Source organism: Saccopteryx bilineata, chromosome 1 (assembly GCF_036850765.1).
Source record: "Saccopteryx bilineata isolate mSacBil1 chromosome 1, mSacBil1_pri_phased_curated, whole genome shotgun sequence".
Taxonomy (NCBI): Eukaryota; Metazoa; Chordata; class Mammalia; order Chiroptera; family Emballonuridae; genus Saccopteryx; species Saccopteryx bilineata.
Window position 1 is genome coordinate 350,584,090 of NC_089490.1, and position 72,089 is coordinate 350,656,178.

Genomic DNA, 72,089 nt, shown 5'->3' on the forward strand with positions numbered 1-72,089 from the left:
TTATCATATTGTAAAATTTTCAACATTTAGTTTAACATAATGAAGTAGAATGTTTTCTTGGGCATCATCTTTGTGAAAATATAATAATTTATATAATGCAGTAAATACACTAATACACTAAAAGATATGATTGCATCAGAATTTGTCTACAATTTCAAAATAGAACATAATAAAACACTTATTTTAATTATAAAATTTGTGCAAAACTTATTTAAATTCTATTCAGGCAAAAATTTGCATTTGTCATTATACGAAATGAAATAGGTAAATCAGAAAAAAACAGGAACTGCATTATTCCATACGTAGGTGGGACATAAAAGTGAGACTAAGAGACATTGATAAGAATGTGGTGGTTACGGGGGGAGGAGGGAGAGGAAGAGGGAAAGGGGAAGGGGGAGGGGCACAAAGAAAACTAGATAGAAGGTGACAGAGGACAATCTGACTTTGGGTGATGGGTATGCAACATAACTGAATGACAAGATAACCTGGAGTTGTTATCTTTGAATATATGTATCCTGATTTATTGATGTCGCCCCATTAAAAAAATAAAATTATTAAAAAAAAATTTGCGTTTGTAGCTCTTGCATTTGCGTACTTGAGGACAATCTCGTTTGATGCTCCAGCAGTAGTCTGCTCATCACTAACAGCTTCAAGATTTTCAGGAAACTTATCAAGGTGACTGTTCAGGAAGTGAATCTTAATGCTCATGTTATGTCCAATGTCGCAGAAAGCCAATAGCATCCTTTGAACCAGAAGTTCATAGTTTTCTGCTTTTTTGTTGCCAAAGAAGTTCTTTGTAACTGCCACAAAAGACTGCCATGATGCTCTGTCCTCCTTATTCATTTTCCTGGCAAATTCTTAGTCAAGTATGAAGGTTCAAATTTGAGATCCATTGAATACACCTGCTTTTATCTTCTTGAAAGACAAGGCAGGAAAAGCAGAAATAATGTTGAAAGCATTCACTTTCTCTATTCAAAGCCTAAACAAACTGCTTCATTAAGCCAAGTTTGATGTGAAGTGGGGGAAAAATGATCCTGTTTCAATTAACTACAGGTTCATTCACAATATTTTGCATCCCCACTTCCAGAGCTTCACGTTTCGGTCACTCCTTCTGTGTCCAGTGTTTCTCCCGAGCTCAGCTGTCCCACAAACACAGAAAGCAAGGATATTTTGTGAAACCTCTCTGTTTTCCTAACAGGAAATTTACCATTTTAAGATCCACACAAATGATCTAGTTATGCTCCTCATACTTCAGAAAGTCGAGGACAATTTTTATGTAATTATAATCTTCTCACAGATGAGTTGAATAACCAATTGGAACCACTGCATAAACATTACCGTTGTGTAGGAGAACACATTTCAGACTCCATTTAGAGCTGTCAACAAATAGCCGCCATTCTGTTGGACTATAAGTGGTTACACCTCGCTGGCTGAGAAGACTGCTGATATCATGACAGTAAACAAAGTGTTTGTCTTCGGAAAAAAAGTCCACAAAAATTTGTTCACGCTTCCTGAAATGGGATACTTTAGCTGACTGGTGAAGTACATTCTTTTCTTGAAGCCTGGAGTCTAATAACTCAGCTGCTTTCTTAGATAGGCCCAAATCTCTTACTAAGTCATTCAATTTGGGTTGGCTTAACTGCTGAGGGGTTAATGACTGCTTGGCATCAGAAGAATACTCTTCAGATTCTACAACCATTTCCTCATGCATCTTATCAAAATATATTTGACCACCATGTTCACTTTTTTCGTCCTTAGAAGAAATAAAACCATCGAAAACTGGAACCGGGAGTGTCTCAGAGCGTGGGATAGGTTGTATTGCTGAAGGAATATTAGGATATGCAATCATATGCCATTTTTTTCTTGCCGATGACCTTTGTATGGATCAGAAAGAAATAACAGCCACTTCTGTGGTCTTTAGGTTTACGCCAAACCATGGGAATACCAAAAGGCATTCCTTTGCGTTTTCCTTTTGTCCAGTCACGAAGCATTTCCTCACAATTATGACACACAATAATGAGGAGCCCAATTCTTGTCTTGATCGCCAAGGGGAAATTGAAAATAGGCAATATATGCACATGTCACAAATGATGAAATACTGCACCTTTGATGCTGAAGTGTGTAACGGCCACATATATAACAGAAGGTGTCAGGACTGTTTTTATATTTACACCTACTCGAAGAAGCCGTGATTAAATCTTAAAACAAAATAAGAGGGTGTTTTTATCAGATAATTTTTTTACAATTAAAAACAACTGCAATTATGTAAAAGTGATGTTTGTGAAACATTAATTGCCTTGTGGTTATGTTCAATCCAAGAGTCATTACCCTTTTTTTTTTTTGCATTTTTCTGAAGCTGGAAACAGGGAGAGACAGTCAGACAGACTCCCGCATGTGCCCGACCGGGATCCACCCGGCACGCCCACCAGGGGGCGACGCTCTGCCCACCAGGGGGTGATGCTCTGCCCATCCTGGGCGTCGCCATGTTGCGACCCTCCTGGGTGTCGCCATGTTGCGACCAGAGCCACTCTAGCGCCTGGGGCAGAGGCCACAGAGCCATCCCCAGCACCCGGGCCATCTTTGCTCCAATGGAGCCTTGGCTGCGGGAGGGGAAGAGAGAGACAGAGAGGAAGGCGCGGCGGAGGGGTGGAGAAGCAAATGGGCGCTTCTCCTATGTGCCCTGGCCGAGAATCAAACCCGGGTCCTCCGCACGCTAGGCCGACGCTCTACCACTGAGCCAACCGGCCAGGGCAAGAGTCATTGCCCTTTAATTCCAATTAAAAACCAGTGCATGCCATTAACTATAACAAAAAGAAATTAAAATTGCATAAAAACTGGAGCATGCACCAAAAAACGGATTTCAGATTTGGAATCAGCAATGCAGGAGTTATAGAAACAGTTCTAGAACCTTATGCAACAGAAAATGAAAAAAAAAAAGAACTGTTCCCAGTGTTCTTTAACCTCTGTGACTCAGTTTAACATTTGTTAAACAATTGTAATAACTTTACTGTCATGGCGCTAAGGGATATAATAAATGTAAACCTCTTTAATTACTGCTTGATAATGTTTAGGTATTATTAATAATGTAGTTGAAATATTAGATAAAAATATGTTCTATTAAGGTTATACCCTCCCGCCTACAAGTAGAGAAAGAAATCTTGGGTGGAAAGAATGAGATGATTAGGACAGCAGTATGTAAACAGACACACAATAAAAACCATAAGGAGAGGGTAGAAAGTGTTACACTGAAGGACTATCCCCCTCACTTGGCCAGACATTAGTATTTATCTTTCTATTTTAGAATCAAGACAATGGGAAAAAAATTCTGACACAATGGGTTGTTATGCCTCATACAATATCCCTTGGTATTAAGATGCCTGAAATGAGGAAATTGAGTTTTGTGTGGCAAGCTGAATCAACAACATTTGTCCAGGGAAGTAAGGCTAGCACATTACATATATTATTTCAAAAATAGGTTAAGAAAGATTGTACTGACAAAAGTATAATAAAAGGGAAAGAGCAAGTCAAATAAAAAGAAAACGATACAAGAAATTATTTTAATATTAGTGTTTTATTATAAGAGAGAATATAGTTAATATATATATTCAGAGAAACTCATATATATATATATTTTTTTTTTGAAAATACAGAGTATCTTGGAGTCCTGTGCTGATTAGACTGTTTGATAAATCATACTCCTTGCATTGCTGATGAATAATACTCCATAACTATAGTTGTTTAATAAAAAATCAGCCTATTTTTCTTATAGGCCTAACCCTGAAACTAGAACATTGATAAATACTTAATTGCATATTACCCATTGTTCTCAGCTCACAACCTCACTTGCTTGACCACTGAGTAGCCAGCCATTTAAAGCCCAGTGGTCCTCACCAGTCAGAAAGTGAATGAAAGTGGAGCAGTGAGGCAGAGTGCTGGCCATCTCCTCCTTCCCCGGCAGATGGGTGCTCAGAAGTGGGCTGACACTCTGGGTCACTTTCTCTTTCCTTTGATGGGCCATCATGTTTTTGGTTGGAGTTTTGATGTTCTCCCAGCACTTTTTCCGCTTTCTGAAATCTTGGCTACAGTTATATTCATGGGTAAGCACTTGCCAGCTATTGCTTGAGGGGAATAGTTCAGGCCCCTCACTTTTCTTACATTCCAGTACGTTCATGTACTTTCTTACTTAAGCAAGCAGGATGCTCTTTTCCAATTCTGAGAAATACATTTGGCAGGTTTTATAATTTCATTATTTTTCATTTTCCACTCTCTTTCTCCTGGCCCTTAGCCATCCTGAAGCAGTGGTCCCTGGTTTTTCTCTTTTGTAATGCAACTGTATGTCAAGCTTTGATTGCTGAGGCATCAATTTCAAAGATGCATCCCCTTCTAAGAGGGCTATCTCAGACACACTGTGAGCCACATAACTGGGTAAAGAACCAGGCTCCTTCAATAATTGGCCAATAACTGCTGACCAATAACTGACCACTTGGACCTCTAGGTTTTTTGCTCTTCCCACATTTTAAATCAGTGGTGAGATTCAGCCGGTTTGCACCAATTCAGCAGAACTGATGCCTAATTTTTTTTGTTGAGTTTGGTGAACCGGTTGTTAAAATGGCACTTGTAATCAGGGTTCTCTCTAAGGTGGGTGCCTGGGCAGCCGCTCAATGTGAAAATCACAAATTTACATTCCTTACTCCTTTTTAATGTCCATCTGTGTACCCAGCGTATTCTAAGCATCTGTAGTAATGTTCATTCCATCCACAGGTGAAAAAATGGAAAGTGAGGATGCCAACAAGAAGTAATATAGAAATATCTTAAATAACAGTTTTATTGTTTTTTGTCAGTTTTTATTTAATATTTCCTTTCATTAATATTTTAAAACTTTCCTATAACATCATCTAGGTTTGTGTACCTTTTTTCCTTATTTAAGTATTAAATGCATGAAATAATAAGCTACTTTTAAGTATATCTTTTTTGTGTACTTAAAACAGTCATTAGGGTAGAGAACCGGTGTTAAATTGTATGAATCCCACCACTGCTTTAAATTACCACTCTTATGTTTTATATTTACCAATTAAGAGAGACTTCATAAAACTGCAGGCCCCACCTGCTCTCTATAAAAGCAGAACCCCAGGTCTCTCTCTCTCCACCTACCGCGGGGCCTATACGTGGTCCCTGGTGTGCCGTGTAATTTTAGTAATAAACCTTTTTTCCCCTCCAAAGTTTCCTGGTAGTTATTGTTGAAGGCATCTTGGGATCATAATAAGAATCATGAGGGGCAGTCCAGTCACACCACTGGTTATAGACAGGCTGGCACATAATATCAGTGAACATAATAAAAGCTATAAGGATTGTAAATAAGAAAGAAAAAAGCTAGCATTACTTATGGAGGTGTAATTGATGCAAATCAAGTCCAAAAGATTATACAGACTGCTTATTGGAAATAAAAGTAACTTTTTCAGAAGACCAAATATAAATTGATTTTGTATTTATATATTGATATTAGTACCAAAGACTTAGAAAAAGATAATTTCTAAGTTCTATTCACATTAGTATACATTAATATCAACCACATAAAAATAAATCTAATTTCAGCTGTATAATATCTTGTAACAGTAAAGTAAAAAACAATATTGAGGGAAAAATACCTTTATTAAGTGAGGTCTGTGTTCTTAGACTGTAAAATCTAGCAATCTAAAAATTTCAGTTTTTCCAAGACTGATCTATAGATTCAATTGCATTCTCAATAAAAGTCTCAATATATATCTTGATGGAAAATAACAAGTTGCTTCTAAAGTTTATAAATAAGTGCAAAATAGTGGGTAATCAAGATATAAGCTAAGATAAAGAATGTATTGGGAAGCCATGCTCCATACTAAGTGTTGTGGAACTAGCTCAGTATGGAAATTTGAACCTTGTTATCGCTTAATAAATGGTTATTAAACACATAGGTAATGAGCAATCTTTTTCGTGGAGAAGTGGTAAAGACCTTATAATAGAAGAGCCTAGCATCATACAATACATAAGTACCAAAGCTCTATATGAATGCCCTAATAAAGCTGAAATTTTAGTATCTCTCTGTGTTGAAGTAGTGATCATGAATTTACTCTCATATGCTCATTTGAGAAAACTATTACATTTGAAAGAAAAGACTGGGAGTGGTGGATAGAAGTAGGGACACAATTTCACAATTTCCAAAATTATAATCACATGTCCTTGGCACAGCTGTGGTTAAGGGTTGTTTACATTAATTACACATCTGGGGATCCAGTAGATGGTGACACCAATCACAAGTCTTCTACCACAGGGGAAACCAGGAGTACTTATAAGGACAGTGGACGGATTTAGGTCTTATTATTCACGGAATCAAACATTCTCAAGAACTCAGACCCACCAAGAATCAAAATTGTAGCATCTGTAATATAAATTTGACTTTCAGATAGAGATTGAACTCTTTTCAGGTGAGAAACAAATCAAAGAGAGCAAGAACTAAAAGCACAGAAATGCAAAGAAAAATTAGAAGAAGGAGGCAATGAAAGGACTGGAAAAGAAATAAAGAATTACACAGTGAAAAGACACAAATTTAGGAAAAACAATATAGAAAGAAATGGCAGCTGAGCAGAATATGAGGATAAGGATGTTAAAAAGTAAATTAATTGGAGTGAGAGGAAGAGAGAGGAAAAAAAATTAAAAAGAAAAAGAAAGGGAAAAATAGAAAGAGAATACAACTTTCCTTTCAGTGAAGGAAAAGTTAGGCAGAGAAAGACAAAATAAAACTGGATCATTTGGGAAACAGACTACAAGTAACATGATTAAGCATTCATACTGATGAAATTGGTATATGTGTAAATTTCAGGTAGGTGTTAATTTTTTAATTGTAAATAAATGGTAGGTAGATTTTAGCATAGTTTGTGTTAATATACAAGGGCTAAAGAGAGTAAACTCATTAAAACAATGTACAGTTTATGCAGGAGGGAAAATGGGTGTCATCTTTTTTAGAGGTAAACAATTTTGAAATGACTGAAATATCATATTCTACTCTAATCTTTCTTAATAATTCTAAGATAACTGATCAGTGGCAGATCAGTTGCAGTGGCAGGTCAATGCAAATCCACCTAAGTTCTTGTTGGTGATGAACAAATTTGTGTGGTGCACATTTTTGTTCCAGGACTTGGTGCTACTGGAAAATGTTTCTTGCATGAGAACCAGAAGAGGTACCTCCTTTCTTCCTTCAGGTGTGAGGTTAGAGGACAGATGTGTTGTATTCTGATTGCAATGTTTATGCTCACAAGGGATAACTTTGAAGGATAAAAATGATAACAGAAACTATTCCCTACTGTTTGCCAGGGTCACCATGGTGGTCTGGAATACAAGTGTTACTGCGGAGCCCATTTTTGTGCTGAAGGGTTTTCCTGGACTAGAGTATGCTCATTCTTGGCTCTCAATTCTATTCTGCCTTGTGTTCTTGGGAGCATTTATTGGTAATGTTACCATTCTTTCTGTTATTTGGTTTGAGTCCTCACTCCACCAGCCCATGTATTTTTTCCTTTCCATCTTGGCACTAAATGACATAGGTATGTCCCTGTCTACATTTCCCACTATATTTTCTGTGCTATGGTTGAATACTCGGAAGATCCAGGCAAGTGACTGCTATGCTCAGCTCTTCTTCATCCATACATTCACATTTCTGGAATCCTCAGTGCTGTTGGCCATGGCCTTTGACCGTTTTGTTGCTATCTGCCGTCCACTGCACTACACCACCATCCTCACCAACAGTGTAATAAGCAAGATTGGTTTGGCCTGCTTGGTAAGAAGCATGGGAGTTGTACTGCCTACACCTTTGCTACTGAGGCAATATCACTACTGCCATGTCAATGATCTCTCTCATCCCTTCTGTTTGCACCAAGATGTTCTGAAATTATCCTGTTCAGATGCCCGGATCAACAGTATTTATGGACTGTGTATAGTTATCGCCACATTGGGCATGGACTCGGTCTTTATACTTCTTTCTTACATCCTGATTCTGAATGCTGTGCTGAGAATTGCAGTTCATGAAGAGAGGCTGAAAGCGCTCAACACATGTGTATCTCACATCTGTGTTGTGCTCATCTTTTTTGTGCCAGTTATTGGAGTGTCAATTGCCCATCGCTTTGGGAAGCATCTGTCTCCCATAGTCCACATCCTCATGGCTAACATCTACCTGCTCCTTCCTCCAGTGCTTAACCCTATTGTGTACAGTGTGAGGACAAAACAGATTCGTCGAGGAATTCTCCGCAAGTTTGGGCTGAAGAGGAGGTTTTAAATAACTCTATCTTGCCCTTTTTCCACTGAAAAATCTTGTGGCAACTATTGGAGTAAATGAGAAGTAAAATATTTGGGACTTCTCTGTTTAAATTTCTAATTCTTTCACTTCTTAGATATGTTAACTTGTTTATCACCAATCTTTAGAATTTTCAGAGCCAAATTGTGATTAGCATGAACTTTTTCTATCTCCCAAATAACTATGAGAGTTAAAATAAACAATGTATGTAGAATAGATTGTTTTTGAAAGCTGTAAAATTTGTTAACATTACTAAATTATTTTAATAATAATGACAGAAATAATTGTCTTTATAAAAGGTAACGATGTTTATATAATTTCTAATATTTATGATCTAAAACCCAGAAATCAATCTTTCTCTCTTTCTCTCTCTTTTTGTAATGTTTGCCCATATTTTGTTTTACTTGCCAAGTGTTATAACTATTTATAAAAATATTTCTGATTTTCTGGAGCAAGTTTGGAACTTGAGTTCCTGGCAGAATTTTGAATTGCTACTGTGGCTGTTGGCTATAAACTAAGTCTTCATCTCATCACTGAGCAGTGTTGTCCTGTCTCCCAGTGCTATTGTTGCCTTATCTGCTCTTTTAACTGACCAACAAATACTGAGGCAGAAACACAGGAGATGCTCAAGAAAGCCCGACAGTGCAGGTATAAATGTCTGGGAAGTAGTGCAGGTTTCCTGGTCAGTACTAAAGCACAGGATTTCATGGCTTAATCTGTGAGTGGGTTGGGAGTTGTGCACAATAACCTACCCCATCTTTCAATAATATTTCCTCCTCTTGTTCTACATGCCTGTGTGGATCTTTAATACTGTAGATAACACATTTCTTTTTTCTTTTTCATTATGATGACAACATGTGCAATATTATTGGTGATATTTAATTATTTCATAGATATTTACTTTCCTCTTAGCTGTATTACAAACTTTTTGAGAATAGGGTCATGGCTGCTACACTAACATAAAACTATAGGGCTGGTCTCCCCCAGCTATCGTGAGTATTTATAAAATGGTTGTATGTGTAACTCTTATTGCCTATTTACTCATCTAGTGAAACGAGGCTGAAGAACATTAAATACCGATTGTGGTAATTATCACTTTTAATACTGTGGATATCTATATACTGGAATGCATGGATTTCAATGTTAAAATTTTAATGTTTAATAGTAGAGATACATATGCATAAAGATTAACAAAATTAATAGATGCTAACCTTAAAATAGGTAAATAGAATAATATTTTTATTATTAAATAGTAGTCAATATTACCCCGAGGTCGCCAGCTTGAGTGTGGGCTCATCTGGTTTGAGCAAAAGCTCACCAGCTTGGACCCAAGGCCGCTGGCTCGAGCACGGGGTCACTCGGTCTGCTGTAGCCCCCCCGGTCAAGGCACATATGAGAAAGCAATCAATGAACAACTAAGGTGTTGCAATGAAAAACTAATGACTGATGCTTCTCATCTCTCTCCGTTCCTGTCTGTCTGTCTGTCCCTGTGTATCCCTCTCTCTGACTCACTCTCTGTGTCTGTAAAAATAAATTAAAAAAAAAAAGTAAATAAAAAGGAATAAAAATCTTTAAAAAAATAAAAAAAAATTCTTAAAAAAAAAATAGTAGTCAATATTAATTTAAGATTTAGGGATCAGGAATTGAAGTAGTTGACACTTTAGTTGTGCATTGTGAGTCAAATTCATTGTTACCAGCTGGACAAATTGGGGAAGAAATTGGTGTGCTGAAGCTGGCTTGTATTGGCTTACAAAAGCCAACTATATATATTTTGTTTCAACTCCATGGTTTGTAACATCACATTAGAATTTGAAATTGGTCATGATAAGAGTATTTAGGCAACAGAAATTAGTAAACACTAAATTCCAGGGCTTAAAATTTTTTTTTCTCCCAAGTTGGTTGTTAAGCATTTATCAGCACACCACTGGACAAGGTATTCCAGGAAAAGGAGATAGCATGAAGATACAAAGTGTAGAAAAACATGTGTTGTTAACATTCTCCAATCTCCAGGAGAAACTTAAGGCTTGCCCAAACTATCTCGTGTTACCTCAGAAGAGAAAGGACTCTGAGGTGCATTGATGGACATAGACAAGCACTGCCTATGTCACATTTTAGTACAGAACTTGTGAAGAAGGTGAAGGATTAAGAAGTACAAATTGGTACTTACAAAATAGTCATAGGCATGTCAAGTACAACATAGGGAATATAGTCAATAATATTATAATAACTATGTATGGTGCCAGGTGGGTACTGTAAATATCAGGGGGAGTATTTTATAAAGATTATGATTGTCTAACCACTGTGCTATACACCTGAAACTAATATAAAATAATAGTAAACATAAACTGTAATTGAAAAATAAAATTTAAAGATTTTTTTGAAAAAAGAATAAAGAACTTGCAGCATAAGCTGTTGCAATATTATTATCTGGTTATGGGATACACATTATGCTTACCTCATAAAAATCATTAAGAAGTAATCTTTTAAAAAATATTTTCTAGAAATACATGTGTAGGGTTTCTGTTATTCTTTAGTTAAATGTTTAAAATGATTTATTAAAGATGCTATCTGGGCCTGGACTTTTCTCTCTATAAACTTTAAATTAATGTTTTCAAGAAAGACATAAATTATTGAAATCGGCAGAACACTAATTTTTTTTACAGCTCAAGATGTAATATTTCTAATTTATAATACTTCTTAAAAGCAAAAGAAAAAAGACCAAAATCCAACCCTACAAAAAAATGTGCAAAATATAGAGAGGTCATAGAAAAAGAAATAAAAATGACCTTTAAACATATGAAATGATGTTCACTTCACTCAGAAGAATAGATACATAATTAATTTAGTATGGTACTGAGATTCTATTTCTCAGTTATCAGATTGTCAAAACTGAGAAGTCTGGTAACATACTCTGTTACAAACACTAGAATGGAAATGGTCATTCTTATACATTTTTGAATTTGAGGAAGAGAACCTCTAGAGAAGAAAATTTGTCAGTATTTAACAAAATTACGCATGTTTACTCCTTGATCCATCATTTCCGCTACTAAGACTCTATTCCAAAGATAAACTGCAGAAACAAATTATATTGTACAAGTTTGTTTTAAAAATTATGAGTCATTCATTGTCTCTTTAAAAAAATATTTTTTTATTTATAGATTTCAGATAGAGAGGAAGGGAGAGAAAGAAAAAGAGAGAGAGAGAGACAGGAACATCAATCGGTTCCAGTATGTGTTTGATCAGGTTCCAACTGGCAACTTCTGTGCTCAGGTTGACACTCTATCAACTGAGTATATAGCCAGGGCAGGTTGTCTCTTAAATATTGGTTATATTATTCTTTTTTCTCTTTTATTTCCACCACATGTGAGAACTTTCTAATATGTCTCACATGGTAATTATTCTCTGTTCCATTTGTCTGGTTTTTTGTTGTTGTTTTTTTAGAGAGATGGAGGGACAGACAGGGATAGACAGACAGAAAAGGAGAGAGATGAGAAGCACCAATTCTTCATTGTGGCACCTTAGTTATTCATTGATTGCTTTCTCATATGTGTCTTGACCAGGGAGGGTGTGCTCCAGAAAGATGAGTGACCCCTTGCTCAAGCCTGCAACCTTGGACTCAAGCCAGTGACCTTGGCTTCAAGCTAGTGACCATGAAGTCATGTCTTTGATTCTGTGCTCAAGCTGGTAACCCTGTGCTCAAGCTGGTGAACCTGTACTCTAGCCAGCGACCTCTGGCCTTTGAACTTGGGTCCTTAGCATTCCAGGCCAACACTCTATCCACTGTGCCACTGCCTGGTCAGGGCCATTTGTCTGTCTGTTTTGTTTGTTTTGATGTTTTTTAGGTGTCCCACTTTAGATATTAGCACAAGGTTACAAGGCTATTTTAGTGTAGCCTTGTCCTTGTTCAAGTAAATACCTTGAGGAAAAGTGCTATGATTTCTATTTCCTTGCTGCACTAAAGACTGTGCCCATATTATGTATCAATCAATATACTGTTTTTAAAAATGCACTTTAACAACTAATAAGATGAATTACAAAAGGTCAGATTTTAGGTTGTAGTATTCAAATAATTTCTGCTGATCAAATAACCAGTGTTCATTATCTTATATATCTTAAGCCATGCCACCTTCCTTGTCAACTTTCCCATACCCTCCACATAAACTCTGAATTGGGCTCAATGATGAACTTGTGGTTTTGCAAAGATACCATGTTAAGAAAATGAGATTTTTCCAGATTTCCCACCACACACACTGATCTTATTCTAATTCTGCTCATAATATGAATTAGTAATGAGGTAATTTTAAGTATGGATGAATACATTTAAATTGTTTTCTGTAGTAAAAAAAACTCATTTTGAAATGGGGTGTTGTCCTATTTGCTTCCCCATCAGTTCAGTCAACAAAATCTCTTTTTATTTAAAAGAAAAATAAATGTGACTATGGGTTTCTATGGTTAAGATTTGTGAAAAATAATGAGATTTTAGAGAATGATGTTATCTTAGAAAACAAAGTACAAAATTAGTAATTGATCTTTGAGAGAGAAGAATGAGTATAGCAATTAATCATTTAAATAAGTCTTATTACAATAGATGAAGGTGGAAAGAAAATAAAAATATCATTGGACAGATTATCAATTGGTTGTCTTGTTCATAATTTGCCTGGGTTATTTCATCTTTTCTGAAAAAAAATATTCTTATTACTATTTCTTGACAAATAAGACATTAGGAGAGCAGAATTCCCCAAACCAAATTCATTTGATACAATATATATTTTAGAATGTCAATGTATTAAATTAATATGTGAAATGCAACTTTTCTTAACTAGATGCATATTTTTCAGGGATAGAGAATTTGCTTTCTGAAAATAAGTATACATGGAAATCCAAATCATGGTTAAAAAGCTGTCTGACACCATATATATGATCCCCTTTACCCTTTAGTACCCCACCCCCTCTCCTCTGTAACCACCATACTGTTATCTATATCTATGAGGATTTGTTTGTCTTGTTTTTTTTAGTGAGAGAGAAAGAGAGAGGGTGACAGACAGAGACAGACAGGAAAGGAGATGAGAAACATTAATTCATAGTTGTTCATTGATTACTTTATCATATGTGCCTTGACCGGAGAGCTCCAGCCAAGCCAGTGACCCCTTGCTCAAGCCAGTGACCTTAGACATCAAGCCAGCAACCTTTGGGCTCAAGCCAGTAACCATGGGGTCATTTCTATGATCCCACACTCTTGCTGGTGATCCTGAGTTCAAGCTGGTGAGCTAACGCTCAAGCTGGTGAGCCTGCGCTCAAGCTGACAACCTTGGGGTTTCAAACCTGGGTGCTCAGTGTCCCAGGCCAACATTCTACCCAATGTGCTACTGCCTGTCAGGCAAGTGTTTTGTTGTTGTTGTTTATTTATTACTTTCAGTTTTTTTCTCACACGTAAGTGAAATCATATGGTTCTTTTTCTATCTGACTTATTTTGTTTAGCATGATGGTCTCAAGATCCATCCATGTTGTTACAAATGCCAGCATTGTTTTTTTTTATTATGGCCAAGTAGTATTCCATTATGTGTGTGTGTGTGTGTGTGTGTGTGTGTGTGTGTGTGTGAATATATATATGGTCTACCGGAAAGTTCTGTCCATTTCTATCACAAGTTTCGACACGTAAGCACATGTTTATTTGGCGCATGTGTGCCTTTCTATTTTTATCACTTAATGTATACATGCTGACATAGTAAATTAACTAAATCAAAGTTGATTCACGTTAGTCTTATGTGTGAAGCGATAGTGTACCCATGGCTACTGATAAAGTTCATTTATGCCACTGTAATTTATACGAATTTCAACAAGGAAGAAATGCTACAGAAGCATGTCTGTCACATCCACCATATTCCCCGGACTTAGCACCCTCCGACTATCACTTGTTTTTGTCCTTACAAAATTTTTTGAAGGGCAAAAAATTCAAAAATGAAGAAGATATCAAACAAGCACTGGTTCAATTTTTCACATCAAAACAAAATATTTTTCAAAAATGGGATATACAAATTGCCCTCATGCTGGCAAGAAATTAATAATAATGGCAATTATATTATTTAATAAAATCTATTGACGGTAAGAAAAATTTGTATTTTGTTTTATTCCAAAAACAGAATATATGTAATATATGGGGTCTACCCATATATTACATATTATATATATATATATTATATAAATATATATACCACATCAATATCTAATCATATGTTGAAAGACAATTCAGTTGTTTCCATGTCTTGGCCACCATGAATAATGCTGCATGTAAGAACTGTACACCTGAACCTTGTCATGGCAACAATGAACTGCTTGGAGACCAGATTTTGGAGGAGCTAAATGGAGGCAACAGCCCCGGTCCCCCGGTTGAAGGACTGCAGTCCCGCCCCCAGCCTTACTCATATTCTTATTAGCCAGTACAAATAATTCAAGGAAGCAGACAACAGTAGTTTTCAGGGGGATGAAGTAAAGGGCCAGGAACATGCTGACTTCTCAATCTCTCTTCTGAGAGTTTAAACAATTCTGTTTTGTTGAATCTTATCCTGCTGTTTTACTGTTTTAAGCAGAGGGTCAGAGAGGTCCTGGACTCTTGTCCACTCAGGGCCATTGTCCTGAGACCCCTCTTTACCTCTGATAGTTTACCCTAACTCTGCAAGTCTTCACAGCATATCCTACATATCCCCCTCCCTTTTTTTTTTAATAAAGATTAGCAGAGAGTAAGGAGGTTAGCTGGTTGCAGTGGAAGGTGAAGGACAAGCATAGAGAGAAACAGGTTTTTAGGGGTTATAGGCATGTCTGTATTTTGCAAAAGTTCTTCAGCACACCTGGTTGGATGTTTCAAATTCCCAGGTGATGTCAGGTGCTCCCTGAGTGCTTGGGGGGAATTTAGGTGTCCTATTTTTTGAGTTCATATCTGGAGGTGGATTTATTATCAGCTTCTGGATCTCTGGAACTGGGTTGTTTTCTAGAGGCTGGTGCCAACTCATGATAAGGCTTCACATTACTCACTGGTATTCAAAGAGGACTTGTTAATGACAAAATTACAATATATCCTAGCCCCCTGTTTAGCAATTTGATTGGATTCTGCCACTCAGGGACAGCTAATACAATAGATTCCGGTACAACAAGAGAGGCTTAGGCTGTTGCTTGGCTGGCAAAACATGCCTCTGGCTACAGTAAGTCCAGATGAGAAAATGTTCAAAAATTTAAGATTAAAAAAGAGGCTTATACAGTTGTTCTTGTGGGGTGTGTCTCTCCTCCTGACTTTCCCTTTTTTGTTTATGTAGTTGGGCTTAAGAATGCTATTGGATTCTTGTTTGGGAGAACACCTGTAAGTTTGGGTGAATTTCTCAAGCTCCTGAGGCCCCTAAGAATGTCTTAGTGTTCCTTTTTATTTTCCTTTCAGGACAACCCTTTTTCTAAAGTCCTTCCTTTTGTGTCCTTATCTCATTTTTGTTTACTTTCTCAGTTACTACTCTTTTTTTTTTTTTTCTGCACAAACCTTCTATAACCTGCATAAACCTTCTGGAACTTACACAAACCTTCTTTATCATTCAGAAATAACTGGCTTTTAGAACAACTTACTATTTCCATTTTCTTTCAAAAGTACCTCTGTACCCATGGCTTTTATCATTAAAACCATACAATTTCTTTCTAATTAATCACAATTCTTAACCTCAAAAAAACCTTAACTTTTAGTGAGGTCTAAGTCAGTAATAAGCAATTTTAGATTAATATTTTTCTGAATATATTTCATGACCTTTAGAAAAAGGTCTTTCACTGACAAACAAACATATTTTAGAAGACATAACAGAGATAACAGGAACCTTTTGTAAACCTATAGAAAACAAACATTTTTGAAAGAACTTTAAGACATTAATTGAATTATTTAAATGAACTAGTTTCTCTTTTTTTTCTTTCTAAAATTACCATCAGTTTTTGTTTGTTTGTTTTCAAAGAGCCAAATTAATATTATCCTAGTTACAGTGTTAAATCTAGTTTTAATTTGGCCTGGTAATTTGCATAAACACAACAAGAATAGTAATTGATCATATTGGCTTTTTATATCTGCTTTGCTGGAACCTTATAAGGAATTTCCAGACTCAATTTTAATTAACCTCTTAGGGTACACACAAAAGCCAAGCTACATAGTTGTAATCTTTTTGAAAATGTTCTTCTTTCCCACAGTTGTCACAGGTTTGTGGCCTTGATCACAGACTGTCTCCCTTTCCCAATCCCCTGGTCCTTCCTAAAAGCCTTGTTCTAGGACACTTCCCAGAACCTTCCCAGTGTGGGGAGAGTTGCTTAAGGGGAGGTTAGGGTTGGTTAAAGGGAATTTGAGTTTTTAAAGGGGCTCTGGATTTAAGAGTCCTAACCCAAACCTAACATTCCATCCTTTTGTTGTTTAAGGAAAACGGCTGAAGGTCTCTTCTTCTGTAGCTACTTCCTTCCGATGAAGGTCGGTGAAATATCTAAGGGTAGGGGTTGGTCTGAGATTTGGGCTAGGCAGTGAGAACAGTTTTTACAAACTCTTTCCAATCCCAAAGGGTAATTTCATATCCTATCCTCATTGCTTCAACCATCTCTTTGGTAAAAGTGCTTTCCCAGTCTTCTAAGTCTGAATTTCCCTCCTTTGGATTCCAAGGGCATTGTTGTCAGATTGTGAGCAAGAGGGCAGTTAAATTCTGATCTGACACCCTGCTGCTCTGAGGAATCCTTGTAGCTGTAATTTGTGACTCTGCTGCTCAGGGGAAAGGGAAATCCCCTGGCCTGATGCTTAAAAATGACCTGGACACAAGCATTCCGGGCTTTTCCCCTGCTGCTTGTGTCCCTTACCAAACAGGGTGAATAAACGTCCTTTTCCTTTTCCTGGCTTTGGCAGGTCATTTCTTCTGGTTCCTTATGCGGGGAACCACTTGTCACGGTGACAGTGAACTGCTATGAGACCAGATGAAATGCTCCGAGGGGTCAAGGGGCTGAGGGGAGGCAACAATCCTGGTCAGCAGACTGAAGGACTGAGGCCCTGTTTCCAAACTTACTCAGATATTTTTTGGCCACAACAAATAACTCAAGGAAAAGACAGACGAAGTTTTCAGGGAGTAAATAAAAAAAAGTGAACATGCTGACTTGTAATCTCTCTTCTGAGAGCCGAAACATTTTCTGTTGCTGAACCTTATCCTGCTGTTTTGTTGTTTCCAGCATGGGGTCAGAAATGTCCTGGACTCTCGTCCACTCAGGGCCTTTGCCCTGAGACACCTCTCTGCCTCTAATTGTTTACCCTAATTCAGCAAGTCTTCATAGCATATTCCTACAGAAACCTATATAATCTTATTAACCAGTGTTAATGGCAATAAATATAATTAAAGTAATATGCATTTACCTTTGCATTAAAAAAAGGCCATGTGATACTCATGAGATCAAATCCAGAGAAATTAGTCTTATGATCTAATTATTTAATGTCTATGAAATTTGATGTACCCATTGAAAATACTTGACAGAGTCTTTAAAACCAGTTTCAGATCAGGGCATGCAATATAGGATCACAGACATGGTAGACTGGCAGAATACTAGGAATAACTAATTTAATAAGAAATCTGTATCAAAGGATCAGGGAATCAATTTTAGATTATCTGTTACTAAGTACTTAATATGTCCTAAATGCAGTGCATATATTAAATCATGCACATTTAAAAAACATAGGAGACCAATAAAATTATTATGAGCATATTTTATACATAAGTAAACAGAAGCAAAAAGGCTGAGTGAAAATGTTCTCTATGTAGTCAATAAGTGCTGGAACTGGAATTCAAAGATAAGGCCCTCTGGATCTACGGGTCATGCTCTTTACTGTCTTGGTTATAGGCTCCATGTTCTATGCCTTCATATCTGAGACTTAAACACAGAATTTTGAGTTTCAGTGTAAGTTTTTCCTCACCTCCACCCCCTTCGCTATCACTTCCTAAACCCTCTGTCCCCTCCCCTCAGCTTAAAACAAGGTTTCTCAACCTTGGCACTATTAACATTTGGACTGGATGATTCTTTGTTGTGAGACCTGTGTGTTTGTTGTGGAGCATCCCTACTACCTAAAAACTAGAGGTCTTTATATTTCCCCAGTTGTGACAACTGAAAATGTCCCCATACATGGTCAAATATCTTTTGTTAGAAAAAAATTTTCTTTTTGTTGAAAATTACTGCCTTAAATCAAGGATTCTTTCAACTCCCATTTTCCAAATGGAGTTCTGCTGAACACAAATTTCAGAGGTTAATAAATACTTCCTGGATAAAATATGTCTAGAAAAGTCTGAAACATTAATGCACAATATAGATATTTACACACAGTAATATTACAATGTCCAGTTTATCCCAAACATCATTGACCAAGGCTCACATTGTATGGTTGGTCATTAATTCTATTCGAAGAGTGGCCTATTGTACATTTTAGAAAAATCTAATATAGTAGTATAAAGAATGAACAGTTTTGAGTAACTGCTATGTCTGGTAATTCAGAGCACAGACTTTTCCTTGTACATCACTCTGAGTCCATTAGTTTTCTCCATCAGATGACCTTAGGGATGCTTCTATCTTGCTGCCACATTTTGATTCCTGGCTTGAGATTTTGGCATAATTATCTCCTTCTCTGAGCAAGAAGAAAAGCTCCAATGACAGTGTCATCATTACCACCCCCCCTTGCCCAGAGGTGTATTAAGGAAAATGATGATCCCAAGAGAATAGACTAATTCAGAGGCAGCACTGAGTTTCGAGTAGTTAAAGCACAGAGTACAGTGCTAATGAAACACATTGCTGGATACAGTCAGTGATGCTGAACCCAAACATTTCCTATCTCATTTCTGCAGTTGTTGAAGGCAAAATAGATACTTCAATTAGGAAATATATGCTTTCTTGAGGAACTATCTGCCTTATTATCTACTTTTTAAATTATTATTCTCTTCCATCCATCTTCAGTGACTCTCTTTATCTACAGGAAGTCCCTAGACCTGGCTGTCTATACCTGAGGGCTCAGGTATACCTGAAGGAGGGCTTCTGTGGTGAGGAAAAACAGGTAGAGATTGGTACCTATTTGAAGAATCCAGGAAATAGGAGACTGACCGAGTAAAATTACTGTTTTGAGGTAAGTCAGAGGTACAGATTGCCATTCCCCCAAGAAGCTGGACTATCACCTTCAAAGTTGACTCCAAAGGGCTTTGGGTTGGAATGCTGTTAAAATTCATCTCCAGGTATAGATACTATAAATGATTAGTTCATTCACTAAAATCTCTGGTCTCTCAAAACATTGCTATCTGATCTTAACTGAAAAATTATAATGTTAAAAACGATAATGATGATAATATTTTTGATGATTTGAGCACTTCCTTTACTTCACTCTCATACATATTATATACACATGGCAATATTATGAGCCAGAAAAGGAAATTAGGCAAAATAATTTTCAAGATAAATCCTGAGGGTAACATTTTTACAAGTGATAGCTTGTGCACCCCAGGTCACATCTGCCTTTAGATCACTGTTGTATATGTCTGATAAGTTTAAAGATTGTTGCTACTTCAGCTTTACCTATTAAGATTTTACTTTACATAAGCCCAAAGTATCTCCTGGGTCTCAGATTTTGTGCCAAGAATTTTAGACACATTTTCTTGAATCTCATAAGGTAATGTGGTTCCCAGTTTTTCACGTTCCAAGAAGTTTAGTAAATCTATTGAAAATGATAGAAGTAATGAGTGACAATTGTCATCAGGTTTTCTCTCACTCTACAGAGGTGGCCACTGAGAGCTAGGTGCCCGTGTAAGAGAGATGACTTAGGAATCTCCTAAATCAAAGACTTTCCTACAAAGAAGTAGGTGAGAGTTTTCTAAGAGAGGAGACCTGGCATCCCTGGGCAGGGTGGAGTCTCTGAACACAGTGAAAGATTTGAAGGAGGCGGTCAAAGGAGCAGAAAAGAATTGTGTGCAAGTGCCAGAGTGATGACAGTTGTTGTTCAGTGACTTTAAAAGGGCCTCAGAGAAGTTTGGGATATAAAGAGCTAGGATAGTGAGAGAGGCATATAAAGGCCAGTATGCATGATATGCTATAATTAGTACTGTATATAAGATAAAAATACATAAAGAAACTCCTCTTCATTGTATCTGCTTCTAAAAAGGAAGAAAAATGGTGTCAGAATGAAGAAGTTTCTGTGACCCCTGGAGGAGGGTTGGGAATTAATTATCTCTTGGAGGAAACCATGTAACATAAGTAAATGATTAGAGCAGGATAGATGAATTTTGAAAATAATAATTGACATCAAATATACTAACTGAAAATTTTTTATTGATATTTGTTGCCCAGAGTAACTGGAATTGCATGGCCATCATGTTGCTAAGTAATTGAAGTCTCTAGGATTCCCACTATAACGCCTCATCTCCTTCAGTCCTTAGTAAACTCTGCCTCTTTTCCCTATGACACATTCCATCCACTTGGTCCCTGAGCACTAAAGCTGTTACGCTTTTCTTATAACATGTCATGTGTTTTTTCTTATTGTTCTTTTAATTTTTTTTTCTCTGAATATTTTTCTCCCTCTTCCTGCTATATCAAGCATCCTTCCAAATTCTCTGAGTAAGAGTAATTTCCCTTTTGATAACCTTTTATGAAACCAAAAATACTACTATCTCCTTGACACAGGTTTCAAATTTATCCTAACCAAAATTAATTCATCTTATCCCCTAGTTTCACCAACATTTTTTTGTTTGTGTCAATTAATGACACCAAAATCTACCATATAACTTAACTTGTTCTGGGTTTCTTTTTTTTCTTTTCTTAGCATATGATCATTGGCCAATTTTTAATTTTTTTATCTTTACAAACTTCTATTTATACTTTATCATAGCTGCTGTTACATTTCACTTTTATCCATTTTTTTTACTACAGTAGCCTTCTAAATGATTCCTTGCCTTTTGTCAACATTTAAGACCATTCTTAACATTTGTTCTAATTTAATAATGATGCAGTATAAATTTAGTCAAATGTTTTATTTTTTGAAAAAAAATGGCACTGTGTATTTTCTAAGTCCAAACATTTATGCACAATTTCCTTCTGATATTTCAGTCCATTTAAATTCAGTCTTTGCTCCAATAACCATCTGAAAAGCACCTTACCCTATAGCTTTGCTCAATTATATTCACTTATACTTGTTATGCTAACACCTTTTTTGTATTTACGTGGATGACAATCAGTATTGAATGTCTAACACAGGCCTTTATCCCCATCTAACTCATATTTGCCATTCAAGAACCTAATTCAGAAATGAACTTCAATAAATTTTCCTTGACGTCCTTGGGTCAAGAGAGTATTCTCCTTATTTTATAGGAACTGGTATTAAACTAACACTTTGTTTTAATTTTAACTTTCTCTACTCAGAGTGTAAATAGTTGAAGACATGTTTTATATATTTCTCTATATTTTAGCATTATCCAATTTTCTTTGATAAAATATGTGCTCAATAAATGCAATGAAGATATTTTTATTTAATTGGTAAGGTAATAAATGCAAATAATAATTTTTATATTATGAGCAGAAGAGTGATTAAAACAGTAACCACAGTGCTGCATGCATTAGAACTTTTGCAATATTGACTTTCACCTTAATTTATTTATTTTCTTATTTCCCTACCTAGACTGAAGTTGCCTCCATCTGTACAATGTCTGTCTTCAATAACTCTGGTCTATACCCTCGCTTCCTTCTGACAGGCCTCTCTGGCTTTGAAAGCAGATACAGCTTGATTTCCCTCCCCATCTTCTTTGTTTATGTTACCTCAGTGGCAGGGAATATTACTGTCCTATTTATCATCAGAACTGAGCCTTCCCTCCACCAACCTATGTACTACTTTCTATCAATGTTGGCACTTACTGACCTGGGTCTATCCATTACAACCTTGCCTACCATGTTCAGTGTCTTCTGGTTCCATGCCCGGGAGATCTCCTTCAATGCTTGTCTGGTCCAGATGTATTTCATTCATGTTTTCTCAATTATTGAGTCAGGTGTGCTGTTAGCCATGGCCTTTGACCGCTTTTTAGCCATCCGAGAGCCTCTGCATTATGCAGCCATTCTAACTAATAGTATAATCATTGGGATTGGGTTGGCAATTGCTGGAAGGGCTTTGGCTCTGGTCTTCCCAGTTTCCTTCCTCCTCAAGAGGCTCCAATATCATGCTGTCAATATTCTCTCCTATCCCTTCTGCCTGCACCAGGACCTCATAAAGACAACTGTATCCAGTCATCGGGTCAGCAGTATCTATGGTCTCATGGTGGTCATCAGCTCCATGGGACTTGATTCAGTGCTCCTCCTGATCTCCTATATCTTCATCCTTGGCACAGTGTTGAGTATAGCCTCCAAAACAGAGAGTGTGAAAGCCCTCAATACTTGCATCTCCCACATCTGTGCTGTACTCACCTTCTACACACCAATGATTGGGCTATCTATGATCCGTCGCTATGGGGGCAATGCTTCTCCAATTGTCCATGTGCTCATGGCTAATGTCTACTTGCTGGTTCCACCCCTTATGAACCCCATTGTCTACACTGTCAAAACCAAGCAAATCCGTGACAGAATTTTCAAGAAATTCAAACAGCAGAAAGTTTAGATAAAAGAGACTCTAAAACACAACTTTTCTCTCCTTTCCCTTTATATTTATATGAGTACTTCATACTGATATAGAATTTTAAATGTAAATATTCCTGATAATATTTTGCCCTTAAGAAACTACCATATTTCCCCATGTATAAGATACACCTTAATTTTGAGGCCCAAAATTTGGAGAAAAAATGTATTACACAAAGTTATTGACCTCAATTTTTATCCATCATAAAATTCATATAACTCCTCATTTGCATGAAAAAGTGGGAAATGCAAGTAAAAAAAAAACTACAACTACTGTATAAGATGCACCCAGTTTTTAGACCCCAAATTTTTTGAAAAAGGGTGTGTCTTATACATGGGGAAATATGATAGACATGAACCTCAATAATAGTAAATTCTATATTTTAGGTATAGAGAATAAAGGCATGGTTTATTTTATATTCATATTGATATACTAAAGAATATGGTCACTAGATCACATTAGTTCTTCTTAGAAGAACTCTGACTTTCCTTTTAATAATCAGGAATTAGTATTTGTAAAATTAAGAACCATCAAATCAACTTTCTAGTGCAGTTATACCTTGTAAGTGTTCTCAATTTCTAAAGAAGTTTAGATAGATTTCAAGATGACTCTAATATAGACTTTGTAGTCAAGAGCAACAATATTTCCCCCACAAAATTGACCTTAACATGAAAATATTTTTATGCATTTTAAAAAGCCATCTATTCAGGAGGAAAGACTTCTATAGAGATAAAGTGATGAAGTTCAGCACACTTTTAGAAGAATAAAAGGAAGACAACTTGGCCTAAATAAGTCAACTGATTTGGATGGCTCTCAAATGATCCATAAGTCATAATATTTCTGTGTTTGGAATTTACAGAGCAATCTTTGTATTCTTAGTAGGTAGACAGTTCTGAGACCCAGATTTTACCCATTTTGATCTGCTTTTAATCTGTGAGTCATTGAAAGAGAAATGTTAAATATCATAACAGATGTGTCTATTTCTCCTGATTATGCTACCTGCTTTCCCCCAGGCATTTTGATGTTTTGCTTTTAAGGATGTAGATATTAAGATTTGTTATGTCTTCTTGGGAATCACTTCATCAAAAGGTAATGCTTTTCTTTATCTTTGATAATTCTTTCCATTTTAAAGTGTCCTTTTTGAAATTAATATAGCTTGTCTAGCTTTCTTTTGATTAATGTTATCATGGTATATATTTTTCCTTTTCTTTATCTAAAAAATAAGTATTTTTAAGGTCTTAGTTTGTTAAGTACCATTTTATTTTAAAAAAATTTTAGGCCCTGGCTGGTGGCTCGGTGGATAGAGCATCTGCCAAGTGATGGTGGCACACAAGAGAAGCCACCATTTGATTCATACCCACTCCTTCTCCCCTTTCTAGCCCTCTTCTACTTCTGCAGCGAGTGGCTTAATAGGTATGAGTGTGGTCCTGAGAGCTGAGGAGAGCTCTGTTGGAGCTATCCTCAGAGTGATAAAAATAGTTTGGTACATGAGCATTGGCCCTAGATGACGTTGTTGGGTGGATCCCAGTCTGGCTGCATGCGGAGTCTGCCTCACTATTTTCCTTCCTCTCACCTAAAAAAATAAAAATAATAATAAAATAAAATTTAACAGCTTTCCAGAATATAACTTACATATCATAGAATAACCTTTAAAATATATATATCTCAATATTTTTTAAGTGTAGTAACAGATATGTATAACTGTTAATTTTTATCCAAAAAAAAAAAAATTTCATAGTCCTTAGCTGTCACCTCTGCCCCATATCCTTCACCTAGACCTAAAAAAACCACTAATCGATTTTTTTTTGCTAAATAGATTTTCTTAATTTTGACTTTTTTTTTTTGTATTTCTCTGAAGCTGGAAATGGGGAGAGACAGTCAGACAGACTTCCGCATGAGCCCGACCGGGATCCACCCGGCTCGCCCACCAGGGGGCGATGCTCTGCCCCTCCGAGGCGTCGCTCTGTCGCAACCAGAGCCACTCTAGCACTTGGGGCAGAGGCCAAGGAGCCATCCCCAGCGCCCGCGCCATCTTTGCTCCAATGGAGCCTCGGCTGCAGGAGGGGAAGAGAGAGACAGAGAGGAAGGAGAGGGGGAGGGGTGGAGAAGCAGATGGGCGCTTCTCTTGTGTGCCCTGGCCGGGAATCGAATCCGGGACTTCTGCACGCCAGGCCGACGCTCTACCACTGAGCCAACCGGCCAGGGCCAATTTTGACTTTTGTATGAATGCAATAATAAAATATATAATATTTGTGGCTAAATTTTTCAATTTAGCATTAGTTGTAGTATGTATCTTTAGTCCTTTTATGTTTAAGTAATATTTTATTTTATGATGTTATTAAAATGGTTTAAAGATGTCCTTTGTGTATTGACCTGTACATTTTCCCAGCATATATTTCAGAGCAAGTACGTCCTTTGGCTTAAACCCACTGTCACCAGATTGAAATTCTTACATATCCAATTGCTTTAAATACATCCCAAATAAATGCAGTTGTAACCATATAAAGACTGTCTGATTTGTATACCTCACAAAACTACACCCAACTTCTCCTAGCTATAGATAAGACAAACCCTAAGATTATAGAACACTCTGAACTACTGCTGCCCTTCAGAGGGCTCTGACCCAGAGACTACCTTTCACGTTACTGCAAGATGTTATTAGGAAACATATGCCCCCTATTCCTTGACCCAGCAGTTCCAATGCCTTTTTCTTTTGTGTTGATGGCCCTGACCACTACCCTTGGAAAGTCTCCTGCTGTGTGGTACTTTCCCTAACCTACAACCTGTCCAATGGCTGCTCAAGAAAACTCCTTGTGTGCTACTGCCATCTCATGGTAAAGCCTTTTCGTTGATCGCTCTCCACATTCATTGAGACACTAATATAAATCAGTGTAGAATAGCTGGAATCCCAAGATTTCCACTGACCAAATGACTAAACAAATGGTTAAACAAATATACATTTAAGCAAATTAATTGAATCCATTACAAGAAGGCTCAGATATTAGAAATCTGATCCTCAAAAAATTATGAGAAAAAGGATTGATAAGAAATTTCAGCAACTTGGCAACTTTTGAACAAAAGTAGGGATTTAAGAATGACAATGTAGTAATAGAGATAAAATATAAGAATATGCTGCATATATTCAGTAAATACGTAAATGTTCAGTTCATTAATTGATCAGTAAGCAACAACATTCTGAGATGAATGTGTTGGGAGTTAGACTTAGAGTCATACTTGCAACTATGTTTTTCATCTCTTCTCTCGTTTTTATCCCTCTACTCAACTTATCCACCAGCTCTATACACATATTACATCAGCTTCAGTAGCACAACCCCCTCTTTATGATTACAGAATATTTTAATAGAGTTCTTTTTCTTTTTTGCAAGAGAGACACAGAAAGGGAGAGACAGATAGGAACAGACAAATAGGAAGGGAGAGAGGTGAGAAACATCAACTCCTTGTTGCAGCACTTTAGTTATTCATTGATTGCTTTCTCATACTTGCCTTGACCGAGAGGTGGGGTGGGCTCCCACTGAGCCAGTGAGCCCTGGTTCAAATCAGCAACCTTGCACTCAAGCCAGTGATCATTGGGCTCAAGCCAGAGACTATGGGGTCATATCTATAATCCCATGCTCAAACCAGCAACCCCATACTCAAGCTGGTGAGCCCATGCTCAAGTCAAATGAGCTTGTGCTCAAGCCAGCAACCTCAGGGTTTTGAACTTGGGTCCTCAGCATTCTAGGTCAATGCTTTATCCACTGTGCCACTGACTCGTCAGGCTGTATTTTATTTTTTTAAGTGTTCACTTTGAAATAAACAACCATGGCTCTAATTAAGTCAGGCAAGATTGGCTGACATTGAAGTGTGCTGAAAGATTAAGTGCATGCTTTCGACTATGCAGAGTTAGGAAGGAAGCATCTCCTTCCTAAACACCTGATGTATGTGTATTTGTTTGTGAATTTCTTCAGCAATTTAAATAAACCACTAAAAATGTCCCTGTACTTCAGTATTGCAAAGTATATTTGAACATATGGGCCTCATGGTATAAGACAATTAAAATTAAATGCAAAAATAATTGATGAAAAAATATTTCATTTATCTGTATTTTCAAGCTTTTGTAATAAATTAGGAAATCTCATCCACTGATTTGCATATTGGGTCATCTGTCCCGCATCAATATTTGTTTAGCATCTTTTATTTACCACTATTATAGCCCTAACCAACAGTATTATTTATCATCAGTATTCGGTATTGCCCTGGCTGGTTGGCTCAGTGGTAGAGTTTCAGCCTGCCATGTGGAAGTCCTGGGTTTGATTCCTGGTCAGGGCACACAGGAGAGGTGCCCACCTGCTTCTTCACCCTTCCCCTCCCCTTCTCTCTATCTCTTCCTCTCTTGCAGCCAAGGCTCCACTGGAGAAAAATTGGCCCAGGCCCTGAGGATGGTTCCATGGCCTCTGCCTCAGGTGCTAGAATGGCTCCAGTTGCAATGAAGAAACAGCCCAGATGGTAGAGCATCGCCCCCTAGTGGGCTTGCTGGGTGGATTCCAGTCCAGGTGCATGTGAGGGAGTCTGTCTCTTTGCCTCCCTGCTTCTCACTTCAGAAAAATACACACACACAATAAAATATTCTCTATTAACATGTAAGTAACCTGAATAGAAGATTATATATTTTATTTTTTTCAGTGCCCATCATTGTGTCTGGAACATACTACCTATTTATTTTATGTTTATTAAAAGCATGTCAATCTTGAAGTTTAGCCAATTTAGAAGTTATGAAAAAGAAATATGCTAGAAAAAAGAAAAGAATCAATTATATGATATCTGGAAAACCTATTAATATAGAGCTCACTTGTTCTACTAATTAATTATGTAGACAGAAATTAAAATAAATGTTAGCAAAAATATGTCTCCAAATACATATAAAATAGAGAAAGCTCATTGATATAACTAGTCAGGCTCTCACTAAAGATTTTCTAACTAAATTCAGAATTAATTTATATAAACACTAGTATTACAATTAACATTGAACTCTGCAAATCAAAATTCTTCTATTAGTAAAATAGACCCTTCTTAATCACATGTGGCATAAAACTAAGTAATATTATTTTAAGGAACAAAAAACATTTTTTGTTACGGTATTACAAAGGCTCATAGGTTTGATGTAAGAGTTGTAAGAGCAAGGGAACCTGTAGCATTCTAAAACTCTTTAAGAGAACCACAGCGTCCCCAACAGCCACTCTCTTTACCTCTCTCTGCTTCCATCAGTATATTTGGTGAAGAACATCGTCACAAGAGGAAGAAATGAGAGCAGGGAGGGCACTGCTGAAATTTCAACCTGAGGAAAGAGTGAACTTTACTCTCAACTCCACTTAATGGTATAGGGAAAGGACCGCATAGTGCACCTTACTTAACATCCTTAAACCAGAACCGATGCTGATACCCACAGATAAAAAGTTAATGTGATTAGAAAAACTGGGTCATGTGTCAATCTGGATGGCATTGCCAGAGTCATTGTGACTTGAGGAAATAGAAGTTTCTCTTTCTAGAAGTTTTAAAGAAGAGGTATTTGGCAGAAATAAACAAAACAAAATTCAATAAATGTAAACAAAACAAAACCAGCATTTGTGTACAAAAACTTGAAAGATAGCAGAATCACATCTCCAAACTTTTCAGTGAGAAGTAATAGTGTTCAGAATATCATTTAATAGTAACAATTAATAAATAATACATAAAAATATTAACATGGTAACCAGTAGAAATTTTATTTGGAGTGCTTAGAAAGTTAAGACATCTTTGTATTTCAGCAAGGATTAGGAACCAACAATACTGATTTTAAATATTCGATGGAAATATTGTCACCTTTAGAATGCTATGATTAAAGAAATTATTAAAGTATAGTTGGCATATGATGTTATATTAGTTTCAGATGTACAATATAGTAAGTAATTTGACATTTATATATCTTATGATGTAATCACCACACTAAGTGTAAAAACCTGGTATTTTTTTTAAAAGAACACTAGTCAGATTGGATTAGGATCCCAATTTACTCCACTATGACCTAATTTTAACTTAATTATATCTGCAATGACCTTATTTCCAAAATAGGTCACATTCTGAGGTACTGGGTAGTTCTATAATATCTGACTTATGAGGGGGGAATTAAACTAATTACAGACTATAAACTCTAAAATTAACCATAGTTGAGGACAAAGTAATTTTTAGTTATAGAAAGATTCTGAAACTGTACCTCCCACTCATCCCATCCTTAGAACTTACAAAGGGCCTGTTCCAGGAAAGCTAGGGAGTTACCTGTGAAATGGGGAGATACGAGGTACGGGGAACAGTGAATCCAAAACGAGAGACTAAATACGGGCTATTGCCATCTGGGCACATGGAAAGCAACCAGTTCAGATCAGAGTTGAGGAATTGGGGCTACTGAGAGGGAGGTCTTCCAGAAAAGAAAAGGGTAATTAAATCTATACCTATTGGGATACTTCATATTGTAGATTTCTAAAAAAAAATCCAAACTGTCTTGGTCATTAAAGGGAATTTATTGGCTCTTGCAACAATAAAGATGTGGGTCTGGTTTCACATAAGAGTTGTTCAGATAACTATATTTTGTTAACGGGGACCACATTTGTTTCAATACATGCTCTTGAGAATCTGTGTCTCATCTTGTTCTTCTTAAACTAAGTTTCTTTTATGGATCGAAGATATCTTTTAGCAGCTCTCAAGATTAGATGCACCCATGTTCACACTTACAGAGGAAGAAATGTGCCTTTTGCATGTTTTAAGATGATCTCTGATTATGTGTAAAGGCCTGATTTGACCCAAGAAAATATTTTAGTGTATATATGAAGAAAAATAAAAATTATAAATTTACCAGAGGAGATAGCTTTAATGTTTATATGGAGTGATGGAGAATACTGGCAGTATCAGATGAAAGATATTACTTCTCATACTTTGTAGTCAATGTTTTCTTTCTTAAGTCAGATGCTATCTTAAATAGGATTCCAGAACCTCAGTGAAGAAGTTAATACTGTGTAATAAAATGTTCTAATTCTTTCAAGCTAAAAAATTTCTTTCTAATAAAATCCACAAGATATATACATAATTGACTCTCCAATTAGAAAAGATATTTAATATTGTTAGAGATTTCAGAAGAAAAATGGCTGTAGAATGGGTAAAATGTGATTTTCAGTCTTTTTTGCATGAATAATACCTATAGAGATGTTCTTGTGAGTAGAAACCTGTAATAATAATTTTAATAACAAAAACAGTAATAATAATAATAATGATAAATTGACCACTTAATATATACAGTAAATTATTTTAAATACCTCAGAAACATTTAATTTATGTCTCAAAACTTTTCAATGAGGGAGGCACTATTTTGATTCCTATTTCATAGTGAAGAAAATTGAGGAACAGAAATGGTATATAAGTCACCCAAAGTCACTTAACTAGTAATGTGGCAGAACCAGGATTTGAACTCCAGCACTCTGAATGTCTGACTGAAATTTATACTTTCACCAATAAGACTTTTGGAATTTGTATACATAAAATTGTGGTGGCGGTGGTAGTAGGGAATTCACATACAGAAAACAGTGTGAAAAAAAAGATCATTGATCTGTGTCCTTTGTGTTAATCAGAGAAACTCGAAGAAATTAGAAAAGGCTAGAAAACACTGTTTAAAAAAAGGAATAGTAACATTTAAAACCAAAAAAAGGCCTCCCATCCTAGTTTAGGTATTTGAAATTAAATTGTCTAGTTTCTTCTATGTGTAGGTCAGTAACCTATAGAATTGGACTACATATTCACTAACATGGAGGTATATATCTTTTTTCACATGTGTTGAATATAAATGACAATAACTGTATTTTTTCCCCACTTTTTATTTTTATTTACATATTTTGGGTTGCTTCTCTATGTCTTGGGATTTTCTGTTTCTGGAATAGAATTTAGAAGTTTGTGACCAGTCTCTGAGGACTCAATCCCAGAGCTCTGTGTAAAAAGAGCATTCTAAAAAGGTCCTTAGGTGCCAGAAGTCTCATATAAACATGTCCTCCACTCACTACTCAAAAAGAGAAGTACATGCTGTGAGCTTGGAGCTTTGTGTAAGTGTCAATTGCTATGCAAGAGGCAAATCAGCTGTTGATTTGTGGTGAATTTGTGGGAGTAAATGGAAAGACACTTAGGCAACGTAGGATGAGAACTGGACCATTGGGACCACCAGGCAGGAAAAAAATATTCATATGTTTTTAAAAGTAAGTAGGATTATTTTTCAAATATCTCAGAAAGATCCAATGCATTTAATATTATCCAGTCAATTGCATTGTATGAAATAAATCAATTTAAGGCAGCAGGAAGGAACAAAGCTAGTGGAGACCTACTGTTGACACTAGGCTCTTAATGTTGTTCCAAAATAAGCAGCATGAACTCAGTAATCTTGATCTTGGCTATCATCTTTCTGCTAGGCATTTTTTTTTTTAATCAGCAAGGGTATCTATGTTTATAGAACACAAGTAATAAGAGTCAGCACACCTGGCAGCACTGGCTGTCTCTCTGATGTACTGAACTCAGAAAAGATAGTTTAAAAATTATTTTTTACTTTGGTATGTTTTCTATATTGAAGAAGAAAAGATAATCAAAAATGATTTAAAAAAGCAAAGCTATACAGTACTGAAGATATCATGAAGGATTTTTATGCTTTAATTACAACTGTTGTGCCACATACCCTAGGGTAAGTTTCTCTCATTCTGAGTAGCTTGATTCAATTCTGTAGCATTTTGAAGTCATTGTTTGAGTGCCTTCACCATTCCGTTTAGATAATTCTCAAATAGACTCTTCTCTATTGAGACACTGCCATACCATACAGTTACAAAAAAATACCTTCTCTAGTACTAAAAACATCTGAGGCTCTCAGGGTTTTCCACCCAGATTTCCAGTGTCTTGACCTGGTGGCAACAGTTAACCAAGTAAGGATGTGCTTCATAGTAATGACAAAAGTAACACAGATAAAACTAACAGATGCTCTGAGAATACCCTATATAATGTGGATACTGAGCAAAAGTGGGCAAATGGCATTGGACTACTTTTCTTGAACCTTTCCCAGTGGATCCTCTGTGCAGTTCCTGCTCCTGGCCAAGCATCTCAAGGTAGCAACCCCTGTTCTAAGAACATGGGACTGTGTCTCATAATCTGGTTTGGTGTCTGTGAAAAACCACTGGGCTTAGGTCAGAGTTTTTACATACGTATCTCTACGACGAATAATGAGGAGCCAGAGAATTCAAGGTTTTTATTGTGTGAGTACCTATACACTTGGATCTATAATATTTTTATTATGGATTACTTACAGGCATTTTTGAATGCCCCGGTGGTATATTAACTGGCCTTAAGTGCAGTCTTGATATTTTTAGTGTCACACACCAGAGAGTGAATTTCCCACAGTGGAATCTCATCTTATTCTCCTCGAAAGTGAATGGCAAGCTTTAATTATTAGAGGTGTGCACTGAGCTTGCCGCAAGATTCCATGTTTGTAATTAAAACTCAATCAGTAGGCAGAATGGAAACTGAATATGACCTGATCCTGGCCTATTAATTGGCTAGGAAGCTGAATCAATATATGTCTTTCAGTAACAGGCCTACTCATAGTAAACTTGCCATCAACTCTGCGCTGAAACAATAAGCTAGCAATTGATGTCTATCTCTTTCCTCCTCTGATCTCTCTTCTGATAGCATTCTTCTTGCTCCTTTTTCCCCCTACAGGAGGAGCAGCTTCACCCTCTTTGATCTTTGACCGGTGACAAAATGATACACCTAAACAGGAGCCTTTTTCACCCAGTCACGTTTTTCCTCATTGGAATCCCTGGTATGGAAGAGGTTCATGCCTGGATCTCCCTGCCTTTCTGCTCTTTTTACCTTGTGGCTTTACTGGGCAATGCCACAATTCTGCTAGTCATCAAGGCTGAGAAGACCCTCCGGGAGCCGATGTTCTACTTTCTGGCCATTCTTTCATCAGTTGATTTGGCCGTTTCCACAAACTCTGTGCCCCGCATGCTAGGTATCTTCTGGTTTGATGCACATGAGATTAATTTTGGAGCATGTGTGGCCCAGATGTTTTTAATCCATGCCTTCACTGGCATGGAGGCTGAGGTCTTACTGGCTATGGCCTTTGACCGTTATGTGGCAATCTGTGTTCCACTCCGCTACACAACTATCTTAACACCTCGAGTGCTGATAGGCATCAGCATGTGTATTGTAATTCGTCCAGTTCTAGTTATACTTCCCATAATCTATCTCATCTACCGCCTACCCTTTTGTCAGGCTCGGATAATAGCTCATTCCTACTGTGAGCACATGGGCATTGCAAAGTTGTCCTGTGGAAACATTCGTATTAATGCTATCTATGGGCTCTTTGTTGTTTCTTTCTTTGTTCTCAACCTGGTCCTCATTGGCATTTCCTATGTCTACATTCTTCGTGCTGTCTTCCAACTCCCCTCGCAGGATGCACGGCTAAAAGCCCTGAGCACCTGTGGTTCTCATGTTGGGGTCATCTGTTTTTTCTATATTCCCTCGGTCTTCTCTTTCCTTACTCACCGGTTTGGGCACAACATACCCCATTATATCCACATTCTTATTGCCAACCTCTACTTGGTTATCCCACCCTCACTCAACCCCATCATTTATGGTGTGAGGACCAAACAGATACGAGAACAAGTGGTCGGTGCTTTTACTAAAAGATAAGGCTTCTATCACATTCTTTTGCTATCACATTTTGGAAGATAGACTTGTGTATTCTTGCCTTAATGGATATCTCCTTGTCCTCACCTACTGCTGCCAGAATATGATACAAAATGCTTTTTCTTAGCTTTGGCTAATGGATTTTAAGACTTATGGAAATTTTATTACATCTCAAGTTCAAAGACCAATGTACTACCCTCGAAAGAAGTTGTAAAGTCTCTCTGTCTCTTCATACATTCATGCAGAATCCTTGAAAGCATAAGGCTGCTTCTTTTCTGGGGCAAGAACATACCTGGGTCTTTTGTGCATTATAATTAGAGAAATGCAGCACTGAAACTTTGATCCTATATCTTTCTTTCTTAATTAATTAATTATTTCATTCATTCATTTATTTAATTTACATTCATTTTGTATTTATCGTTTTTCTTGAATCGTTTTAATTGTAAGGACAAATAAGTGAGCCAAACTAACAAATGTCTGGCCTCATGGAGCTTTCATTCTATTGTGCTCTTAGAAAAAAAATTATAGGCTTTTGGGGAGAGTGACTAACAATACCTAGATAGCAATCTTGAGAACAGAGACTATCACTTACTTAAAAAAAATTTTTTTAAGAGTTTATTTTTTGATTTTACAGAAAGAGGAGGGGTGGGTAGCAAGCAAGCAAGCAGTGTCAACTCATAGTTGCTTTACTTTAGTTGTTCACTACTGCTTGTTGTATGTGCCTGACTGGGCAAGCACAGGGTTTTGAACCAGTGATCTCAGCATTTCAGGTCAACGCTCTATCCACTGTGTCAACACAGGCCAAGCCTGTCAGTTACTTTTTAAATGCATGAAAAACCAAATTTTTTTTTTTTAATAAATTTTTATTAATGGTAATGGGATGACATTAATAAATCAGGGTACATATATTCAAAGAAAACATGTCTAGGTTATTTTGTCATCAAATTATGTTGCAAACCCCTCGCCCAAAGTCAGATTGTCCTCCGTCACCCTCTATCTAGTTCTCTGTGCCCCTCCCCCTCCCCCTAACTCTCTCCCTCCCTCCCTCCCATGTTCTCCCTCCCCCCCACCCTTGGTAACCACCACACTCTTGTCCATGTCTCTTACTCTCATTTTTATGTTCCACCAATGTATGGAATCATGTAGTTCTTGTTTTTTTCTGATTTGCTTATTTCACTCCTTATAATGTTATCAAGATCCCACCATTTTGCTGTAAATGATCTGATGTCATCATTTCTTATGGCTGAGTAGTATTCCATAGTGTATATGTGCCACATCTTCTTTATCCAGTCTTCTATTGAAGGGCTTTTTGGTTGTTTCCATGTCTTGGCCACTGTGAACAGTGCTGCAATGAACATGGGGCTACATGTGTCTTCACGTATCAATGTTTCTGAGGGAAAAACCAAATTTTTTAGCATTATTTTATTTGCTAATAAGTCTGAGTGAAGCGATGTTCTTAGTGAATGTTTGTTTATGATAGCTTGTATTATTAAATTATCAAGTGGTCATTAAACATTTTAATCTCCATAAACTAGGATGAGAGGAAATGCTAACTATATCATAAATGACTCAAAAATAGTTTGATGTTGTGATGCTATTTCAAAGCAGGTTCTGCATGATTGACTTTTTAATTGGGATTATATATGTTGTTTTATATATTTTATGTATATTTACAAATATATTTATAAATGTGTACATTAAATGTAAATGATTAATACTTTTATTTTAAAGGGACCATAATATCTTTGTGTGAATATACTTTTTTGTCGATTTAAATGTTTCTTTTTTAACTATAAAAAACCCCGAATAGCCAAAGCAATCCTAAAGAAAAAGAATGAAGCTGGGGGCATAACAATACCTGACTTCAAACTCTATTATAGGGCCACGACAATCAAAACAGCATGGTATTGGCAGAAAAATAGACACTCAGACCAATGGAACAGAATAGAAAGTCCAGAAATAAAACCACATATATATAGTCAAATAATTTTTGATAAAGGGGCCAACAACACACAATGGAGAAAAGAAAGCCTCTTCAATAAATGGTGCTGGGAAAACTGGAAAGCCACATGCAAAAGAATGAAACTGGACTACAGTCTCTCCCCCTGTACAAAAATTAACTCAAAATGGATCAAAGATCTAAACATAAGACCTGAAACAATTAAGTACATAGAAGAAGACATAGGTACTCAACTCATGGACCTGGGTTTTAAAGAGCATTTTATGAATTTGACTGCAATGGCAAGAGAAGTGAAGGCAAAAATTAATGAATGGGACTACATCAGACTAAGAAGTTTTTGCTCAGCAAGGGAAACTGATAACAAAATAAACAGAAAGCCAACTAAATGGGAAATGATATTTTCAAACAACAGCTCAGATAAGGGCCTAATATCCAAAATATACAAAGAACTCATAAAACTCAACAACAAACAAACAAACAATCCAATAAAAAAATGGGAAGAGGATATGAATAGACACTTCTCCCAGGAAGAAATACAAATGGCCAACAGATATATGAAAAGATGCTCATCTTCTTTAGCTATTAGAGAAATGCAAATCAAAACGGCAATGAGATACCACCTCACACCTGTTCGATTAGCTGTTATTAGCAAGTCAGGTAATAGCAAATGTTGGAGAGGCTGTGGAGAAAAAGGAACCCTCATACACTGTTGGTGGGAATGTAAAGTAGTACAACCATTATGGAAGAAAGTATGGTGGTTCCTCAAAAAACTGAAAATAGAACTACCTTATGACCCAGCAATCCCTCTACTGGGTATATATCCCCAAAACTCAGAAACATTGATACGTAAAGACACATGCAGCCCCATGTGTATTGCAGCATTGTTCACAGTGGCCAGGACATGGAAACAACCAAAAAGCCCATCAATAGATGACTGGATAAAGAAGATGTGGCACATATGCACTATGGAATACTACTCAGCCATAAGAAATGATGACATCGGAACATTTACAGCAAAATGGTGGGATCTTGATAACATGATACGAAGCGAAATAAGTAAATCAGAAAAAAACAGGAACTGTATTATTCCATACGTAGGTGGGACATAATAGTGAAACTAAGAGACATTGATAAGAGTGTGGTGGTTACGGGGGGGAGGGGGGAATGGGAGAGGGATAGGGGGTGGGAGGGGCACAAAGAAAACAAGATAGAAGGTGACAGAGGACAATCTGACTTTGGGTGGTGGGTATGCAACATAATTGAACGACAAGATAACCTGGACTTGTTATCTTTGAATATATGTATCCTGATTTATTGATGTCACCCCATTAAAAAAATAAAATTATAAAAAAATAAAAAAAATAAAATAAAAATAAAAAAATATAAAACAAAATAAATAAATAAATAAATAAATGTTTCTTTTTTTTCACAATCCGCCAAAACAGTATAATAAAAATTTTCTGCACAAAGCTCGTTCTATGTTTGGATGATATTATTATAGAGATACCATTAAATAGATGATATTATTATTCAACATTTCCAATAATCTTCATTTCTTCATTTAGACCTTCTGTCATTTTCCATTAGCTAGGAGTCATCTTTTAGCATTTCTTGTTGTACAGGTCAGTTGACAATGAAATTGGTTGGTTTTTGTTTATCTAAAGATGTCTTTATAACTACTTTAATATTTTATAGACATCTCTTTATAGATAATACAATAAGAAAAGTGAAATATAAATAGATATTTAGAATGTAGAGAGATTAAATTAGTAATTTAACATATTCTACAATAAAAATCCCAGATCCAGACATATTTATTGGTGAACTCTATTATATGTTTAAAGAGAAATTAATATCTCACAATATTGCATAAACTTTACCCCACATTTGTAATTCTCTATAAAAATTCTTATCCACATCACTTTTTCTTGTGCTTCCATTTTTCTAAATCATAGTCTAGGATTTTTCTGAGCAATCTCAGAGGATTAAATCTCATGGCACCATTATAGTAAAAAACTGAGTTAACTCAGTTTTCCTATGTCATAAACAGTTACAGGCTTAACATAAAACTACTCTTCTTGGACTGTAGGAAAAAAAGGGACGCAGAGCTTTAATGCTAGATTTTTTACTTGTGTCTATATTCTTTTGAAAGATGAAGCATCAGAAGTGAATTTCCTTTTGCTTTAGGTATGTATTTTAGTCCAATGAAAGAAAGATGATCAAAGGTTGCTGAAAACAGCTGGGCTTGATATGATATGCATTGTGTGGTCCATCTCTGAATCTAACAAGGGGAAAAGAATCTTTGTAACTTTTAAATGATGACTGGGTATCATTTAATATACCTAGACTTTTGAAAATATATGTAAAAAAATTATTATGTAGTTGGTTGATAAGGTATAATTAATTTCTGCTTCTGCTATGGGGTATAAGAAACACAATGGACTTTGGAAACATGATAAAAGTCTGAGGTGAGTAGAGGCATATTATTGAGAGATTATTTCTGGAGATGAACCCAAGGTAGGCATCAGAGTGTCTAGAAGGCTTGTTCTTGACGCACATCCTGACACTGAGCAACAACTGTTACCTGGACATTTCAGTTCTTAGAAAATCAAGTAAGGGAGGCATTGCAAAATATAGCTCTTCCTTCTGTGTGTGTCATATAATTTCAGAATGTATTATATGTTTCCATATTGATATATTTCCCATAAATACAGTAAGTTATAAAAAGGAGTAAAACAAGAGTCTGGTCTACTTTATCCTGATGTTTAGTCACTCTGCCTCAAATTGGAGAGTTTATAAGTTACCTGTAGCTTCTCCATCATTGTGAAGACATTGCAAAGTGCCCTTCTCTATTTCCTTTAAATAATTACAGAAAGTAATTCTCTCTCCAATTAGATTTCATTATTCCAGTTAGTGGTGCTCATAAATGCTGTCTCTAGGTTCATAACCACCTGAAGCCTTCTACTTGCCTTCTACTGACTTAACCAGGCAGAGGAAAAGAACCTAGTACCTGCTACTTCTGTAGCAGTGTTGAAAGTGTTGCTGATTTTTAAAGAGGAACTGATGTGGGGAGAAGAATGAATGAAGAAACTTTCAAGTATCACTAGAAACCACACAACCATAGCTCCCTGAAATAACCTGTTGTGAAATAATATGGTCTTGGTAAAATAGAGACATCAATGAAAATATGCAGAAGGTGTATTATTTTCTTTCTGGGATCTTTTAAGTATAGAAGTATGTGAGCCAACCTGCATTTACTCCTGGGCAGGCATCTCAGAGTGTCTGCACTTTTATTTGTCTTATGTGTGTCTGATACTCTGTTTGTTTTTTAACAAGATATTAGGCTTGATGTTAGATCTTCTTTATGTCAACAGCTGACAAATGAATTATTAGAAAGCTTCAACATTGTATAATTATGAAAGTATCTTGTTCATCTGCGCTTATGATTTACTTTCTCATATGACTGTTTCCTTTGCAATTATGTCTGCATTTCAGTGTGTGCATCTCTGATTTTTTTTATGTGTCTCCATTCAGACAAGGGCTTCACAGAATGTAGGGGGAATAATAAATTATTTTATAGTTAATATAAAGTTCTATGTCTTATGATTCTGCCATGGGTATGCTGATAAGCCATCTACATGAAAAAAATTATGATTAAATCTGTATAAGTGCTTTGAAAATGACCCATTCAAAAATGAGCATAGCTTGATTTAGAATTTAAAAAAAATGCATGACTAAGCCCTTCCAAAGAGCAAATCTTTTCATTTTCACTATATACCAAAGCAACTAAGCTAACTATTTTTGTAACTATTCAGACTTCTTTTTCTTTTTTCCTCCTAGGAGTGAGGGCTTCTCCTACTCTGTCATTTGGAAGGATGTTTTATAACAATAGCAGTCTTTTTCACCCAGTCACCTTTTTTCTCATTGGAATTCCAGGTATGGAAGAGGTTCATGTCTGGATCTCCCTGCCTTTCTGCTCTTTTTACCTTGTGGCTTTACTGGGCAATGCCACAATTCTGCTAGTCATCAAGGCTGAGAAGACCCTCCGGGAGCCGATGTTCTACTTTCTGGCCATTCTTTCATCAGTTGATTTGGCCCTTTCCACAACCTCTGTGCCCCGCATACCAGGTATCTTCTGGTTTGATGCACATGAGATTAACTTTGGAGCATGTGTGGCCCAGATGTTTTTGATCCATGTCTTCACTGGCATGGAGGCTGAGGTCTTACTGGCTATGGCCTTTGACCGTTATGTGGCGATCAGTGCTCCACTCCACTACACAACTATCTTAACACCCCAGGTGCTAATGGGCATTGGTTTATACATTTTAATTTTTCCAGTTCTAGTTATACTTCCTATGATCTATCTCATCTACCGCCTACCCTTTTGTCAGGCTCGGATAATAGCTCATTCCTACTGTGAGCACATGGGCATTGCAAAGCTGTCCTGTGGAAACATTCGTATCAATGCTGTCTATGGGCTCTTTGTAGTCTCTGTCTTTCTTATGTACCTGGTTCTTATTGTCATTTCCTATGTCTACATTCTTCATGCAGTCTTCCGCCTCCCCTCACAGGAAGCAAGACTAAAAGCCTTAAGCACCTGTGGTTCCCACATTGCAGTTCTCTGTGTTTTCTATATTCCATCAGTCTTCTCTTTCCTCACTCATCGATTTGGACACAACATACCCCATTATATCCATATTCTTGTTGCCAATCTCTACTTGATTATCCCACCCTCACTCAACCCCATCATTTATGGTGTGAGGACCAAACAGATACGAGAGCAAGTGCTTCATATCTTTATTAAAAAATAGGCTCTTCTACCTTAATTGTTTAACATACATTTTGATCCAGGAAGCAAAGTTGGTGTGTTATTGCAAGAAGTATCTTGCCTAAATTTAGTTCTGCTGAATTACATTCTGGGGAATTTGATCTTGGCTGCTTATTGTTTTCTGTCGTGTGAAAGTCTTCATAATATATAAAGTTCAAGTGTGAATTCTATTTTGGAAACAAGAACTGTTTTCATTAGTTTATTCTAAGTCAGAGTGAATAGTCCTAGCAATGACCATTTCATTATTACATTTGTTTACATTGCTTCTATTCTCCAAATAGTTTGTTTTTTATTTTTCATAAAACTAAAAATAAAATATACAAAAATACATATCATAAATACCTTTGTTCTTACAACACAGATATAAAAACATTATTATAATTTATTTTTCTTAAATGTTATTTTTAAGCAACACATGAGACATTTAAGTTGAAATGAGCTATGATTATTACCCCAGTTGAGTTTCACTATTTTTTCTTTCATTTTTAAACACGGAAACTACTACTGCAAAACTTTTTACTTTTCTGAGAGTCAAAATTTATCATTTTAAACTAAAAAATTTGGCAGAAGATTGTGTTGGAATTGTAAATTTTAATTAATGTAAATGATAACACACTGTGTATCAGTTTATTGCCAATTGTTTCTCTAAGTATTAAATTTAGAGATCTATCTATGCTGATAAATATGGGGTATAGTTATTTCCTTTTACAATATAACAGCATATTTTTTTAAGTTTTTGATTGAATTTCATATATAATAGTTGAATATTTTTAATTAAGGATCAATGCTATGATGTCTGTGCATATTTGAAAAATTTCTTAAGGTAATACAATTAGAAGTACACTTGAGAAGTAGTAAGTTACTAATTAAATGTCATGCTCTTGGTTTCTTGTATTGTGTTTTATACTTACTGTAATTTCTTTCCCCCTCCTCAAATTTTCTGCCCAGTTTCTTATAAGTCTCATTGCATGGCTTTATTATTTTTTTAGTACATGTAATATATTAACATTTTTCTATAGAGTCTTTATATAAATATATTTATTACTTTATATTCATATAGTAGATTAAATTTTAAGTGAAATGAACACTGATTATATTACCTATTGCATAGCCTTCCAACTCTTTTATAAGAAGAGTTTCTGCATAGCTTTATTATGTCAACACCCCAACAACTATTTTTTTACCATTGTGTGTGAGTGTGAGCATGTGTGTGTGTTAATTTTTACATTTAATTTTAATTTAACTGTGGTTTATTTTTTGTGTAAAATGTAAGAAAATGAAATAACTTTCTGTTTCTATTTTTATATTAAAAATATTTGTTTTATGTTTGAATTATGTTTTAAACATAATGGCTTAATAATTAAGTACTTCAGAACTGCTTTATTTATTCTTTATTATTACATTTCAATATGTATGTCAGCTTCTTATGAACATAGTCAGCTTTTCTGTTTATTTTTCAACCAGTATCATAATGTTTTAATCTTATAAAATTAAAATATATTTTAATAACTTTTATGGCTGATTATAATTTCCTCACTCTGTTTTTGGTCTTTACAATAGTTTCTAAAAAATACTGTCATTTTGCTGTAGTTAAAAATGCCACAAAAAAATACCCAAGTGGAATTTAATACTTGGTTTAACTTAATACTTTGTTTATTTACTATCAATTAAATGATACATGTATTTCTTGAAATATTCACTAAGAATTTATTATGCCTCCCACATGGATAAGCACAAATAATAAAATATGTTTTGGTGAAATGTCCCAATACTCAGTTTCCTGGCATTTTCTTCCTTAAAAATGTCCAGTTTAGAGTTAGTCACATGAAAAGTATACATTAGCAAATGGCAAACACCAGCCATTATTTTTTGTAGTTTATGTAGTATTGTTTATGGCAGTGATAGATAAATGCAACAATATCAAAAATCTTCTTTTGATTTTTCTCTAAAGTCACTTGGCAGGTATTTGCCAAAATATATATTTGCTGATGAAAGTAAAATACTCAATCCTTTAACATTTGTTAGGTAAAACTTCTGAGAAGGAACATACTAGGTACTCAAAAAGCACAATTCCATATTGACTCTCCAGTTAGAATCAAGCTTATGAAAGACAGTTGCAGATTGTTTTTTTGGGGTCAACTTTGCCTCAAAAAAGGTCTAATGGTTTTACACATGAAATTTTGTAGGCATTTTCCCAGTTCCTAAGAGTAAATGCCTCTTGTTAGGTTTGGGTCCAGGGTCCCTTATGAAAACCTCAATCAGCCAGGAGAAACTTGAAGCAATTTGGCTGCAGGGCAGTTCCCGTAGCTTTCTTCCTATCACTGATTTAAACACACTGTTGCTTAGTGATCAGCCATCACCCTGCCCCAGGATTCCCCTAAGGCTAACCTGCTCTAGGGTTCCATGTCAAGGCTAAGCCTCTGGCTCCTTGTCAAGGCTAGCCACCCAGCTAACATCTGTCACTAACCCTATAAAGGCTTTCAGGAGGAATCTGAAGACTGGGAAAAGGAGACAGTCTGTGACCAAGACCACAAACCAGGATATGCTAATTTGAGCATGTCCAGGTGTATCAACCAGCATGTCAACAGATGCCTGCAGTAGTCCCTATGTCAACCACCCTCTTTCCTGCATCTCAGCACTCATGCTACTAGGGTCTCAGCCCATCGGTTTTGCAGATGCATAAATAAAATTCTTATAAAACTCATCAGGCCTTGTGCATTCGTCCTTTGATGAGCCTCACACCTTTAATATTTACATTAAATTCATCTGTTTTTCCTCTATACATACACACAAAAAATAATTTTTGTGGTGGGTGTTTGCAGACAATCACCATAAAATTTAATAGATGATAATTGCAATCCCTTGTTAGACTTCATACCTCCCCTGAAGCAGATAGAACCTCTGTAACTTGGTGTGCAGTAATGACACGAATGGGGTGAATGAACATAAAATACATTACTTTTTTTCTTTTTTCTTAAAGTTTTAAATTTATTCATTTTAGAGAGGAGAGAGAGTGAGAGAAAAAGAGAGAGAGGCAGAGTACGAGAGAGAAAGAGAGAAAGAGAGAAAGAGAGAAAGAGAAAGGGGGGGGAGGAGCAGGAAGCATCAACTCCCTTATGTGCCTTGACCAGACAAGTACAAGTTTTTGAACCGGCGACTTCAGCGTTCCAGGTCAACACTTTATCTACTGCGCCACCACAGGTCAAGTCACTTTCTTATTTTTAATTTAGCTAAAATAATTTCACAAACTTATTATAAGAGCAAGATAGAAATTATTTTAAGCTTTGCAAACCATATTTTTGTGTTGTTATCTATTTAATTTTGCTGTTCTAATGTAAAACCAAATGAGTGTATCTGTATTCTAGTAAAACCTTTACAAAATGCTTAAAGAAACTCTATTTGTGGCAAACGATGGAAACAATTGAGATGTCTTTCAATGAGTGAATGGATAAACAAATGGTAGTATAGCATTTAATGCCATACTAGAAGTCATCAATCAAAATGAACTTTTGACACAGAAACAATTTGGATGAATATTCAGATAATTTACATTGAGAGAAAAAAACAGTTTCCACAGATTTCATTAACATGAATCTAGTTAGTGCCAAGCAGTGATTTTTACTTCTTTATGAGCTTTTCATGTGTAATAAAATAAAATAAAAGATAATCATAAGTACCAAAGTCAAGATAGTAGTGTTATATTTGATGAGGAAGCAAAAAATAAGAGTACATAATATGCTTCAATTTTAATCTACGTCTTGTTATTTGCGCTGAACAGTGAGTTCGGAACTTTTTATTTATATTATTTTCTGTTTAAAATATTTTTATAATAAATATTATTAAATACAAACATAGAAAATCCTGAAGTTATTTATAAATTCAATAGATACTGAAGATTATGAAAGTTCTGTTATGCTAAATGGAGAAGGCAACAGAGAATTACTTGATGAGAACTTAAATTGAATTTGGTAGCCTAAGTCTATTTTTAATTCTATGAAGAAACATGAGGGACTTATTCTGAAATAAAATAAAAGGACATTATCCACAGGGCTAGTGTAATTTTCTGTTTATTATTAACATTTATTAAATATTGTGTGAATTACATAGTATCAAGCAAACTATATGTTGAGTTTCATTTAAGCTTTACATAAACCACTTAAGATATATACTATTTTATTTCCCCCTTTCTGTATAAGAATATGAGGTCTTAATGAGATTAAGTGGCTTGCTCAACATGACATAGGTAGTAGTAAGTGGATGAGCCATCATGGGGTATAGGCTATTACAATCTACGTTTCAACTCAATCACATTGATATACTTGCTTTGAGGAGTTTCAGATTTCCTTTATTTTTTTCTTTGTATTTTTCTGAAGCTGGAAACGGGGAGAGACAGTCAGACAGACTCCCGCATGCGCCTGACTGGGATCCACCCGGCAGCCCACCAGGGGGCGACGCTCTGCCACCAGGGGGCGATGCTCTGCCCCTCCGGGGCGTCGCTCTGTTGCGACCAGAGCCACTCTAGCGCCTGGGGCAGAGGCCAAGGAGCCATCCCCAGCGCCCGGGCCATCCTTGCTCCAATGGAGCCTTGGCTGCGGGAGGGGAAGAGAGAGAGAGGAAGGAGTGGGGGAGGGGTGGAGAAGCAGATGAGCACTTCTCCTGTGTGCCCTGGCCGGGAATCGAACCCGGGAGTTCTGCACGGCAGGCCGATGCTCTACCACTGAGCCAACCGGCCAGGGCGAGGAGTTTCAGATTTCTGATGTGTGTAATGGTCTTTCTTCTGGGCAAGGAGTGTTCACATTGGTTCAGGTCACATCAGTGATTCTGAATAGCTCGCTTCCTTATTGTGAGAGAAGGGCAGAACATCCTGGTGGATAATCTCTGGGTCCTCCTTCCCTTTACAAATAAGGATCTAGAGAATTCATGAGTCTTTCCTTTGGGGAGCATCATATAAAGGCTAAAAAGTCCAAGACTTCTTTGGGCACATAAGCTCAGAATTGCTATGGTACACAGTTTGTAAGTTTACTACCTCCTTTTCCAGCCCACACATAAGATGACACATAGTGAAGAAGAAAGAAAAAATGAGAGTAGTATCAAAGCTGAGGACAGCAAAGGGACCGAGATTGGGTTCATGACATAAGGAAGTTCTATATTTACATATAATAGCAAAAATATCACTGATAACTCTTGTTTGCATTTTTATCCTTTCGATCATTATGTGGTCAGATGCCTCAATTTAGGAAGATTTATTCATTGTTTCCTATCAGGATGAGGTACAAAAATAAAATAAAATAAACTGTAAATGTGTTCTCTCACATCCCAAGACTAGGGTAATTACAAGTAAAAGGCATTAAAAAAGATAATAGGAATATTTCTTATCACTGCTTTGTGCATTTCTTATCACTGCTTTGTGCAGCATAGGTCACAAATCAACCCTATACTCAAAAAGAATATTGTGATGTAGAAACAGATTACCATGTCTGTGAACACTAAAAAAAAAAAGTGGTCTGTTCCAAAATCACAAGATTTTGCTAATGTAATTCCCCATGTAATGTTGGCAGATATCTTTTTTAAGGACCAGGATTTTCAGTATGTAGTGCCTTGAATGGGCATGGATTGTGTATTGGAAAGATTAACCTTTGTCTGCAACCATAAAGAATTTCCTCCTTCATCAGCTAAAATTTTCAAGGTGGCACTAAGCCATGGGTCTTCTTCATTGATTATCTTCATCACCCAAGTCTTAAGACCCTTTTAGGATACATCTTATACCATTTAAGCTATATTTTATTTTATTTTTATTAAAGAAATCTCACAAAACACTTACATTTTGCTTCTTATTTCCTTAAATTACAGAATACAAAGATCACAGTTAAAATAATCTTTATATTAACAAATTTAAGTTCATTATTTAAAATATTATTTTACAATATGCATTTAAAATTTTCTCAACCAATATTCCAGGCCTAGCATAGGATTTTGGGTATATAGATACAAGTAAGAAAAAGTTTCATTAACTTTAAAAAGCTCATTGTTTAAAAATTAGATTAAAATAGTAAGTAAATGTAATTTCAGATAATTTTGTAAAATATTGTTCCAAAGATAATAAGTACATAGTAGAGATATGATTCTGTCACTATTTTCTCTTGTTACTCCAAATTTGCAATAAAATTACTTTCTTTCTTCTCTGTAGCATAATCTGCCACTGAGTGTTTTTGTATTTCTTTTCTCTTTTATCAGCCGCTCAAGAGTATACCTGTGTGAGAGTTTTGTCTTTACAGTTATTCATTATTTCCTATAGTTTAGAATAATTTACATTCTCCTTAAAATCCGGGAGGAAAATTCCTTAACAATCATTTGTGTAACACAAAAATTAGGGAATCAGGGAATGTGCAGCAGACACTCCAGTGCTTTCAGCCTTTGTATAGTGCATTTTCACCCATGAAATAAAAGTTGGTTTTGCATCTTATTTGCATTATCGAACAACTTTCTTTGTCTTGTCGATTGCTTTTCTGATATTCTTGTTTAATAAAGAAAAAATCAAATGCTTCATTGTTTTCATATTCATTTGGAAATATCCCTTAATTTTTCTGAGCAGTATGTATGTATTCATTTTACCATTTGCAACAACTTTCACACACACACACACACACACATAATGAAAATATCTCACTGTTCACATCATCTTATAACTTTTGTATGAACATCTACAGCAGGGGTCCCCAAACTACGGCCCACGGGCCACATGCGGCCCCCTGAGGCCATTTATCCAGCCCCCGCCGCACTTCTGGAAGGGTACCTCTTTCATTGGTGGTCAGTGAGAGGAGCATAGTTTCCATTGAAATATTGATCAGTTTGTTGATTTATATTTATTTGTTCTTTATTTTAAATATTGTATTTGTTCCCGTTTTGTTTTTTTACTTTAAAATAAGATACGTGCAGTGTGCATAGGGATTTGCTCATAGTTTTTTTTCTATCCGGCCCTCCAACGGTCTGAGAGACAGTGAACTGACCCCCTGTGTAAAAAGTTTGGGGACCCCTGATCTACAGAGTCATAAAGAAGCTCTTTGAGATTAATCCAGAGAGTTATTTAATAAGAAACAATTTTTGGTTTTCAAGTCTGTGACATTTTGCTGCCCTGTAGTCATTATATTTTTAATCTTCTAACTGCCTCTTGTATCACTTCATGTTTTTGGCAAGTAGTACACCTTTTGAAGCCATGGGACACACTCAATGATGTGTTAAAATAAAGAGTCTCTACTAAAAGTGTGTTTTTTTATATTGCATAATATCAGGTCTCTCTCTCCCTCCCTTTCCTTTTAATTTCCTAATTTAAACATTTCTCAGACTAGACAAGGGTTTCATACTTAAGCATCTAAACCAAATCTTCCTGTTGGCATGGAATGTCTTTTCCCTCTTTGGTTGAGTATTTTTGGCTTTTAAATTCAGGCCAATATTTATTCAGTCTAACAGGTGTTTTCACATCTACTTTGCCTTAATCATAATGTAATTATAAATCACCAAATACTAGATAAGAGAATATTTGCTTTACTTGGTTTTCCACTCTAATAGGGGAATACAGTTCTATAAAGAATCCCTTAAGATATGGGACATTTTACTAGTTCCAAGTGGGTTACTTATTATGAAACCTAGAATGTTCTTTATAGTCCAATGAAATTTTTGTTTTCTCTATTTTATCTCCTCCTTAATACTTTGGTTAACTGATTAGTTTTTTTCAACCACTAGTCACTAATATGCATAAAGGAGGAAATTAATATATTTTTTAATATTCTGTTTACCATTTAAGTTTTCATATAACTCACTTTGGAGATCAGTGCATTAAAACCTCTGAGAATCATCATTCTTAGAAGATAAATCCTTTTTTTTTTTTAGCAAGAGAGACAGAAAAAGGGACTGACAGGCAGGAAGGGAAACAGATGAGAAGTATCAGTTCTTTGTTGCACCACTTTAGTTGTTCATTGATCGCTTTCTCATATGTGCCTTGATGAGGTGCTACAGCAGAGCACGTGACCCCTTGCCTAAGCCAGCAACCTTGAGCTCAAGACAGCAACCTTGTGCTTCAAGCTAGTGACCATGTCATGTGGTCACGTCTATAATCCCATTCTCAAGTGAGCAACCCGCACTCAAGCAGGTGAGCCCAGGCTCAAACCAGATGAGCCTGCAAGTCGGCAACCTTGGGGTTTTGAACCTGGATCCTCTGCATCCCAGTCCAATGCTCTATCCACTGTGCCACTGCCTGGTCAGGCAGAGATGATGAATCTTAACATTCCTTCCTCTGATGTGATTTTTAACAACCTCTAGAGTGCTTTTAGAAATTTAAAAATATAATCACAAAGGAGAGACAATAACTTGTGCCTGTGTGCTATGTGTGTTTTTGGTTAGAATTTTTAATTCATTAGCAAGCATCAATTGTCATTAGTATATATGAGGAAAGCTCATAGAGAGGGTTAGTAAGTATTAAGGAATATTATGGTTTTGGTTTAATAATTATGTGGAAAAGAAGTGGCCCTGGACATTTGGCTCAGTGATAGAGCATCAGCCCAGCATGTGAAAATCCAGGGTTCTATTCCCTGTCAGAGTACACAGGAGAAACAAGCATCTGCTTGTCCACCCTTCTCCTTTCCCCTTCTTTCTCTTTCTCTCACTCTCTCTCTCTCTTTTCCTCCCACAGCTATGGCTAGAATGAGCAAGTTGGCCCTGAGATCTGACGATGACTCCATGGCTTCACCTCAGGCACTAAAATAGCTTGGTTGCCAAGCAACAGAGCCCTGGTCCCAGATGGGTATTGCCTGGTGGATCCCTGTCAAGGTGAATGTGGGAGTTTGTCTTTCCCCCTCCCTGCCTCTCACTTAATAAGAAAAAAAATAAAAGGAACAGAAACATGTTGATGAAGAGCATAATAAATGTGTGTGTGTATATATAAAATACAATTCATTCATTCACTCATTACTCTGTAATTATAAATGTATATATACATATTTGTATATATATAGCATATATATGTAAACAAGGAGATACATAAATAAATGCATACAGTAAAAGATGGCACTGCATAGAATAAATAAAAATGCATTGTGAAGTAAAGATTTAGAGTAATGAAATTGTTTTCTGTAACTGAATTACAATTATAGAAGTTTTCCTAAGAAAAGATTTCAATTATTTGAACAACAAAACTTTTGATGAGGTTATTAATAATTGGATAAATGGGTATGATATTTATTTTTTTCACCTGTACTGTAAAACATCATCGTAACTGACTATTATGGGTCCCCACACATCTGCAATGAACACATTCATAAGAAATCATAAGCGAGATGTCTCTTTCTAATGATACCCAGTTACACCCCTCTTTCTTAGTGCTGCTGGGAATTCCAGGACTGAAAAACATCCACATATAGATTGACTTCCCTTTCTGTGCTATGTATATGATTGCAGTCATAGGGAACCTCACTATCTTGTTTGTCATCCAGACTGAGCTCAGCCTCCACCAGCTCATGTTCTACTTTCTGGCTATGCTGGCTACCGCTGACCTGGGTAACACCACTGTCACTATCCCTAACATACTGGGCATATTCTGGTTCAGCCTCAAGGAGATCATTTTTAGTGCTTACCTCACTCAGATGATTTTTTCATCCACATCTTCACTGGCATGAAATCTGCAGTCCTTCTTGCCATGGCTTATGACCACTATGTAGCTATCTGTAACCCTCTTTATTATAGCACAGTTCTTACTAACAAAAACGTATCTCTTATTGGTTTGGGAGTGATTGGGAGATCTTTTCTCACTGTTTTCCCTTTTGTATTTCTTATCCTCCCATGGACACCATGTCATCCCTCACACATACTGTGAGCACATGGGTCTTGCTTGCCTGGACTGTGCAAGCATCAGGGTTATTGGGGATCAGTGCAATCTTGGGACTTGACGTCATAGCCATTGCTGTCTCCTATACCCACATTCTCTGTGCTGTTTTCAATCTTCCTTCTCGCAAGGCCAGTCTCAAGTCTCTCAGCGCCTGTGATTCCCATGTCTGTGTAATTTTTGCCTTTTACACCCAGCTCTTTTATCTTTTATGGCACACAGCTTTGGCCAAAATGTTTCACACTACATTTATATCTTTCTGGCTAAACTCTGTATTTATTCCACTAAAGCTCAACCCTGTCATCTATGGAATTAGGACCAAGCAGATTCGTGAAAGTGTGCTAGAATATTCATCCATAAATAAATAGTGAATAAGTACCTCCAGTTGTTTTTTGTTTTGTTTGTTTGTTTGTTTTTGTCAAGAGGGTTAAATGTTAATATGTATGTTATCTAAGGAATGAGGAGACATTTTGAAAAGGACAAATGGTCACTCAATGGAAAGAAGTCAATGTTATTTCTTTGTGCATTTCACCATTCAGGGTATAAAAAGAATAGAGGCTTTTAATTTTATAATGATTAGGTGGATGAATAATGATTCTTTATGATTATTTGGAAGAATAATATAAGACATGCTCATGATTCTCAAAGATCTAAGAGGTCAAGTTACAGAAGATATCTTTTCACTTTCACTGTGGGTAACAGGTGTTCCTTCTTTCTTCACCTTCTCTTTTCCCTTCTACCTCTCCTCATCTTCTCTTTTACCTGCTGCGGACCAGCGCAGCTCCAAATAACGGTGCGGAATTAAGGAAACACACTTTGTCAGAACAAAACCGATGGGACCGGGAGGACTCCTCAAACTGCCTGGCAGCATCTGAGTGCCTCACAGCCCCAGTTCGCTTTATTATATGGACCTATGCAAATCAAGGACCCTGATACAAAGTTGCACATCAAAGGCTAAGACAGGAACTCTCCCAAGACAAAAACAGGATACATTAGTGAAATTTACAAACATCTGAAACAAACAGAGTCAGAGGAAGGGTATGTATATTGCTTCCTGCAACCCAAAGAAGGAAGTGGAGATGGGTGCAAACACTCAGCATCAAAGCCAAATATGGAGATGGAGGGGGTAGAAATTAGCCCCCTGCCAAGCCTCGAATCTATAATGGCTTTTTGCCATTAACGGTCCACAACATTTACCCCCTTCTTTTTCCTTCTACTTCTCTTTCTTCTGTTACTCATTTTCTTTTCTCCCTCTCTTTTTTGTTCCTTCTGATATTACTCTGTCAGCCTGTTTCAGCATATCTTACTATAGTTTTCTTTCCCTGCGCTGCTCCTCTCTTCCTACCCTTGTTTAGTACCTCATTCCATTTATTCTCCAAGTATAAACACCTTTTTTTCTTAATGATTTTATTAAATAGTTGATTGATTGAGTTAATGGATTACTTTAGCTAATGAAGAGACCAAATTAAGTCCCCAAAGTAAACCTACTTTTGCCTTACTCTGTATTTGTATATCATGTATATATCTTTAAAATATCACATTATATAAAATAAATATAGACAGTTTTATTTGTCAATTATACTTCCATAATGCTGGAAAAGCTACAGTTAATTTAAAATTCTATATTTTTTAATAACCTTAAAATAAATAGTTACTTAAGAAAACTAAAAACAGAAAAACTTACCACCAGCAAAATTGTTTCAAGGTAATATTTGAGTTTATTTTTCAGACATGAGCAAAATAATTACAGATAGAAATTTGAAGATTCAAGGAGGAAAGAATAACAATCAAAATAGTAAATATTTTGGCATATTTAAATAAATATTGACTGTATAAAGCATGTTAGTTTTAAAACTTATAAAAAGTAAGTTAAGCAAATAATAGTATAAGTCATAAAGTACATAAATAATTTGAATGGACATCTATAGGGCAATGGCTAAATAATTGTAAAATTATAAATAAAATCAAATGTGATGGCAATAAAAATAATGCAACAGAAAAGAATATTTATTGTGAATGATCTACAACTCAGGTCGAAGTAAATATAATAAATATAGATGGGGGAGAGAGAGAGAGAAAGGGAGAGAGGGAGAGAGAGAAGGGAGGAGCAGGAAGATTCAACTCCCATATGTGCCTTGACCAGGCAAACCCAGGGTTTTGAACCAGCGACCTCAGCATTCCAGGTCGATGCTTTATCCATTGTGCCACCACAGGTCAGGTTAATATAATAAATATAAAATAGTCAACTTAGAAGAAAAAGTAACAATAATTGCTTTTTTTAAGTATAAGAGAAAGTTTATTTAGATAGTTATAGAAGTAGTCTACAGCCATTACTACCCTGATTGCACCTGATGTCGTTTGATCTCGGAAGCTAAGCAAGGTTGTACTTGGTTAGTTCTTGGATGGGAGAATGTTACAAAAGTGATAAAGTGAGCTGTAAAGTAAATAGAGTAAAGATACAAGTTATAGAAGCAAAAGAAGGGTCTTAGGAGCTTAGAAAAGTACACTCAAAAAGAAGATTTGAGTGGGCATGCTCTGGGAAGGAAGGAAGAAAGAAGAAGGGAAATAGAGCGAGTGCAATAATTATGTTAAATATGCATTAAATTAATAGGGTATAAAATACTAAAATGGTCAGATTGCATAAATTTAAAGTTTTCATAAACAAAGATACATTTAATTATCAAGATATTAAAAAGCTGAAAGAAAAAGGATGGATATTTTTAAGTTGAGTTTTCTGACAAATTTTAAACTATAAGTTCTACAAGGTCAGGCAAAGTGGTAGTCACCATATTAACCCAAGTATCCTGCAGTCATAAAAACAGATACTAAGAAAATGATTTTAATTATATTGGCAGAAGAAAGATGCTCCAGGAAAAATAAATTAATTTATTAACAATAAATATATTTAAGGTTTTGATATAAAATATTTACCAGATATTGAAAAGAATAGAGAAAAATAATATAACCAGCTAAATAAAATTATAAAGAAGAAAATGAATGCAGCAATAGATATTGAGAAGTGGTCTAAAAAGCAGATGGAAATAAAATACTTACAGAGTGAGCCAATATAGATACATATTTGAACATAATTTTTATAAAGCATTTCTCTGACTTGTTTCATAAAATTTTACATTGAAAATTGCTTGTATTAGGTGTCATTATTTTTCCATTTCTTGTTTCTGTAATAATGTTTTCTTCACACGATCATAGATCTGCTTGGTTCTAACTCCATATATGACAGGATTGAGCATTGGTGGCACTATGACATAGAGATTGGCCAAGAGTATGTGAATATAGCGAGGGACGTTTTGGCCAAAGCGATGTGTCATGAAGGAAAAGAGGGCTGGTGTATAGAAGGCAAGAATTACGACAACATGAGAACCACAAGTGCTGAGAGACTTGAGTCGGGCTTCATGGGAAGGAAGATGAAAAACAGCATGGAGTATATGAACATAAGAAAGGGCAATGGCTATAATGTCAAACAGTAAATTACAAATTGCACATAAGCCATAAATAATATTGATCTTAATGCTGGCACAAGATAGGCGAGCAAGACCCATGTGCTCACAGTAAGTATGAGGAATGACATGATTTCTACAGAAGGGCAATCGCAAAATGAGAAATACAACTGGAATCACAAAAATAAATGCCCTTACTAATACACCAAGACCAATCAAAGAAACAACCTTGTTGGTGAGGATTGTGCTATATCGGAGTGGGTTACAGATGGCCACATAACGATCATAAGCCATAGCCAAGAGAACTGCTGATTCCATCAATGTGAAGACGTGAATAAAAAACATTTGAGTGAGGCAGGCTTCAAAGATGATATCGCTGAGATTGAACCAGAAGATCCCAAGCATCTTGGGGATAGTAGCTGTTGAGAGACCCAAGTCAATGGTAGCCAACATGGCCAGGAAATAGAACATAGGTTGGTGTAGGTTGCTGTCAACCTGAATCACAAAAAGAATAGTGAAGTTTCCTATGAGTGCAATCATGTACACAGCACAAAAGGGAAAGCCAATCCAGATGTGCAGTGTTTCTAGTCCTGGGATCCCCAGCAACAAAAAAGAGGAGGGGTGAAACTGGGTGTCATTGGAAATAGACATCCTACTAGGTAATGCATGAGTCTTCAGAAATGTATGTTCACCCAATATACTGGTCACCAGAGAGTGTTCTGTAGCTTTGAAGACCTAAAGATAATATACCATAAAAACACTTAAACTCACATTTCTCATCATTGCCATTATCACTGAAAGAATCTGTCCTTCAAGTTTGACCAATTCAAGATTCTGCTAGCTTCTAAATATAGTGATGGCAATTAATTCCACTTAATTGAATGACAACACACAGGGATAGTAACCGTTAACAAACACCTGAAGTGATCAACATTTATGCCAAAATAGAAAAAATTACTTTAAAGGGTTAAAATTGGTCCATTTGTTAGTATTGAGCCATTATTATTACTAAAAATGTAAACAATAATAGTGAAAACAGCAACATTCACTACCAGCTAGGTGCTGCATACTATTTATAAGGCTGTTTGTCAGGCTGTTCAAAAATCATCTGCAATATTTTCTCAAAAACACTCTTCAGATTTTACATATAAGTATTGTAATCAAAGGATCAAAGAATTTAAGGAACTTGTCAGAGTTTAAAGTGCTTTTAACAGAATATATGGAAAATTAAATAAAAGAGAAATGTAATGAATGGAAATAAAAATAATAGAAATAAAGGAAAAGGCTATGTATGCTTAACCTACATTAAAAATATAGATATCATACACACACACAAATACTCCAGATGTACACCAATTCACAATCTCTTTAAAAACTCACAGCATCCCTCTGAATAAAATATACTAGTATTTCTGATTTGTGACTTTAGGAATGTAAAATACATATCAAAATCTCAATAGAAACTAGAGAGAAAAAAGTATTAGTAGTAATATAAAACAAGGTGTATGATAATTCAATCATTTTCAAAATTTCTTAAAATCCTATAATATGTCTTCATGTAGCTTGTTTATAACAACTTTGTGTTTTTTTAGTGAGAGAGATGGAGACAGAGAGAGACAGATAGGAACAGACAGGAAAGAAGAGAGATGAGAAATGTCAATTCTTCTTTGCAGTACTTTAGTTGTTCATTGATTGTTTTCTCATATGTGCCTTGACCCCGGGGTGGGGGGGCTCCAGCCAAGCCAGTGACCTCTTGCTCAAGCCGGCAACCTTGGGCTTCAAGCCAGTGACCTTTGGGCTCTAGCCAGCCATCATGGGGGTCATGTCTATGATCCCATGCTCAAGCCACAACCCCATGCTCAAACTGATGAGCCTGTGCTCAAACTGATAGCCAATGCTCAAGCTGTGACTTTGGGGTCTTGACCTGGGTCCTCTGCATCACAGGCTGATGCTCTGTCCACTGTGCCACTGCCTGATAAGTCATGATTGGGAAGTATTTCTAAAGGATTTGTTCATACATATGAGTAATAGTTTCATTGTAAAACTTCTCTTTTCTAATCCTTTGTAACTCCAGAGCCACACTCCACTAACTATGACCTCAATTTTAGCAAAAAAGTCAGGGTATTATCTAGACCAGTGTTTTTCACCTGCCAGTCCACAGACTGTGGCCAGTAGGCGAAAGAGTTACCCATGGACCGGCATCTAACATCATCTCAAGAAGGTTGAGTACAAGATAGTAAGATATTTTGAGAGACTGAGAGAGACCATATTTACATAACTTTTATTACAGTATAGTGTTGCAATTGTTCTATTATATTATCAGTTATTATTGTTAATTCTTACTGTCCTAAGGAGCCTTTATAACCATTTATTATTTTAACATTAATTTCTTGCTTGATGCAATAGACCTACTGTACTAAGCAATACAGGAGATATGGAACATAAATGATATATTGTATTTACCATCAAGGGATAGATATTTTGTGAATATCTTATTGAATTTTCAGGTTCATAAACAGAGTGCATACATAACAGTGCAGCTCAATTAATTTTTTATAAACTGATCACAACCCTGTATAATTAGTATATAAATAAACAGATATTACCATCATTACTCAGATTATATGGCCAATCCTAAATGAGATCCTATTTATTTTCTCAGCTGCATCCTTAGCCTTCCTTCTCCAAAACATATCCTATCTCTCTTCTCGACCTCTTCTATGCCTCTTCTTTCCCTTCACCCATCACTGGGAAGCAAGGGTGAGATGTGAGCTAGGACATGGAAGACTTACCAGACTGAGCACCAAGAATCCTGTCTCTGTCTTATTTCAGCCTGTACAGTTCTTTATGAGGGCACTGCTCTTTTCTTGGAAGAAGCTTCCAGTGGAAAATCCCCTAGCGACTGTTTTGTAAAGGGACTAAGGTCTCTGAGGATTTTAGTTTCTAATCTGTTGCTGAGGCATGAATAGAAAGCCATGACTTCTAAGAAAATGAAGGCAGAAACAAGTGTGGTTTATTGATTACCTTGTGAGTCTCCATTAACCTGTTGTTAACTTGATCTGCGTTAGAGCACACAATGATTGATGGAACACATTTTCTCAGCATCCTGGATCATCATTTAGGGGGACAGTATAATTTTGTGCTCAAGACCAAGGGCTCTTAAGTCAGAACACTTCTACTTGTAGCTCTATAAATTCACTTACAAAAGTGACTTTAGAAAGGTTATTTAATCCTCTAATTTCATTTACCATTTTTTCAGTTGTTTTTCTGCTTTACTGCTCTGACTCATTTCTCATTTATATTAATGTCAATGTAATCATTTATTGTTTCAATTTTTATTGATATGTAATGTTGTAATTAAATACTGAATTATATCCAATACACAAAATTAATTTAAAAATTATAATGGAGCCTGGTAAATTTACCAAATAATTTTAAGCAGATGCTAATATTGCATCTTAGATAGTCAAGTAATTCTATGTATTCTATAAAAAACAATGACTTTATGGTTACAGGTATGGCCCTGTAGAGCCCTTTTGCCTTCCTTCTTCCTCAGGAAGAATAAGCAATGTATCTCAAAAGGTGGACTTACGGAGATTTAGTTAATGTCAATAGGCTCTTCATGGGTATGTGATTAATATAACAATCAGGACTCTGCTTTCAAAAGAGTACCCAACACTTCAGGTTTAACGCTTTGTGGTGCTTGGGGTTTAATGTTGTCTTGAATTTTTTAAGCAACTTTATTCCTGAATTTATGTTCTATAATTAAAATCTGATATGAAAATGGGGCAGGTTTGAAGCCTGACTCATATACATTCACACCTGCTGCTCCTGCCACATCTCCCCAGGATGTTTCTTTGCCACTTGTTATTTTACCTATGCCATTATGAAATTTATATTTTGTGAATATTTTATTGAATAGGTGCTGCTGCTATTGCCTGTTTCCCTTGGTATGCTCCTGATTCTGGACCTTGTGTTTCTTTTTGTGTATGTTTGCAGGTACCCCACAGGTATCCCTTTGTCCCCAAAAAGAACATGAGAAAAAGTAAAACAACAAATATGTTTCTTCAAGAGAGAAAGACCATTATAGAAAAATAAAAGCTCGATCTTTCCCCTTACATTTTCAACAAAGGGCCTAGAAACTTTGCACTGGGGTTTTTAAGTTATTCAGCCAGCACTTGTTTAAACAGTAGCTCAGACACAATGCCCAGCAAGTTCAGGGTAACATTATATGTTTGTGCCTCCCCACAACTTATATATTGAAGTTCTAACTCCCAATGTGCAAGTATTTGAAAATGAGGTCTTTAGGAATCAATTAGGGTTAGGTTAGGCCATGAAGATAGGTCTCTTAGTATGAGATTAGTGGCCTTATAAGAAAAGCAAAGGCCAGGTGAGAAGAATGAGAAGGAACCACTTGTGCAAGGCAGGTAGAAAGCTCTCACTGCCTTGCACCTTTATCTTGCACTACCCTGATGTAGAAATGTCACTGAGCAAACTAAAGCACAGTTATGGCTAGAATCTGATCCCCTACTTCTAAAAAGCTTCTATTTCTCCCACTGAAACATTTTAAATCTACATTCAGAAACTAGCCCCAACTCTATACTGTGTTGGCCCTCCATTGTGCACTAGGAATTAGAGTGCTGGATGCAATTCATAAATTGTCTTTCCCTCTTAGACTACAAAACAATGTTTTCAGATTTTCCTGAGAATTTCTTGTCCTTTCCTGCAAATTTCTCCAAGTTTTATCTGAGCATGTACTGTCTTCTTACTTTTTTGTGTGTTTCACCAAAAAGATAGGCCTAGAGAAATACTGAGGAAGGTCTTGAAAGTCAATTCTTTCAAACAACTTAACTGAACCCACAGAGAACTATAGAAACCTCTGATTTGTAGCCAGTTGGTCAGAAGTACAGGCAACAACCTGAACTTGTGACTGGCATCTGAAGTCCAAGGAGGAGATTGTGGGAACTTCTAATCTGTAGCTGGCTATTCAGAAGTACAGATGATAACTTCAGCTTGGGCTGGTGTTTGTAATCAGAAGTCTATAAAACTAAACCCTTGGCTTGTGTGACCTGATGCTATCTCCAAGTAGATATAAGTCAAATTGCATTAAATTGTAGAATACTCAGCTGGTGTCCAGAGCATTGTTAGTGGTGTGGAAGTAAACCTTCCTTCTCATGGTGGAAGTGGGTACAAAACCATATTTAATGCTTTTACATAGAGAGTAATGGCAGTATGAGAGATACTCCTGATCTCTCTGCTTGAAAGTTCAACAAATTGAACAACTATAACTCACATAAGGAACCCTAGCTGGGTTTGCAGGAGCACCTGAAAGATCCATGACTGAATGGACTAAAGGTGGGACAGGGTGAAAAGAGAAACAAAAGATAAAATGCATCTGTAGTGGGCTTTGGAGAAGAGAGGAGACAAACCTGGAGTGACTGGTTTTTTTTGTTTTTTGTTTTTCTCTAGGGTAGGAGGAAATCTTGGGCTCTCTGGATTTTGTCTGAGGAATATGGGGAGGGAAACTGGGAGTGACTGGGTCTCTTTATGCCAGGAGTAGCAGTAAGATAGAGGGAGAAAAGGGGGGATAAAGCAAAGCAGCCAGAGTTTGGGTCATGGCCAGTTTTCCCAAGGTTTGCTTGTAACCCAAACTTGGAAGAGACAGAGAAAGTTAATGTACAGCCCTCCAGTCTCTCAGGTACCACCTTTGTTATCCTGCAGTACTGAGAGTGGTGGAGACAAACTCCACAGCCAGCTCTCTAGAGCTACTCTCGTGCCTGAGAAACAGAGGTGCTCCATGTTTGATCCCAGGTCTGCTGAGACCTGGAAAGTAGCACTTGAAGCTGGAGATCACCATTGCTAGAGTTGTAAAGCTGAAAAGCTGAAACACTTAAGCCAGAGCCATAAGGCTGAAACTATAAACCCCACACAGCACACCCCACCCACCAACATGACTACAGCCCTACTTACATCATTGTGACAGCAACATCACAGTGGTGGACAGACCAGGAATTCACAGAGCTAAAAGTTGTAATAAAGTGACCTTTACTAGAAGAAACCTCTCAAAACCAAAATTTATTTTTCCTTGTTTGTTGTTTAAAGATGTCCTTTGTGTATTGACCTGTACATATTCCCAGCATATATTTCAGAGCAAGTATGTCCTTTGACTTAAGCTCACTGTCACCAGATTGAAATTCTTAAACATCCAATTGCTTTAAATACATCCCAAATAAATGCCGTTGTAACCATATAAAGACTGTCTGATTTGTATACTTCACAAAACTGCACCCAACTTCTCCTAGCTATAGATAAGACAAACCCTAAGATTATATTTAGAAGACTCCGAAATAGTGCTGCCCTTCAGGGGCTCTGACCCAGAGACTACCTTTCATGTTACTGCAAGATGTTATTAGGAAACATATGCCCCCTATTCCTTGACCCAGCAGTTCCAATGCCTTTTTCTTATGGGTTGATGGCCCTGACCACTACCCTTGGAAAGTCTCCTGCTATGTCATACTTTCCCTAACCTACAACCTGTCAAATGGCTGCTCAGGAAAACTCCTTGTGTGCTACTGCCATCTCATGGTGAAGCCTTTTCCTTGACCGCTCTCCACATTCATTGAGACACTAATATGAATCAGTGTAGAATAGCTGGAATCTCAAGATTTCCACTGACCAAATGACTAAACAAATGGTTAAACAAATATACATTTAAGCAAATTAATTGAATCAAATACAAGAAGGCTCAGATATTAGAAATCTGATTCCAAATATTATGTGAGAAAAAGGATTGATAAGAAATTTCAGCAACTTGGCAACTTTTGAACAAAAGTAGGAATTTAAGAATGACAATGTAGTAATAGAGATTAAACACAAGAATATGCTGCATATACTCAGTAAGTACATAAAAGTTCAGTTCATTAATTGATCAGTAAGCAACAACATTCTGAGATGAATGTGTTGGGAGTTAGAGTCATACTTGCAACTATATTTCTCACCTCTTCTCTCATTTTTTATCTCTCTACTCAACTTATCCACCAGCTCTGTACACATATTATATCAGCTTCAGTAGCACAACCTCCTCTTTATGATTACAGAATATTTTAATAGAGTTCTTTTTCTTTTTTGCAAGAGAGAGACAGAGACACAGAAAGGGAGGGAAAAACAGGAACAGACAGATAGGAAGGGAGAGAGGTGAGAAACATCAACTTCTTGTTGCAGCACTTTAGTTATTCATTGATTGCGTTCTCATATGTGCCTTGACCTAGAGGTGGGGTGAGCTCCCGCTGAGCCAGTGAGCCCTGGCTCAAATCAGCAATCTTGCACTCAAGCCAGTGACCATTGGGCTCAAGCCAGAGACCATGGGGTCATATCTACAATCCCATGCTCAAATCAGCGACCCTACACTCAAGCTGGTGAGCCCATGCTCAAGCCAAATGAGCTTGTGCTCAAGCCAGCAACCTCAGGGTCTTGAACTTGGGTCCTCAGCATTTTAGGTCAATGCTTTATCCACTGTGCCACTGACACATCAAGCTGTATTTTTTAAGTGTTTATTTTGAAATAAACAACCATGGCTCTAACTCAAGCAAGATTGGCTGACATTGAAGTGTGCTGAAAGATTAAGTGCAGGCTTTCAACCATGCAGAGTGAGCATCTCCTTCCTAAATACCTGATGTATGTGTATGTGTTTGTAAATTTCTTCAGCAATTTAAATAAACCACTAAAATGTCCCTGTACTCCAATATTGCAAAGTATATTTGAAGATATGATCCTCATGGTATAAGATAATTAAAATTAAATACAAAAATAATTGATAAAAATATTTTATTTATCTGTATTTTCAAGCTTTTGTAATAAATTAGAAAATCTCATCCACTGATTTGCATATTGGGTCATCTGTCCCTCATCAATATTTGTTTAGCATCTTTTATTTACCACTATTGTAGCCCTAACCAACAGTACTGTTTATCGTCACTATTCAGTATTGCCCTGGCTGGTTGGCTCAGTGGTAGAGTGTCAGCCTGCCATGTGGAAGTCCTGGGTTTGATTCTGGTCAGGTAACACAGGAAAAGGGCCCATCTGCCTTTCCACCCTTCCCTTCTTCTCTTTATCTCTTCATCTCTTGCAGCCAAGGCTCCACTGGAGAAAAGTTGACCCAGGCCCTGAGGATGGCTCCATGGCCTCTGCCTCAGGTGCTAGAAAGGCTCTAGTTGCAATGAAGCAACAGCTCAGATGGGTAGAGCATCACCCACTATTGGGCTTGCTGGGTGGATCCCAGTCCAGGTGCATGAGGAGTCAGTCTCTTTGCCTCCCTGCTTCTCACTTCAGAAAAATACACACACAAAAAAAATATTCTCTATTAACATGTAAGTAACCTGAATGGAAGATTATATTTTTAATTTTTTTCAGTGCCCATCATTGTGTCTGGAACATACTACCTATTTATTTTATGTTTATTAAAAGCATGTCAATCTTGAAGTTTAGCCAATTTTGAAGTTATGAAAAAGAAGTATGCTAGAAAAAAGAAAAGAATCAATTATATGATATATGGAAAACCTATTAATATAGAGCCCACTTGTTCTACTAATTAATTATGTAGACAGAAATTAAAATAAATGTTAGCAAAGATATGTCTCCAAATACATATAAAATAGAGAAAGCTCATTTATATCACTAGTCAGGCTCTCACTAAAGATTTTCTCACTAAATTCAGAATTATTTTATATAAACACTAGTATTACTAATTAACATTGAACTCTGAAAATTAAAATTCTTCTATTAGTAAAATAGACCCTTCTTAATCACATGTGGCATAAACTAAGTGATATTATTTTAAGGAAAAAAAACATTTTTGGTTAGGGTATCACAAAGGCTCATAGGTTTGATGTAAGAGTTGTAAGAGCAAGGAGACCTGTAGCATTCTAAAACTCTTTAAGAGAACCGTAGTGTCCACAACGGTCACTCTCTTTACCTCTCTCTGCTTCCATCAGTATATTTGGTGAAAAACATCATCACAAGAGGAAGAAATGAGAGCAGGAAGGGCACTGCTGAAATTTCAACCTGAGGAAAGAGTGAACTTCACTCTTAACTCCACTCAGTGGTATAGGGAAAGGACCGCATAGTGCACCTTACTTAACATCCTTAAACCAGAACTGATGCTGATACCCACAGATAAAACATTAATGTGATTAGAAAAACTGGGTCATGTGTCAATCTGGATGGCATTGCCAGAGTCATTGTGACTTGAGGAAATAGAAGTTTCTCTTTCTAGAAGTTTTAAAGAAGAGGTATTTGGCAGAAATAAACAAAACAAAATTCAATAAATGTAAACAAAACCAAAACAGCATTTGTGTACAAAAACTTGAAAGATAGCAGAATGACATCTCAAAACTTTTCAGTGAGAAGTAATAGTGTTCAGAATATAATTCAATAGTAACAATTAATAAATAATACATAAAAATATTAACATGGTAACCAGTAGAAATTTTATTTGGAGTGCTTAGAAAGTGAAGACATCTTTGTATTTCAGCAAGGATTAGGAATCAACAATAGTGATTTTAAATATTCAATGGAAATATTGTCACTTTTAGAATGCTATGATTAAACAAATTATTAAAGTATAGTTGGCATATAATGTTATATTAGTTTCAGATGTACAATATAGTAATTTGACATTTATATATCTTATGATATAATCACCACACTAAGTGTAAAAACATGGTACTTTTTTAAAACAGCACAAATCAGATTGGATTAGGATCCCAATTTACTCCACTATGACCTAATTTTAACTTAATTATATCTGCAATGACCTTATTTCCAAATAAGGTCACATTCTGAGGTACTAGGGGGTACTATAATATCTGAATTTGGGGGGGCAAAATTAAACTGATTACAAAGACTATAAACTCTAAAATTAACCATAGTTGAGGACGAAGTAATTTTTAGTTATAGAAAGATTCTGAAACTATACCTTCCAGGCCCTGAACTTACAAAGGACGTGTTCTAGGAAAGCTAGAGAGTTATCTGTGAAATGGGGAGATACGAGGTACGGGAACAGTGAATCCAAAACGAGAGACTAAATACGGGCTATTGCCATCTGGGCACATGGAAAGCAACCAGTTCAGATCAGAGTTGAGGAATTGGGGCTACCGAGAGGGAGGTCTTCCAGAAAAGAAAAAAGGTAATTAAATCTATATGTATTGGGATACTTCATATTGTAGATTTCTGAAAAAAAATCCAAACCGTCTTGGTCATTAAAGGGAATTTATTGGCTCTTGCAACAATAAAGATGTGGGTCTGGTTTCACATAAGAGTTGTTCAGATAACTATATTTTGTTAACGGGGACCACATTTGTTTCAATACATGCTCTTGAGAATCTGTGTCTCATCTTGTTCCTCCTAAACTAAGTTTCTTTTATGGATCCAAGATATCTTTAAGCAGCTCTCAAGATTAGATGCACCCACGTTCACACTTACAGAGGAAGAAATGTGCCTTTTGCATGTTTTAAGATGATCTCTGATTATGTGTAAAGGCCTGATTTGACCCAAGAAAATATTTTAGTGTATATATAAAGGAAAAAAAATTGTAAATTTACCAGAGGAGACAGCTTTAATGTTTATATGGAGTGACGAAGAAGACTGGCAATATCAGATGAAAGATATTACTTCTCATACTTTAAGGTCAATGTTTTCTTTCTTAAGTCAGATGCTCTCTTAAGTAGGATTCCAGAACCTCAGTGAAGAAGTTAATACTGTGTAATAAAATGTTCTAATTCTTTCAAGCTAAAAAATTCCTTTCTAATAAAATCCACAAGATATATACACAATTGACTCTACAATTAGAAAAGATATTTAATATTGTTAGAGATTTCAGAAGAAAAATGGCTGTAGAATGGGTAGAATGTAAGTGATTTTTCAGTCTTTTTTCCATGAATAATATCTATAGAGATGTTCTTGTGAGTAGAAACCTGTAATAATAATTTTAATAACAAAAACAATAATAATAATAATAAAATTGACCACTTAATATGTACAGTAAATTATTGTAAATACCTCAGAAACATTTAATTTATGTCTCAAAACTTTTCAATGAGGAAGGCATTATTTTGATTCCCATTTCATAGTGAAGAAAATTGAGGAAAAGAAATGGTATGTAAGTCACCCAAAGTCACTTAACTAGTAATGTGGCAGAGTCAGGATTGGAATTCCAGCACTCTGAATGTCTGACTGAAATTTATACTTTCATGAATAAGACTTTTGCAATTTGTATACATAAAATTGTGGTGGCGGTGGTAGTAGCGAATTTACATACAGAAAACAGTGTGAAAAAAAAGATCATTGATCTGTGTCCTTTGTGTTAATCAGAGAGACTCAAAGAAATTAGATAAGGCTAGAAAACACTGTTAATAAAGGAATAGTAACATTTTTTTTGATGAAGTGTTTAATAAATTTTTTTATTAATTTTACTAGGGTGACATCAATAAATCAGGATACATATGTTCAAAGAAAACATGTCCAAATTATCATGTCAATCAATTCTGTTGCATACCCATCACCCAAAGTCAGATTGTCCTCTGTCAACTTCTATCTAGTTTTTTTGTGCCACCCCTCCCCTTTTTTCTCTCCCTCCCCCACCCCCTCGTAAGCACCACACTCTTATCAATGACTCTTAGTCTTGTTTTTATGTCCCACCTACGTATGGAATAATACAGTTCTTGGTTTTTTCTGATTTACTTATTTCACTTCGTATAATGTTATCCAGATCCCACTATTTTGTTGTAAATGATCCAATGTCATCATTTCTTATGGCTGAGTAGTATTTCATAGTGTATATGTGCCAAATCTTCTTTATCCATCTTCTATTGAAGGTCTTGGCCACTGTGAACAATGCTGCAATGAACATGGGGCTGCATGTGTCTTTACATATCAATGTTTCTGAGTTTTGGGGGTATATACCCAGTAGAGGGATTGCTGGGTCATAAGGTAGTTCTATTTTCAGTTTTTTGAGGAACCACCATACTTTCTTCCATAATGGTTGTACTACTTTACATTCCCACCAACAGTGGATGAGGGTTCCTTTTTCTCCACAGCCTCTCCAACATTTGCTATTACCTGTCTTGTTAATAATAGCTAATCTTACAGGTGTGAGGTGGTATCTCATTGCAGTTTTGATTTGCATTTCTCTAATAACTAATGAAGATGAACATCTTTTCATATATTTGTTGGCCATTTGTATTTCTTCCTGAGAGAAGTGTCTGTTCATGTCCTCTTCCCATTTTTTTATTGGATTTTTTGTTTGTTTGTTGTTGAGTTTTATAAATTCTTTGTATATTTTGGATATTAGGCCCTTATCTGAGCTGTTGTTTGAAAATATCATTTCCCATTTAGTTGGCTTTCTGTTTATTTTGTTATCAGTTTCTCTTGCTGAGCAAAAACTTCTTAGTCTGAAGTAGTCCCATACATTTATTTTTGCCTTCACTTTCCTTGCCTTTGGAGTCAAATTCATAAAATACTCTTTAAAACCCAGGTCCATGAGTTTAGACCCTATGTCTTCTTCTATGTACTTTATTGTTTCAGGTCTTATATTTAGGTCTTTGATACATTTTGAAATAATTGTAGTACAAGGAGACAAACTGTAGTTGAATTTCATTCTTTTGCATGTGGCTTTCCAGTTTTCCCAGCACCATTTGTTGAAGAGGCTTTCTTTTCTCCATTGTGTGTTGTTGGCCCCTTTATCAAAAATTATTTGATCATATATATGTGGTTTTATTTCTGGACTTTCCATTCTGTTCTATTGGTCTGAGTGTCTATTTTTCTGCCAATACCATGCTGTTTTGATTGTCATGGCTCTATAATATAGTTTGAAGTCACATACTGTAATGCCCCCAGCTTCATTCTTTTTCTTTAGGATTGCTTTGGCTATTTGGGGTTTTTTATAGTTGTATATAAATCTGATGATTTTGTATTCCATTTCTTTAAAAAATGTCATTGGAATTTTGATGGGAATTGCATTAAATTTGTATATTTCTTTGGGTAATATGGCCATCTTGATTATATTTATTCTTCCAAGAATAAGTAATATTCTTTCATCTCATTGTATCTTTTTCAATTTCCCTTAAAATTATTTGTAGTTTTCATTATATAAGTCCTTTAAATTCTTTGTTATGTTCATTCCTAGGTATTTTATTTTTTTTGTTGCAATTGTGAAGGGGATTATTTTTTTTGAATTCGTTCTCAAATGTTTCAATGTTGGCATATAGAAAGGCTATCGACTTTTGTATGTTAATTTTGTATTCTATGACCTTACTGTATTGGCTTATTGTTTCTAGTAGTCTTTTTGTAAATTCTTTGGGGTTTTCAATGTATAGGATCATATCATCTGCAAAAAGTGATACCTTTACTTCTTTTTTTCCTATATGGATGACTTTTATTTTTTTGTCTTATCTGATTGCTCTGGCTAGAACCTCTAGCACCACATTAAATAAGAGTGGAGAGAGTGGACAACCCTGTCTTGTTCCTGATTTAAGGGGGAAAGCCTTCAGTTTTGTGCCAGTTAATATGATGTTAACTGATGGCTTATCATATATGGCCTTTATCATGTTGAGATATTTTCCTTCTATACCCATTTGTTGAGAGTCTTAAACATAAAATTGTGTTATATTTTATTGAACGTCGTTTCTGCATCTATTGATAAGATCATGTGGTTTTGTTGTTTGTTTTGTTGATATGGTGTATTACGTTAACCGTTTTACATATGTTGAACCATCCTTGAGATCCTGGGATGAATCTCACTTGATTGTGATGTATTATTTTTTTAATATGTTGTTGTATTCAATTTGCTAGTATTTTGTTTAGTATTTTAGTGTCTGTATTCATTAGAGATATTGGTCTGTAGTTTCCTTTTTTTGTGCTGTCCTTGCCTGGTTTCAGTATGAGGGTTATGTGGGCCTCATAAAATGTGTTTGGGATAGGACGTCACAGTGATGGCGTGGTAGGAAGCGATACTGAAAATCTTCCCATAAACTCAACAAGTTCTTCAACCAGAAACAGAAAAACCTATCCTTGGAGTCTTCAGATGCTTCACAACACACCCGAAGGTAGGATCGAGCGAAAGATTGGCTAAATATATGGTCAAACTCCGGGGGAAATAAGGAGTAAGAAATGCTCTGCCTTCCTCTCTAATCCAAACAGGATGGCTTTCACTGAGAACTGAGAATATAGAAACTAAGGCAGGCATAGGGAGTGAATAGATCCAGGCCGTGGTACAAACAGCCAAACCAGGCTGTGGCATGGAGATCCAAGCCATGGAAAACTCTGGGCAATTCAAGCTAACACGCGCGCCAAACCCAGACAAAGAAAGACAAGTGGGGCAGCCATTTTCCGCATCTCCTGGTTGGCGTGGTTAGTGGGCAAGAGATTCCTACGAACACTTCAGGGGTGGGCGCAGCCCGTGCTAACCCACAGAGAAGCAGAGTCAGAGGCCTCTGTGTGGGCAAAAAGCAGCATCTCCTAGGAGCCCCAGCGCCCTGAGGGGACCGGGCACGGGGAGGGAGCTGGAGCCAACTCCAACGGCGGAACTTTTCTGTGCGGGAGGAGGGCTTTCTCGGAGCGAGAGGCGTCCTGCCTGAGCCTCATAATCTGGTCAGTGCGCACGCACGCAGAGTGGGCAGGAGATTCCTCCGAACTCCTCAGGGGTGGGCGCCCGTGTTTTCCCTCAGAGGAGCAGAGTCAGAGGCCTGTGAGCGGGCCAGGAGCGGAAGCCCCAGTGCCCTGGGAAAGCCGCATGGGGACAGAGCGAAAGCCAATTCCAACCCAGTAACTTTTCCGTGTGGGCAGAGGGCTTTCTTGGAGTGAGAGGCGTCCCGCCTGAGCCTCATAATCTGGTCAGTGCGCACGCAGGAAGAGTGGACAGGAGATTCCTCCGAACTCCTCAGAGGTGGGTGCCCGTGTTTTTCCCACAGAGGAGCAGGTCTGTGAGCGGGCCAGGAGCGGAATCTCAGGCAGCCCTAGCCCCTTGGGAAAGCCTCATGAGGATAGAGTGAAAGCCAAATCCAAAGCTCAATCTTTTCCGTGTGGGTAGGGATTTCACTCGAAGTGTGACCTGTCTGGTCTGACATCCTGGTGGGTACGCATGGAGAGTGGGCAAGAGATTCCTCCAAACGCCTCAGGAGTGGGCACTCAAGTTATCCCACAGAGGGGCAGAGCCAGAGGTCTTTGAGTGGGAGGAAGCCACGCCTGATTATGCTGGCAGCTCTGACTGACTGAGCCTTACTCAGAGCCCTGTGCTGAGTGGAAACAGAGTGGGGAGTTGCCAGCTCTTTGAGACTCTTACTATCCAGGCAGAGGCAGCAGCAACCCTATAGCTGGATTATCAGGCTTCTAATTGTGGAAGGAAAGACTAGGAGAGAGGCTTCAGGAACACTCTCACAGTGAGAGATCCTCTCACTGTTGGAGCCTATAAACACTAATGAACCTCGACTGCCAACGAGACTGAAGCCCAATACACGACATCGCCATAGAGAATTATCAACTGCAAACCTCTTCCAGAGCGTGCCACAGGGGCAGAACCCGGGGTACAAAGTCACCGACCAGAAAGACAGAAAAGAAAAAGCAAGACGACAACCTCTCAAAATCAAGAATAATCTGCAGATTTTATAAGCTATCCCATTTTATTATATTTGTTCGTCTGTGTTTCTTTTCTTCATTCTTGATTTTTTTTTTCTACTCCAATTTGGTCATTTAATTCTCTCTCAGTCTTACTCTCGCCTCTCTTTGAACTACACTACCCATAAGTGTTACATCTCCCATTATCTTTTCTTTCCTCCTCCTTTCTCTCTATGAGGGTTGCAATCCAAAACCCCTAACTCTCTCTTTCTCTCTCCTCCTTTTTCTTTTTTCTTCTTTAAGTGGTTCCATCTTTTCTCTCTCTCTCTCTCTCTCTCTCTTTTCTCCCTCTATATTAGTCTCTTCCTCTCTCCTTTACGTCTTCTCTCATTCAAACTTCAATAACAAACAAATTATCTTATCTGGGACTCAAACTTAAGTTTGTGGCATGTTGGAGGGTTTTTACTTCACCTTTTTAACACATTAGCAGTGCTCCCACCCCTGGCTCTCCATTTTATCTAGTTCTTGTTTCACTAAATACAATAGTAATTTTTTTAATTTTCCACCCCTTTTTCCTGTTTCCCTCTTATTCCTCTCATCATAACTCTGAGTCAGCCAACACCTAAAAGCAAATCATTTTATTCTTGACCCAAATTTTTTGCTAATTTGCTTTTTGTGGGTCTATACCGCTCCCCCCTTTTTTATATATAAATATTTTTTTCTTTTATTATTTTTCTTTTTCCTTTACCCCTATATTACTTCTCCCCAATTCAGGCCCTCCACTATAGGTATTGTTTGTTCTATTTAGTACAATATAATTCACAGTTCATCACAAGATTTTCTCAAAAAAGAGGGGAGAGGAGAGGAGAGAAAAAAAGGAGGGGAAGGAACTATTCCCTTTTTTCCCTCAAATTTTTAGTTTATTTTATTTTTCTTTATTTAATGATTAATTTTTTTAAAAAAACACGCAATTTTTTATTTTTATTTTAATTTTTTTATCCTTTTATTCCTTATAAAATCTCATTAATACTATCAAGAAAACCACCCTCAGATGCCATTAAAGAAGAGAAAATCAAATATCATGGATACAAAAGAAAGAGAGGTAACACAGAGAGATGAGGAAAAATCTATGGAGAAAAAATTTAAGATATTGGAAACCTTGGAGTTAAACGACAGAGAATTTAAAATAGAAATTCTAAAAATACTCAGAGATATACAAGAAAACACAGAAAGGCAATTTAGGGAGCTCAGAAAACAACTCGATGAACACAAAGAGTATATCTCCAAGGAAATTGAAACTATAAAAACAAATCAAACAGAGATGAAAAACTCAATTCATGAGCTGAAAAATGAGGTAACAAGCTTAGCTAATAGAACAGGCCAGATAGAAGAGAAGATTAGTGAAATAGAAGACAAGCAACTTGAGGCTCAACAAAGAGAAGAAGAAAGAGATTCAAAAATTAAAAAAAATGAAATAGCCCTACAGGAATTATCTGACTCCATCAAAAAGAATAACATAAGAATAATAGGTATATCAGAGGGAGAAGAGAGAGAAAATGGAATGGAGAACATACTTAAACAAATAATAGATGAGAACTTCCCAAGCCTCTGGAAAGAACTAAAACCTCAAATTCTAGAAGCAAACAGAACTCCAAGTTTTCTTAACCCCAACAAACCTACTTCAAGGCACATCATAATAAAATTGGCACTAACCAACTGCAAATAAAAAATTCTCAAGGCAGCCAGGGAAAAGAAGAATACAACATATAAAGGAAGGCCCATTAGATTATCATCAGATTTCTCAACAGAAACTCTACAAGCTAGAAGAGAGTGGACCCCAATATTTAAAGTCCTGAAAGAGAGGAACTTTCAGCCACGAATACTATACCCATCAAAGCTAACCTTCAAATATGAAGGAGAAATAAAAACATTCACACATACAGAAAAGATGAGAGAATTTATCACCAGAAAACCCCCACTCCAGGAAATACTAAAGGGGGTTCTCCAATCAGATACAAAGAATAAAAAAACAACAACAAAGCCACAAGTAAAAGCTCCAAGAAGAACATAACAAAACCAACTTTAAACTGTGACAACAATAAGAAAGGGGGGGAGAAGATGAAGATTAACAGTAGCAAAGGGCGATGGAGGGCAAAAGTACTCACAAAATAGTGCACTACAATGAACAGGGTAGGAACCCTTTTCATTACTTAATGGTAACCACCATTGAAAAAACCACCACAGAAGCACATGATTTAAAAAAGATAGCAACAGAGGAAAGATGTATGGAACACAACCAAATAAAAACAAAAGATAAAAAAACGAAAGAGAAGGATCAAACAAGGCACAAAACTAACAGAAAGCAATGTATAAAATGGCAATGAGGAACTCACAAGTGTCAATAATTACACTAAACGTAAATGGATTAAACTCACCAATAAAAAGGCACAGAGTAGCCAAATGGATCAAAAAAGAAAATCCAACTGTATGCTGCCTACAAGAAACTCATCTAAGTAACAAGGATAAAAACAAATTCAAAGTGAAAGGCTGGAAAACAATGCTCCAAGCAAATAACATCCACAAAAAAGCAGGCGTAGCAATACTCATATCTGATGATGCTGACTACAAGACA

General features: G+C 36.5%; 5 protein-coding genes, 1 non-coding gene and 1 pseudogene across 6 annotated transcripts; 5 read left to right on the forward strand and 2 right to left on the reverse strand.

Annotated features, from left to right (window-relative positions):
• Positions 1–6,426: 6,426 nt before the first annotated feature.
• LOC136320597 (olfactory receptor 51L1-like) lies at positions 6,427–8,299 on the forward strand. The gene is made up of 2 exons (XM_066253753.1): positions 6,427–6,458; positions 7,345–8,299. The coding sequence occupies exon 2, from the start codon at positions 7,352–7,354 to the stop codon at positions 8,297–8,299; it is 948 nt and encodes a 315-aa protein (XP_066109850.1). The 5' UTR covers positions 6,427–6,458; positions 7,345–7,351.
• Positions 8,300–22,025: 13,726 nt separating this feature from the next.
• LOC136320598 (olfactory receptor 51G2-like) lies at positions 22,026–23,084 on the forward strand. The gene has a single exon (XM_066253754.1). It carries the CDS (start codon positions 22,026–22,028, stop codon positions 22,965–22,967), a length of 942 nt encoding a protein of 313 aa, XP_066109851.1. The 3' UTR covers positions 22,968–23,084.
• A 9,714-nt stretch (positions 23,085–32,798) lies between these two features.
• Positions 32,799–33,734, forward strand: LOC136320599 (olfactory receptor 52J3). Its single transcript, XM_066253756.1, has one exon. The coding sequence runs from the start codon at positions 32,799–32,801 to the stop codon at positions 33,732–33,734; it is 936 nt and encodes a 311-aa protein (XP_066109853.1).
• A 5,832-nt stretch (positions 33,735–39,566) lies between these two features.
• On the forward strand, positions 39,567–40,502 carry LOC136320600 (olfactory receptor 52J3-like). Its single transcript, XM_066253757.1, has one exon. It carries the CDS (start codon positions 39,567–39,569, stop codon positions 40,500–40,502), a length of 936 nt encoding a protein of 311 aa, XP_066109854.1.
• Positions 40,503–45,180: 4,678 nt separating this feature from the next.
• TRNAG-GCC (transfer RNA glycine (anticodon GCC)) lies at positions 45,181–45,256 on the reverse strand. The gene has a single exon. It is a non-coding gene; the product is annotated as a tRNA-Gly (tRNA).
• Positions 45,257–49,848: 4,592 nt separating this feature from the next.
• LOC136319600 (olfactory receptor 52E2-like) lies at positions 49,849–50,761 on the forward strand (annotated as a pseudogene).
• A 2,790-nt stretch (positions 50,762–53,551) lies between these two features.
• Positions 53,552–54,508, reverse strand: LOC136320601 (olfactory receptor 52E2-like). Its single transcript, XM_066253758.1, has one exon. The coding sequence runs from the start codon at positions 54,500–54,502 to the stop codon at positions 53,552–53,554; it is 951 nt and encodes a 316-aa protein (XP_066109855.1). The 5' UTR covers positions 54,503–54,508.
• Positions 54,509–72,089: the final 17,581 nt, after the last annotated feature.

What these genes read in the sequence shown, in the direction of transcription:
- LOC136320597 (XM_066253753.1), top strand. Translation starts at nt 7,352, where the DNA reads ATGGTGGTCTGGAATACAAGTGTTACTGCGGAGCCCATTTTTGTGCTG.
- LOC136320598 (XM_066253754.1), top strand. Translation starts at nt 22,026, where the DNA reads ATGTCTGTCTTCAATAACTCTGGTCTATACCCTCGCTTCCTTCTGACA.
- LOC136320599 (XM_066253756.1), top strand. Translation starts at nt 32,799, where the DNA reads ATGATACACCTAAACAGGAGCCTTTTTCACCCAGTCACGTTTTTCCTC.
- LOC136320601 (XM_066253758.1), bottom strand. Translation starts at nt 54,502, where the DNA reads ATGTCTATTTCCAATGACACCCAGTTTCACCCCTCCTCTTTTTTGTTG.
- LOC136320600 (XM_066253757.1), top strand. Translation starts at nt 39,567, where the DNA reads ATGTTTTATAACAATAGCAGTCTTTTTCACCCAGTCACCTTTTTTCTC.